Genomic DNA, 69,894 nt, shown 5'->3' on the forward strand with positions numbered 1-69,894 from the left:
CGCAACTAAGGAAACCAATTTCAGAAAGGAAACACACACACACACACATCAACATCTCACACATGAAAGATGGTATCAATGAACACTTTCTGTTCCCATCATCTTTTCTGACCCTCTCAGATAGACTGTCCAGCCTCGTGCCCAGCGAAACCAATCTGCTCTTATTTCATTTCGTCCCAATCCATTCTTTTGCTTGGGTGAACTGACAAATCATAACGTGTGTGTGTGTGTGTGTGTGTGTGTGTGTGTGTGTGTGTGTGTGTGTGTGTGTGTGTGTGTGTTTGTGTGTGTGTGTGTGCTTGTGTCCATCACAGCCAGGTGGAGGTCCATGTGCAGGGCCTCACAATATGAGGTAATCAATCACATCATACTGCCTTAGATTAGAGCCACATCGATCTGGTCTCAGCACTGACAAACAGCCTGACCTAGAATGCATCCACCTGGACGGGGCACACACACACATACACTCACAGACACACACACACATACACACACATACACACACACCCACACACAGACACACAGCATCTCTTCTTTCGCTGCATTTCTGCCACTCCACATAGCGCCCCCTCCCAGGAGCGTACACCACCGCATACACACATACCAGGAATGTTTACTGAGAACGGCATGTCTCACACACACAGAGCAGTCCCTGTGCAGCAAACATCCAAGGTGGGATGGTTTTCCCCGTGGGTGGCTGTTCATTTTTGTATGCTCCTTTTACTATCCATCACCTCTGCTGCCCCCGTCTACGAAAGCAAACACCCATCGTCACAGTTTGAAATGGAATATCATACATATTTCTACCTGCGTGTATGTGTGTGGTTCTCATCTCGATCGGCTACATGCACTCATTTCATTTATTAATGCTGTGTATCGTCCCAAGCAACGGTCAGTGTGGTGTGATGAAGGTCCTTGCCCGAGGGGAGAGAGAGAGCAAATGAAAAAAGGCTGTCAGATGTGCAGCGTTCACAGAATCATTAAGTCTGAGCTCGGGCCTGTGCGTGCATGGTTCTGTGTGCATGTATTGTGCCTAACGAGTAATCATTAGCACTACATATGCAGTGAGGTTGTCAGGGTGTTATCCAGGTATTGTTTGAAGAACTCGAGCTGTCTACCCAATTGTGCAAGTTGGAGAAAATCAAAGTATGTGTGCATATAAATGTGTGTGTGAGAAAGAGAGTATATGACAAGCCTTCTCCCACATTCCACTGCACAGCAGAGACAGAAATGTTTGCTATAGTAAAACTACAACTGCTTTTCCACCTGTGTTCTATAATGTGAAACATATGGCAGGGGGTGCAATTCATTTTAATATGGGATACAATATTTGCATTTTAAGTAAGACAAACTGCTTTCAACACTTTTCTTCAAAATAAGCATAGAAAGTTTAGTTTGAGATTGAATAAATATCCTCATATGTCAGCAGTGAAACAGCATGTGAACCATGGCTAACGTGTGCGCATTCAGTATTTATTGTGTAGGTCCCTTACTGTTCCGTGTACTGTTCCCCTTTGCCAGTGCCTGGGCGATACAATAATAGGCAATGAGTCGGCCACAATTTTTAAGGAGAGGACAGGTTTTTTTGTTTGTTTTTTAAGTTCCCACATTTGAGAAATAGGCTACACTTACTTGCTTTATAGTTCAGAGGTAGATGAGAAGATTGATATCACTCTTATTTACGGATTAACACATCACATGAAAAATATATGGATATAACCTGGCTGTTATTTGGTAACCTTTAGAGGTGTTCGTATGAAGATTCTGTTCTCCTTGGACTGAGCTAAGCAAGCTGTTTCCACCTGTTAACACTCTATAAGCTAAGTAAAACATTCAAGCTAAGCTACTGGATGGTTAGCTACACGTGAAAGTGGCATCAATCTTTTCATTTAACTCTCAAGTGAATATGTATATTTTTTCATAACGTCGAATTATTTCTTTAGCAGAAACACAACTTCCATATCAATAATTTCTAATTATGTTTTTTTTTTTTTCATTCTGGAGTTAGACTTAAGTCTCATACTTGATGTGTCCTGTTGAGCAACAGCAGAACAGTATTAGACCTGCAGAGGCAGCAGGCCTGAAGAGTGACCAATGAAGTTCTTCTGGAGGCGGATGGATTGACCAATGAGAGAGCAGGACTGATTGGAGGTGATTTACGTTCCTGACATCTTTAACCAAATTACCCGGCATCCCTTGCGGTGTGATTACTGTGATGCACAGTCTTGATGTTTTTGTGTAAAGTGTGTGTGTGTGTGTGTGTGTGTGTGTGTGTGTGTGTGTGTGTGTGTGTGTGTGTGTGTGTGTGTGTGTGTGTGTGTGTGTGTGTGTGTGTGTGTGTGTGTGTGTGTGTGTGTGTGTGTGTGTGTGTGTGTGTGTGTGCATGCGTGTACTTCTCCCAAGGCAACAGCTCAGACAGAACTGGATGACAGATTTGGTCACAAGTGAGATTCAAAAACTAACCGACAGAAAAAAAACATCTCTTCTTCAGGTTTTTTTGTGATAGCCTGGTGTCTGCTCTCTGCGGCAGTCATCAGAGTTACCATGCCCACTGACCAGGCGAGGCTTAGAGAACACATGTTCAGGGTTTTATGAAGTAATCTCATTCATCGCTATCAAAGACTGACGTCAAGACATCCAGAACATTTTTCCCGCATTTGTTTCAATTTATGAAGATCTAACACGCTTATGTTCATGTTTTCTACCAGCGCAAAACAATTTCACACAAAATTCCTTTCAGCAATCCGGAGTCTAATCCATATTGATCTTCACTAGCTGTAATAGGAAAATTGTCTGTCTGCATTTCATTTGCTGGCTCCCTGACTATTAGTGTAATTTTCCCAAAGACTAAACCAGTGGCCTAAGTATTTTAAAATTAATCAATCAGATACATTTCATCCAAAGTGTCACATCAAGCTATCAGCTGACCATATCCATAAAAGACATAATATAGCAGGCACAAAATGTAGGGATTTTTCATTGTGAAATGGCTCTCTACAGCACAGTTTCTATTAGAGCTCACTGGCTCATCTGACTGGAAGTCTGTATGATCCATCAGTTCATTCCAGCCACTCTGCTCCCTCAGACTCACTCCTAAAGACAGATAGTGGGAGACTGTCTCATTTCACGCTTGCAGGATAATGCTATTAAACTAGACACACAGATGCACTCAAATGTGCACACATCGAATTCACATACACACATGTACATGCTCTCTCTCTCACACACACACACACACACACACACACACACACACACACACACACACACACACACACACACACACACACAAGATGCTATCTGATGGCCCGAACAACAGCGGCCTCTGAGATAAAGAGCTGCTTTCCTGTTCCAGTGATACACAGCCATGTTTAGCCTCTAGATGATATGTGAGTGAGCGTGTGTGGGTGGGTAGTTGTACCTTTGTGCGTGAGTTCACATTTGCACCTGCACTGTGACTGGTGCAGGGCCAATCCCTCAGTGATCCCATTACAAGGGTCTGACAAGGGAGGGTTGTGTGTGTGTGTGTGTGTGTGTGTGTGTGTGTGTGTGTGTGTGTGTGTGTGTGTGTGTGTGTGTGTGTGTGTGTGTGTGTGTGTGTGTGTGTGTGTGTGTGTGTGTGTGTGTGTGTCACTGTTTGAGTGTGTTCGTGATGGAGAGGATCATCTGAGAACTGCTGTTAGTTAGCAGCATTCTCTATCACTGTGGCATGTTATTATCTGGCTGGGGCCTATGCTACATCATTCATACTAACACATACACCATGCTCGTACACGTGCCTGCACAAACCCACACACAATCATAGATTAGTCTTGATATCTCTGGGAGGGCACTACATTGACCACATCCGTTCTTTGTTCCTCATCTCAACATAAAGGAGCATCTAGAGCTCAATTACAAAACAAATTACATATTGTTTGTTTGTTTGTCTGTTTCGTCAACATGTATGGGGAAAGATTGACTATTTGTTGTTTCAGGATTAGTTGCGGTTTGGGAGTGTTTCTTGGTCTGGCACAGTTATCTACTGGAGTCTCCTCTAGCTGCAGCATCCTCCCAACGATGCCAAGACTCCATGAATAAATAGCACCATAACTCCCTTTAAACCAAAAATTGTCTACGGTAATCCTGAACATAAACCAAAACAAAACCCAAGTGCTAGCCATAGAAAAGCCGGTTAAAGATGTGAGGACTTGACAAAATGGCGCCACTGAACAAAACATTCACTTTGAAGCTCAAAACCCACAGAGAAGTGCAAGAACAACAAACCCAGTTACTATAGGGGAGAACGGGGTTGGTAGGCAAACTTTTTACTCTAGTGTGAATTGTTCATCACCAAAACATCTTTTAATAGTCATTCCTACATTTAATTGAAGCTCAATGTGTTGGCTTGAAATGTGTATCCCTCTCAGTTTCTAACTTATTGTAATAAAGAAGAAATTAATCATCAAAGACACGCTGACACATTGTGACAACCAACCCCATCAAGTGGTCGGTTGTCACACACTATGGGGTTGTTTGTCACAATGTTATCTTAATGGACAAAATCTTAAAAAGAAGGCAAGAAAGCAGAACTAAATTTGAAAGTAGAATTGCATTGTCAAGTTGACAAATAGGCCTACATAACTTAATGCATCTTAACACAAAATGAGCAAGGAATAAACGAACAGGAAAGCAATATTAAGGCCGGCCTATGAAACAACATAAAGAACAAAACAACAAATAGGTCTTACAATAATAGCCTACTCAACTAGGCTACACACATTCACTATCTGAGTTACAATGATGGCAAATGTAGGGTGTGCTCACTCCAACTAGGCAAAGCGTGTGTGCCCACTGGTTGCACATACAACACTTCTCCCATACCTCCCCTGAACTGCAGTTGGAGAACGTTTCCATACAAACCAACCACAAACTATCCTCTTCATCTGATGAAGACTCATCCTCCTGTCTCTTGCTCTTCTGTTTCTTCTTCCCCAGCTGGGGTGGAGTGCACTGGGGTGCAGTTGCCTTGGCAGCTGTTCTAGATTGGGATGCACTGGGTCGTTTTGATTTTGTTGCGCTTTTTTTCTCTTGCATGCTAGCTGCCTTGTCCTGCTCTACTTTTTCTCTCTGGGGTGTCAGTGAGGATAGTTTTACATTTTCTTTAGTTACTAGGTTCCTTTCCTGGCTGCAGCCTTTGGATAACAAGTAACTACCAACCCCCCAAAAAATGTGACGACCAACCCCACCTGGAATTTCATGCTATTATCAAGGCTTACAACCACCCAACAACTAGTTAGCTAGCTAACAACAATCTAAGCTATAGCTTTCCCTTTACACTTTTTAAGGGTAACAAGTGTTTTGTTATAAACCCATTGTGTAAAAGTCTAGAAGAAAAATACTGAAGAGCTAAAATAATTCAATTTGACATGAAAAACACAAAAAGTCCTCTCACCTCAAATTCAGCTGTCTTACTCCAATGAGGACTATATAGGTGACAATTCTGGATATTTCCATACCAAAATTCCGCGGACAGTGCCTTCTGGTGTCGAGATATAACGAATGTGACAACCAACCTATGTGACATATAACCCTGTTCTCCCCTACTTATATACATTATGAATTAAAATCCAAGATTGTTGGAAGAAAAGTCCAGTTTGCTGTTCATGCACAGAGATAAATCATATAGTAAGACTTGATGTATGCAGACCATACAATGAATTTATAAATAACAAGTGCACACAATTTTAAATTATTAAGTATAGCAGTAAAACAGGATCCTATTATAGTTGTGCTATGGGACTGCACACTGTACTGCCAACCAGTCATTATCTCTCTGCAACCTCCTCCTTATTCCTGTGCAGTGCCAGCTTGCCTGTCTCACAGGCGAGCACAATTCAGCAAGTTTAGTCAGCTCAGAGCGGGAGACTTTGAAATGATACATCACGTATTGCATAAATAAGCATACACCCACATAAACTTGTGTGTGTGTGTGTGTGTGTGTGTGTGTGTGTGTGTGTGTGTGTGTGTGTGTGTGTGTGTGTGTGTGTGTGTGTGTGTGTGTGTGTGTGTGTGTGTGTGTGTGTGTGTGTGTGTGTGTGTGTGTGTGTGTGTGTGTGTGTGTGTGTACCTGTCTCCCTTAAAGCTCTATCAGCTGGGCTTTCAGCAGGTTATGCCTTCCCTCCTCATATTCCTCCTCAGGCCCCACGTTTACTCACTGCTTGTAAAGGCACCTGAGAGCAGATTATTGTTTAGGAGACTTGCAGCAGAACAGGCAGAGTAAGTAGATCTCCTCTCCTCTGCTCTAATCTAATCAAATTTGATGTTTCCAAACACACAGCAGCTGGCTAAAGGCACAGCCATGATACCATAGGAACAAAGCCCACTCTTGTTGTTGGAAGCTTACCTAAGCTTCTCCAATTCCTGCCTCAATTTAGCCTGCTCTCCCTGAAGCTTAACTCCGCAAAACAACAAGAAAGCAATTTGACGGCCTGACACCGTAAACTGTGTGCGTGTGTGTGTGTGTGTGTGTGTGTGTGTGTGTGTGTGTGTGTGTGTGTGTGTGTGTGTGTGTGTGTGTGTTTGTGTGTGTGTGTGTGTAGCCTACCCTAAACATTATTCACGTCTGTTTGTGGAGCAGATATCCTCTGTGGGCTGAGCGGCAAGTTAGGAATAAAAGTAAATGCTTGACTATTTTCCCTTACATTTGCTGTTAAGAGGTTAGTTTTCTGTTACCTAATTTGTTTGATCATCCTAAAAAAGACATTTAAATGTTACATACGTTTAATGCTACATAGTTGTTGAGGCTCAATATAGGTAAGGTGTGTAGATATACTAACACTTTAAAACGTTCATGCATTATTAAAACAGCCTAGGTAATTCATTTTTTTTGCGTGAACAAAAAAAGGAAAAAGAAAGGGGGGTAAGGGGCTGATAGCTTTGATACCCTATGTGCACATCACATGTAGAGATCACTTTACTGCAGTCTGTACTGCAAAGGTCCTTTCATCACTTTAACCTATCCAGCTCTCACTTTCATCTCACTCTAACGAGAGTCTCATTAATTTCTAATCAAAGGATCCTGATTTACTGGAAGTCCATTGAGGATATTCAACCCTCCATAAATGTAAAGTGGACTAGGTCATCACATTTTTTTTAAACAATATACATCTAAAGAACAGTGGGCACACATGAGTGCTTGCATAAACACACATGGTGGAGGTGAATTTGTCTCAGACGATTTTGGCCACTTTTGTTAACAGATGTATTCAATTCAATTCGGCCAAGTCTGTAAAAAAAAGATATGATGAAGAAACAGATGGAATGGCATGAAGACTGAAAAGAGAGCTGCTTTGTGTTGAAGCATGGCAAAATGTTCCCCTCACACACATCTGGAAAGAAGACACTATCTCACTGTGTGTTAGTGAGCGAGTGTTCGTGTGCACGCGGGAATGGCCATGCCGTTCCAGATAATTCCACACACAGGCGTGTCCACAATCTCCCTCTTTACTCCCGGGCCCAGCTTCACTAAAAAACACACACACAGTCGGTCACTTTGGTCTGTGCTTGTGTGGAACTGTCCAGACTCAGTGAGACAGATGACTGCGCCTGTCTGTCATAGGCTGTTTAACAAGAAATTCTGCCTTGAGACTCCCAATCTGCAGTGGCTGAGAGCCAGTGGAGCAAATCACAAAGTTTTATCAGTAAATAACACATTCAGCCGAATCAGTCTCGTCGCTACAGATTTTTATCTGGACTCCTAAACCCTTCAATATCATGTAAAAGTAGTCATGCGTTTGTAGCAGCAAAATATTAAAAGAAATTCCTATGCGAGCAATTGAGTTACGATTTGATATGATAATCTAATCTAAATCAGAGTTGGTATATCAATATTACTAGTATCCAATTAAGGTACAATGTTATCATGTGCTCCAATTTGCCTTCAGCAGAGCCGGCCCGAGGCATAAGCGAACTAAGCGGCCGCTTAGGGCCCCCGACTGCCTGGGGGGCCCCCTAAAAAAATTATATTAACATCATATTATGCAAATGTGAGTTATCATACAAAAAAAGGAATAAAATGTTTTGGTCTAGAATCATTAATAGCGTAAAAATGTAATCAGTTCATCTGGGAGGAAATCCGAAATTATCTGATCATGTCACGTTCACATCCATGCACAGTGTGTATTGAGTTTATTTAAAAACAATTGGAAATGGGGCTGCCCTCAGTTGCCCATGCACTGTGTATAGTCTATAGCCTATTTAAGCCTTGTCTGTGGAAAAAAAGATACAGTAGCTGGACAACAGAGTTCTTCTGCTTCGTTCCTCACACAGCATTTAAATGCATTCACTATATTACAGAGAAATATGTCCCGTAAAAGAAAAAGAGCTCCAAGCCTAACCCAGAGGACCCTCCATAATATTTTATTTTATATTAATATTTTTATGGAAAATCCATGTGTCCTTCTTCAATAGCTTTTAATTCATCTTACCCAGTGTCTCCAAATAATTTGTTCACACAAAATTTCTCAGATTTAGCCTCTTAATTTTCCTCTCAAAGTGCACCAGATTCATGCATTTCACTTTAAAAAGGTTAAAGAAATCTCACGGGGGGGGGCATACCCCCCTAGGAGGGTCTGAATCTTGGCTGTCTAATATTTTCGCACAGCCGCACAGTGGAGGCTCTAGCGGAAAACACTGGGTGTGTGAATGATATTTAACAAAGATCTATAGTTTCGGCCCCCTAATCATATTTCGCTTAGGGCCCCCTGAAGGCTTGGGCCGGCTCTGGCCTTCTGCATGGAAAAATTAAAGATTAAGGGAACAATGAATAGATGTGTAGGGTTAAAATATGCAGAAATTTGAGTCCTAATAAAGCCAGAAAAATAACTGACATAAAAAGCAGCTCATTAGGGATCAAGATCATTTTGATTATAAGGGGAATGACAAAGTAGCATCCAGTAATGCTTTTGCAGAAACGGTCTGTTGAATAACATCTATGGTATTTTTGACAATGTGGGACGGAGCAATTGTGAATTATCAAATCCAAGGGGGTTCAGTAAACACTGCGGCGGACAATGCTGCTGCTCTCTTTCCCTCACCCTGGCCCTGTTACAAACACTCTGTCTGCTTAGTATAACAAAGACACTTCACTTCAAACAAAGGGCCAGGTGCACATGCAGGAGGAAAATTATTCCCTTTCAGTACTTGACTTACACCAAAGATAACAAAGACAGACAGCAGCTACAGTAATCAACCTGTGTCACAGTGACATCTAGCTTCCACATGAAGAACTGCAGGTAATTCATTAAAAAAAACACTTTAAAAAAGTATTGTGTTTGTTAGACATGAAATTAGTGTTAAACTATTCTATGTTACATCATACACTTGTAATGTTCAATTTTTGAAAGAGGCGATGTTAAAACCATGCTCATTCAACTCCCTATGTGGTCTGGTCATTGTGGTTGTTATAGGGTGTTGTTGTAGCCTACTGCATCAAAATGTAATGTGTCACTGTTATTTCGTTCACTGCTTGTGTATATAGAGGGACACGGATGTATAGTTTACCACCCAAGAAACACCTGCTGGAGCTGTTAATGCACACAACACACCATGGTGGTGACACAGGTCAACAGACAGGAGCGCTGAGTGGTCATGGACTCAGGAAACAACCATGACGCAGTGCAGAGAGTGTGAATAACTGTTTGAAACAAACATTCAAGAGACCTGCAGAGAACTCACAGACACCAAGTGACTCACACATTGCTCATTTTCTCACTCTTGCTCTGCCTGTAACAAACTTTCAATGTTTTGGAGTAAATTAATCACTATTCAAAGGAGCCAAATCAATTTGACAGTCTACAGTAGTATCACGCAAAGGTCAGTAAAAACACTTAATTTTAGCACATGCACACTTTTATACACACACACACAGCTTGCCTAGCCTATCTTTGGATACAGGCACTTGCTGAACCGCAGAATGTTAAATAAACCAATGGAGGAATTCCACTGAGTCAACACAGCCTGTGGAAGTGGAGGGCTCACAGTGTGTGTGTGTGTGTGTGTGTGTGTGTGTGCGTGCGTGCGTGCGTGCGTGCGTGCGTGCGTGCGTGCGTGTGTGTGTGTGTGTGTGCTAAGAGCAGTACAGAGTGTCTGTCACAGAGCAGTCCTGAGTAAACACACACAAAAACACACACCCTCTCACTTTGTTTAGAACCTATACCTGCCCTTGGAATGCACAGAATCCAGCTGCTATGGCAACAGAAACCTGCCAGTAAAATGTCTGTCTGTCTCTCTCTCTCTCTCTCTCTCTCTCTCTCTCTCTCTCTCTTTTTTTTTTCTCTCTCTCTCTCTCTCTCTCTCTCTCTAACACACACAAACACACACACACACATACACACTGACCTCCAGGTTTAACTGGAATGATGCTTTAGCATCACTTAGATATACTTTATTTCATGATATGTTATTGTAGGCAAAGGCTATTCTTTGGGACTTCTGAATACAAAACAAACTTCAAAAATGTAAATAGATTAACCAACCATCCAATAAATAAATCTAAAATATCCAACACATAGGTCTTAATAACAATACAGACCAGTACAGTACACCCTTTTTGTTTACATAAGCCATTTTCACAGTATACATTTGAGGTTTTAGTTTAATTGTGATGAGACATAATTTCACCATTTTACCACTGTGATAGTCTATAGTCCACTACTGTGAAGCTAATGTATTCCTTACAATGTTGGGCTTGAACAGAACAAAGTCTGGTCCCCTTTGCCTTCTTGGTTAATCTGCAGACCTGAAGTGGATTGAGCAAATCAAGCCCTTCAAAAGTGTTACCTGTTCAGAATCTGCTTCTGATTTGATGGCACTGAAGGATTGTGCGACATCAGCTCGTTCTGATTTGCTTTATGAAGTTTATGAAAGCTTGCTTCGGAGTAAGAGTTGAGGTTCTTTTTGAATTGTTGTGGACTATCAGGAGTAGGGCAGGGTGGCAAATAGCAGTAAATAGCAGACAAGCTAGCAAGAATCCGCCCTGTTAAAGACACATGTGGACCTTGCATCACTTTATGTTAAGGGGAATGTGTAGGCCAGTCTGCAAAAGCAAATTGGATATGAAATGGCAGGAACAGTGGAAAAAATAACACAATGGCATATTACTTTATATTTCAGCCAACCACGAAGATAAAGCCAGTGATATAGGCTAGTCTAGCAGGGAGGATGACCTTGTTCATTATAACAAAGCTGAGGCTGGCACACTGTGTGGGTTGTTAAGTGGAACGCATAGCCTAGTCTAGTGCCTAGGCACAGGGCCGCCTTAATGCACGGGCTTACCTGGGCTGAAGCCCCAGGGCCTACAAGGATCAGGGGCCTCTAAAAAAAAAAAAAAAAAAAAAAAAAAAAAAAAATTTTTTACTGTCTCAATATAGGCCCCTGATCTAAGAAGGCCCCGCACATTGTCATTTAAATAAATTATTGACTGGCTCATGATAGGCCCCTGATCTTAGGGGGGCGTAGAGAGATCATGAACCAGTAAAGAAAAAGGAAAAAAAATCACATTATTTTTGGCCTACGAAGATCAAGGGGCCTATCATTCACCAGTACATTTTTGTTATTTTTGTTTAAATAACATTGTTCGGGGCAACGCAGATCAAGGGCCTATATTGAGATGAGCCATTAAAAACAAAATGAAGAATTCAAAGAGAGAAGTAGCTTTGGGATAAGGGATTATAAAAAAAAAATTGGAATGCTGACTGACTGGATTTTTTAAACCTGTATATTTTTGTTTCTGCTTTTTGGTATTTCTGTGTCTCCAAATGATTTCAGAAAATAGCTCACATAGGACACAGTTGATTTAGCCTTAGTTTTCTTCTCAAAGTGCACCAGATTGATGCATTTTACTTTAAAAGGTTCACATTTTTCTTCCGGGGGGGCATGCCCCCGGACCCCCCTAGAAGGTCCTGGTCCCCACCGCTGTCTCTTCAATAACTTGGAAAAACACTGTAACCAACCATGTGTGATTGGTTATTAAAAGTCACTAGACCAGGAGGGGTTTAAGTACATGTTACCTTAAGTGATTTTGTATTTCATCAATAGAGATATTGTGGTGTAGACTAACATGGCTTAACGCATCTGTATTGTAAGACCGCCGCCCGGGGGGGCAAAACCTCTCAGCCCCAGGGCCTAATGGCAGGTAAAAGCAGCCCTGCCTAGGCATAGCCTACGTTTTAAGATGGTCTGTGTGAATATAGAAAATAAACATGTGGTTCTGCTTAACTTCTGGGCAAATCGGTCTTAAAATTCTTGCAAAGGGAAGTGGGCTTTACACTAAAATATAGGGTGAATTTGGTTAAATCTGATCTATAGACGCAGGAAGGCAGCATTGCATTTACAGCGTAGGCTACAGCCTGCCGGAAATGTAACGAAGAAGAAGAACTTCCGCCCTGCACGTGTGTTTACTAAAAATGTGGACCACTGTAGCATAATAAGTAGCCTAATAGTCGTACTTTTCTAAACACAGTAACTGTTCGAGCGATAGTTTAAACATGGGGAAGCTGAATGTGGTGGTGTTGAGATACTTATCTCGAGATGACTTCCGAGTCCTCACGGCGGTAAGTAGCGAGCGAACTGCCCGAGCTTAGCATGTGCTAGGCTAACTGTGGTGCGGGACCATAGCCTATATAAAACAGTGTTTTCAGGAGCATAATTTTGAAGATTTTGAGCTTGAAAATGTTTAGCCCTGTGTGGAAAATAACGTAATTGTTGTCATTGCAGTGGCTTGGCAGGGTTCATACAGATCTTACGTGAATAATTCGTATGTGAATAATGTCATTCGGATTCTTTACTACCGTTTTTATTATTGTGAAAATGAACTTTTAATTGTATTCCGTTTGGCATTAAACAAGTAAATCTTGCTTGCCTTCTAGGAATCCTGTACAGGCTATTATACTGTATTTTCTTAGCGAGGACATTCGTGATCATTCAGATAATCGTTTACTTAATAAAGAATGATTTGAATATTGCACATCTACAACATTGGGCGGCACGACAGAGAGATTAATAAAAATATAATTTGATAAACTATACATAGCCTATCTATATGTTCATTAAAAGGGATTTTGGTTGTTGTAATCATTCCTCCTTTCCATAATGATTCACATTTAATGAATCGTATAACATTAGTATTAACAGTAAGAATGATTATAAGTAGTATGAGTATGTTAGTAATGTTTTTAAGATTGACTTGGGGAAAGAAAGTGAACATTTGTTATCTCTGATGTACTTTATGATACTCCAACTTAAAATTTCCACCCAACCACAAATGGCAAAAGTGCGAGCAACAGGATTAAAAAGGTCTGGTCGATCAGTCCTCATTTCGTGTTATTTCATCTCTCAGCTTTCTTAGTCATTTTAACATTGTCTCTGCAGACAAGGCGTGAATCTCGGCACTGATCAAATTCTGCTTCCTCCTTTGACTGTTCCCTCACGCAGGTTGAGATGGGGATGAAGAACCACGAGATCGTTCCAGTGAGTCTCCTGTCCTCCATCGCCAGCCTCAAACATGGTGGCTGCAACAAGGTCCTTCGAGAGCTGGTCAAACACAAGCTTGTGGCCTATGAGCGCTCCAAGGGTAAGAAAAGCACAGGAATCTGCTTGCTGAATGGACCTCACTAGTCTAAGTAGAAACTGGTGCATGTAGGTTATTTTTCAGTTTCTGTTTATTTTGATTTCAGGTGTGCAGGGCTACAGGTTGAACAATGGAGGATACGACTACTTGGCTCTTAAGACCTTTTGCTCCAGAGAGGTGCTCATTTCAGTCGGCAACCAGATGGGTGTGGGTAAAGAGTCGGGTAAGTGCAAAATCACCTATGTTATGTGCACTGTATCTTTGCATATGTCCACAAAGCAACCTCTTGTTTTTACCTGTATGACTTGGTTGAAATAAGTGGTATGATGCAACAAAAAAAAGGATGGAAGGAAGAAAATATGTATTTTGACTATCATGATATGATTCAAGACATTTTGTTCAAGCACAAATGTCTTCAATCATCACTTTCTTTAACAGACAATTGTAAATATAACTTTTTTTTTCTTACTCATAACCTTAAAGAAATACAGGGAACAACACTCTTTTTTTACTCCATTTAAAAAAAAACTTTAGTTTTAAATCAGCTGTTGATTCCCTAGGTGTTGCTTTAAATTACATCTATTCTGCCACATTTTCAGGGCTGCTTTGCTGGGGTAAGACACTTTATATGTGCTCATGTTCCTACACATATTTATTTAGTTTTGACCTCCTGTAGATATATATATTGTGGCCAGTCCAGAGGGGGAGCAGTACGCTCTTAAGCTTCATAGATTGGGTCGTACCTCCTTCAGGAACCTGAAGAACAAGAGAGATTACCACCAAGGCAGGAAGAACATGTCATGGCTCTACCTCTCTCGCCTTTCTGCAATGAAGGAGTTTGCCTACATGAAGGTAAAAACATGTGGAATATAAAAAACATGTCACAAGCATCTCATCATCATAAGATGTGCACTGAGATTCCAGTTTTGTTTGGGGCGTCTGTTGAGCTACTTCCTAATTTTTCCAGGCATTGTATGATCGGGGCTTTCCTGTTCCCAAACCTGTGGACTATAACAGACATGCTGTAGTGATGGAGCTCATCAATGGATTTCCACTGTAAGTAAACAGGCCACCCTTATTTCTTTGTTTATATATTACATTTGTAATAGTAATGGTACACTCTACCTACCATCTTAGTGAAACAAGTGTGTATCCTCTCTCTCTCTCTCTCTCTCTCTCTCTCTCTCTCTCTCTCTCTCTCTCTCTCTCGCTCTCTCGCTCTCTCTCTCTCTCTCTCTCGTGTTCAGGTGTCAGGTGCATGAGCTGCACGATCCACCAGCCCTGTACAATGAGTTCATGGAGCTCATAGTCAAACTGGCCAATCACGGCCTGATTCATGGAGACTTTAATGAGTTCAACCTTATGTTGGACGACCAGGACCACATAACTATGATCGACTTCCCTCAAATGGTGTCCACCTCACATGCTAATGCTGAATGGTTGGTTTGTTTGTTATAAATACTGAATATAAATGAACACCTATAATGACTAAAACCAATGAAAATATGTATACGTCGCTCACTTCTCCAAACTTTGTTTACAGGTACTTTGACAGAGACGTCAAATGCATCAGAGCTTTCTTTGCAAAACGATATAATTACGAGAGCGAGCTCTACCCAACTTTCAAAGACATCAGGTAACTGCTGGATTTTTTGCTTCAGTTGTGATTGAATGAATATACAAATAAAATGATTTTGGTGTTATTTTTATATATATCGTTAGTAAACGGTTTTTAGTTGGGCAATACTTTTGTGTCATGAAAAAATAAGAAACTTGATTTGATTTACTCGTGACATAAATACATTTTCCATCATTATTTGTTTTGCTTCTCTACATATAAAAATGTGATCTGTATTGTGGGTGAATAGCAATTCTTACCTGATCTTACTGTATGTTGTCACTGTTTACTCCAGGCGGTCTTGCTCTCTAGATGTGGACGTCTCAGCTAGCGGCTTCACCAGAGATATGCAGAGAGACAGTGCTATGCTCCACCCTGCTGGACCTGAGGAAGAGGAAGATGATGAAGAGGAGAGTGAAGAGGCATCAGACGAGGAGGGAGAAGAATTAGAAGAAGAGGAGGAGAGTGCCGACATGGAGGAATATAAAAAAGCCATGCTCGAACTGGAAGGTCTGAAAGTCAGCGACTCGCATGCAGAGGTACAGGATGAGAACAGCCAGAGTGAAAAGGGGGAAGAACAAAAAGAGACAGAGTCAACACCTACTGCTAAAATTGATAACGAGACGGACAAGGAAGTAATGGAAGAGTTGAATGAGGCTGAGGATGAGTGTCCAGAGCTGGCAGACCTTTCTACTGCCAACAAAGACTTCAAACCCTTCAGGTAAACACAATAGAGAGTTCAAGTTGAGATACTCCATACACTTTAAGCAATGGTACAGACAGTCTGAAAATCGAAATACTGCGCATATTGCATTCAATTTAGCAGGGAATGTTTCCAAATATTCATGTTACACTTAAAAAACTTAAAATATGCTTTATTTGCAATGTATTGTTTTCCTTCGTATTTCTCTCGCAGAGATTCCGACAGTCTGTTACACATGGCAGAGCACAGCAGGAGGAGGACAGACAGTGAAGCCACAATGGGCAGCATAGGGAGCTGTTCTACCATACCACCAGTAAGTAAAACACAGTCAGCCCTTAGATGTATTACACAAAGGCCAAGGGGTCAATATAGCATCATTGTAAACTACAAACACATAGACATTTTAGCAGTCCTGGTGCACAGTTTTGGACATAAACTGTAATGTCCTGTAGGTGTTGCTAAAGAGCTTTCACATAGTGTTGCATTGAAGTGACTTGTAGCTAAAGGCACCATGTCTACATACTATTGTGTTTGCCTTGCAATGCAGACACAGACTGTGCAGTACATGTATCTGTAGTAACTGTGTGTGTGTGTGTGTGTGTGTGTGTGTGTGTGTGTGTGTGTGTGTGTGTGTGTGTGTGTGTGTGTGTGTGTGTGTGTGTGTGTGTGTGTGTGTGTGTGTGTGTGTGTGTGTGTGTGTGTGTGTGTGTGTGTGTGTGTGTGTGTGTGTGTGTGTGTGTGTGCTACAGGAAGTGGTCCGTCAGAAGGTGAAGAGGCAGCTTAGCAAACAGCAGAAGGCTTCGCAGAGGAGACGTCTGCAGAAAGGAGAGGCCAACTTGGTGACAGAAACCAAGAGAGACAACCAGAGTAACATCAAGTCTAGTCTGGAGAGCGAATCCTTCTGGGGATAAATGGGACTGTAATGACAAACACAGAATTCATGACAACATCCTCTTTTGTATGGTTAACAGGCACGCCGCAATGTTCCCCTGCTCCTTTGTCTAAAATGTCAAAACATGGATGGAAGAAGTATCTGGGAAACAACGTTGTTCTTTAGTGTTGGGTGTACATGAGAGAATAATGAAAATTTATTTTCTTTTTTAACTGCAGTGAACAGTTTCAACACATACAGCCTAATGTAAATATTCACTACTTATTATAATGAAGCCGTATGATTTATAATTAAACCATTCAAAGGTAACTGATGAGGTGTTTTATTGTCTGTTTATTCAAAAGAATGGCGTCAGGACATCATATGCACCTGTGCTGAAAGGGTTTGCGAGTCAATTGAGCACAACCATTTTAATAACTGTCATATTAACTTCCAAGATGGCTACAGAAGACAAACTTTGAGTGACTTTTGCTATTATTATAGTTTCAAGTTAATTTTAGTTGTGGGTATACTGTGGACTGAGTGACTAGTGTGGGTGTGTATTTAAGATTCAACAGGATGATCGTTCAGAGAGCTTTAATTTATGCTAAGCGTCCACTGTTTAAAAGGTCTCCCCGCCTGTTATGGTAGTTTGAAATAGAAGCCTGCCTCCGCCCTCCCCACAACCAATCAAATACGTAGAAATGACACAGGCGTTTGGAAACATACGTGCTTCGGAAAACACCAATGCATTCAGCATTAAAAACTGCAGGAAATACTCACACATACCCCATTCGCACTGACACGACTCAATACAGAGTGGGGCATGACATTTCAAAGATGAGGGAGCAAGAGGACTTGGGAGCTAAGAAACCACTTCTTTCTCAGATTTTGGTTCTTTATGTGTAAGAGGCTTTCAGAGAGCGAATTCATTCAGACTTGAACAATGGCTATTCATATTGAAGTGGGTGAATGGAGCTCAGACTCTTGGCTCCGTGGGCCCAAATTAGTGATTGATGTCAGAAGTATCCCACCCCTACATTCTCATTTTAGGGATAATTCTACTCAACAGTTAGTTTTGTAATATGGTGGTTACTGAAGGTAGAATAGTAAATATTTTTCTTGTTCCTCCAGACCTTAACATTGTGCCGCCTGTGGTTCAAATTAGCAACTTTGTTCAAATGTTTTAACTGTCCAACTCCGTTCGGGGATTAGCCAGCTGCACAGCCCGAGGGGAGGGGCCCAGCATTCCTGCTCTGCACCTCTGTGTGTGTGTGCATGTGCAGAAAGAGCAAGGGGCCCTCAAAGCTAATTGGCTGTGAGGGTGACAAAGGTGGTGTGCTTCAAAAGAGTGAGATGTTCACATAGGAGGGGGAGAAACGGAGACTTCTGGGTCTCAGAATTTGAGTTTATTCTCTGTTCCACTCCTGAGGCTGGTGCTCATTTCTAGGGCCATGTGTGCTGTTTGGATGGACCATATTGATGAGAAAAGAATGTAGTTGGGACCGCTGTGGAAGTAAATGCTGGATTACAATGAGTAGAGTCAAAGCGGAGGAGAGCATCATGTCATACCTGACACACAGTGAGACTGACACCAGCCCCAAGGACTGTGAGTAACTGAGAAACTAAATCTTTGCGTCAGCGGGAAATAGACAAGTTTTTAGTTACGGACTGAAACTTTAACAACTTCAAACTGTGTGTACCACTGAACTGACAATGATGCATTAACATAATACAGAAACAGGCAAGCAATTACTTTAATTAGTTATCACTGCTGCCATAGATTGAGCTGCTCTGAATAGTTTGGTGCACAGTGAAGGAAACGGAAAAGATTGAAAGTTTTTAAACCTATTTCAGGGTAAAAAATTATCCTGATTTGTGTTAATTATGGTGTGTTAATTGAATCTCCTGATTCTTCTTAAATATACACTGTCTGCGAATTCTGATTTACAGTTGTCCGTCTTGTATGATTTAGGTTAACGACGTTCACACATATTCTTACAGTTTTCCTCCGAGTGACACTAAAAAGAAACAATCCAGAAGGGTGTTTTTGGGTCTGATGTGTCCTTTTGAAATGTGCGCAGTGAATGTTGTGGCCATGCTCCATAACTTCTGGGAGCAGAGGCAGATGAGTCAGTCAAGCAGTGAATCAGATGCTACTCTTGGGGACGCTGCCATCCAGACAGAGAGCCTGCTGCTGTACGAGTCCGCTCCATCCCCTGGTCCCCCATATGTCTGCTATGTCACCCTGCCTGGAGGAAGCTGCTTTGGGAATTATAAGGTGTGTTAATCATCCACAGTGCTGTCTGGTATGTTTTCTATGCTACGTAGGTTAATCGAAACATGACTGTGTTGCATCAATGTTGACTTAAACCAGCTATCCTTGGTGTTAAGTAAGAAAGATAACCATCATGTGGTAAGTACACATACACGACCAAGCATAAGCTGAAAGTTTGTATTTTTGAGATGCATAATGCAGCAAAAGTTTCTGTCTTGATGGTGAAATTGCAAAGGGCATGGAAACAATAAACTATTTAGGAATGGGAGGCAAATAAACTAAGAATTTGCTTTTCTAAGTAAATGGATTGTAGGACTTTTGTTTTAAACTGAGTTACTTTTCATACATAGCAGTGATACTTTTTGATCTTCAACTGCTTCTCTGGAAGTACAGTAACTTTCACATCGAGAGGTAAGTTAAGCACTTAAAGGCCAATCAGTCACAAAGGGTCACACACGCACACACTTTCAAGATTGTTTTACGTTGATGTTGTTCCGTTTGAATCACACAATGCGTCTCAATGAGTTCATTGTGACCCAGACAGCAGCCCCTGGCTCAGAGAGGGCATGTGATTGGCCCTGTGTGTGAATGCCTCTAACATCCTAATCTCATTGGTGATTTGGGTTCTGATCCCGTGATTAACTGCAATGAAGTGTAAAAGCATCTGAATGGAGTGGGTGCCAATTTACAGAGAGGGTACCGTAGTCGCTCAATCCGAGGCTCAGACATGTCGGCATAGCCTGAAACTTCTGTTTGAAGTGACAAAGTTTCATATTTGTTTTTAAACTATAACCCTCTGTGTTGGTCCTCTCTTCAGGTGTGCAGCACTCAGGCAGAGGCTCGGAGGGATGCAGCGCGCGTGGCTCTGATGAACTCGCTGGTGAACGAGCTGCCATGTCGACGCATCGACTCTCAGTTCATCGCTCAGAGTCTACAGCAGGCATCCACAGAGAGTGCTGTAGGTGTGAGCCAATGCACGCACGCACACACACACACACACACACACACACACACACACACACACAGTTTTACACACCTTATTACAAGGCTAGCAGACTTGAGGAATGACACAGACGCAGAGTGTTTAGTCTGAGCATGAATGTTGTTGACCTGCACTGTCGTCCCTGTACAGGTCTCCATAGAAGAGGCCTGTGATTCAGGCACCAGTATAGGAACCTACAGTTTGCTGCTCCACTCCTACATAGGAAGGACCATGATTGAGTTTCAGGTAAATCACAAGGGCAAGGCATATTTTGCGAAATGCTATTTTTCCTTCTAACTCTTCTCATAAATCATGTGGTAATAGTGTGAAAGATCAATTTACTTCAAGGGATTCAGGCTTTCTGAAGGGACACTTTGCACTAATGGATGTTAAATGGTGTATTTAGAATTGGATATAATTGGGAATTATTAAGCCAAACATAACAAGAATCACAACCAGTGGGTGGTTATTCCGACCTCCACTGTTATCTTAGCACCCGTAGTGTGTTTTTGCAAATGTATTCCCATTCCATCTCACTCTCGGTTACACCCAGACATAGGAGTCATGGTATGAAACACCTAATGTTTCTACCTTTTGTGTAAATAAGCATGTATGCAGACAGAGGGCTATCAACTGGAGGAAATGGGTCCATTATCATTCCTGCTAAAGCATGGCTCCCAAGCATGGTGGCGAAGAGCTTCCAAGAAATACACACATCTGCGTACAAGCTCACATGTGGAATACATGTCCTAGAGGCTTTGCATTTGTTCTGGCTTCGTATAATTTTCACACGCTGGCTATGCAGGAGGCGTGGGACAGTTAGGTAGCAAGGCAGATTCACAAACAAGTAGCATAGGGCAGATGCACGGTTGGAAATAGAGTAAACAGTCCCACAAATACAACATGGGCTATTGCCCCGCACAACAATGTGTTGTGTTTTTTTAAATCTGTTTCAGTGTCAAGTGTTTCACTTAATGTATACACTCTCTTTGTTTAACACCAATGTCACTAGCTCTTAAGTTAACACACAGCAGCTGTTCAGTCAGACAGAGTTTTATAACAAGGGTGAAACCTACTTATTGCATGAATGATTTACAATATCCTTTCAAACCAATCATCCACAGTTTAGGTGAAATATCCACACAATACGTTATCTTTGTCAAATCTACGTACACAAAGCTGGATGTTTGACTTTGTTATGGAATTCACTGTATTTACATGATTGTGCAAGAATTTCTATCCGTCTGTATATCTCATTTTCACCAACTTTCTCCCTCTCTCTTTCCCTCTGTAGGAGATGATGACGGTTTTCCAGTTGTTGCACTGGAACGGGACACTGAAGGCTCTGAGGGAAAGAGAGTTCTCTCGACAGGTACTGATCATGCTAAGGACATACAGGGTCTCATTTTTTTCAACTGAATTTAAAGCTGGAGGCAGTGATTCTGGAGAATGCTTGTTGACAAAATTACTTTTTGGTCAAAATCAGTGAATATCTCCTCACAATCTGATACCTGTCTGTACTGTGTGTACGCTGAAACGAAATCTGGTGTAAATAAACAGCCTAGGCTCTGTACATTTGTATTTAAACAAAAGGAACCACGCTCTGTTTTAGCACTGGATTCTCTTTTTAAGCGCACTCACAGTAAAAGTATCGGATTGCGAGGAGATATTTACAGATTTTTGGACAACATCTTTTCTCCAGAATCGCTCACTCGCCCTTTTGTAATGCATCAGTATCTTTGCTCCTATCTAATGATTGCTTATTTTCCTTCCCTCCACTAAAGAGTGTGATTGCATATTACTCTCAGCGAGGACTTGATGAGTACATGCGCAGCAGTTTGGCTCTAGACTGGCTGGGCCGGGAGCAGAGGTCTCCGGGGCGACTCGGGGAGGAGCTGCAGGCGGCGCAGAGGGAGCTGGTGTTGGCGCGCAGACGAGGCATCGAGCTGCGCTTTTACAAGGAAAAGACGGAGATCCTCAGCCTGGCTATGAGTCAAGCATACATCCACCAGACACAACCTGAGGCCTTCTTTAGCCACACACCGGCTCACACATATCAGGAACAACTTCCTTTACACACATTACACAGCCAGCATGCAGATGTCCAGATAACCCCACCCTACAGTCCTTCATCAAGCCTCCATAGAAACACAAAACCAACAGTCTGGCAAACCTCTGGCAAACACACGCCCTCGGACAGTCACTCGTTGTGCTCACAGCAGGCTTTCAATAGCTTTGAATAGATTGATGAAGACGGCAGGTGATTGGAGTTAAACAAAATGTATGTGACACCCTGAATTAGCTAAAAGGCCGTCACTCGAGATGTTACATCTGCTTTGGAGAACAAAACTTACCAAGCATTATCTTTGTCGTGCTTTTATTTGTGTATTAGTAATTCTCTAACCTTAGTAACACATTATGTGATGTGACTGTAGAACTGAGACTAAAAGATGTAGAGTATTTGCAACTCTAACCACAAGAAAAACAACATTGTCATGATTAGATAACCCATCTCTTTTAAATAGTTCATTTCTACAAAACTGCTTCACATGATCAATGTTGTATTCTCTTCGAGAATCATGATACAGTCGCCTGTAACTAAAAAAAATAGGAATTTTTAAATAAATTAAATTATTTAGCTAAACTGCCTCACACACCAGCAACTCCTACATGCCTCGCTCTTCCGTTCTCCTTCCCTGTGTAGCATGTCATTTGCTATGTCAGTTTCCTTAATGGAAATTACTTGGCGGGTTACTGACTGTTACATGTTGGATGGTGGCTGATTGATATCAGACAGAGAGTCTGTTATGAGCATGACACGCATTTATTCGATCAAGTCCATGTGCAGCTAGATATTAAACAAATCGGTAACACTTTACAATAAGGTACACAAAATTGTAGTAGCTACTACATACCTACTACATAGATATGTGTTACCTACTACATAGGTAATTTTTTTTGTGTTACCTACTACATGGGGTTTTTTTTTGTGTTACCTAATACATAGGGTTTTTTTTGTGCTACCTAACACATAGGGTTTTTTTTTGTGCTACCTAACACATAGGGTTTTTTTTTGTGTTACCTACTACATAGGGTTTTTTTGTGTTACCTACTACATAGGATTTTTTTGTGTTACCTACTACATAGGATTTTTTTGTGTTACCTAACACATAGGGTTTTTTTGTGTTACCTAACACATAGGGTTTTTTTTTGTGCTACCTAACACATAGGGTTTTTTTTGTGTTATCTACTACATTGTTTTTTTTTGTGGTACCTAACACTTGTTTGCCTCACATCCGTGCTGATGTGAGGCAATAGCAGGCGGGGAGTATCCGTTCATAGGACGGCTGATTCCGCACTGAACTCGGAGTCAGTCGAGTGGCATGGAGAGTGCTTGGTACACAGAGAGAGAGAACCCCCGGGGCATCGCTCAGCCAATCATGGAAGATAGACAGAGGAGAACAAATGTTAGAAAAATGGCATCAGTTATGCAATTTGCGTCGGCAGGACAATTTTTCAGTGGGAGGACAACCGGTACTCAGGCCCAGACAAACCGAGACAGAGGCAGCTCCTCAGGCTGTTATTAATAACGCTATAACAATATGAACACAATCTTGTTTGTCAAGGAAATTAGTGTCTGTGTCAGACTTTGGACTTTAGACTTTAGCTGCTGCTATATTTACAAAAAAGCAGCATGTGTTATGTACATTATGATAAGAATGAATACAGGCCTAGAGCATTTAGAACTTATGAGTTTGTTTGTATGATGGGAGTAAAACCATTTAAAGGGAAAATGTCTTGAATTTTAATACCCATTTGTAAATAAAATATTGTTCTGCTACTCATGTCTTGCCTGTGCATTTAATGGAACCAGCTGGAAGGTCGGAATTAGGTGGAATCTATTGCATTTTACATAATCAAGAAAAATTCAAGTGTCTTTATTTATCATATCTGGTGCTTTTGTTGTCAATAAAATTCCTATTATTTTTTATTTTTTATTATCACTTTTTTTTTTATCCAAGTGAAGAACAACCATGCCACTAGATCCCAAACATAGGTTAGCTTTTAAAGGTCTATTATGTCAACTCTTCCTAAATTAATTAATTGAAAGGTTATTAAACACAATAAAATGTTAAACAAAATGGATAGTTTGTATAAATTCTGATTAAGTGATTGATCAAACTGTTGTTTATTTGCCACATCCTGGTATGGATACTTTTGGTGCGCGCGTGATAAAGTTTGGGCTGTCTGGCTTTCCGTAGGGAGGTGGAGTAGTCACGTGATCGAATATTGTGATCGCCGAGTTCCTGGAAGAAGCAAAACAAATGACAGCTGACCAACGGCCTGGGGGCTTCCACCCCACATCGATTTCTCTTACGTGTCGAAATCTTATTTTGATCATTTGAGCTACAATATGGAGAGTTTAAGCCACTGGGGAATACATTCTGAAGGGTAATGTCAGCGTAACAAGGTAACAGCTACGCGTAAGCTTAGGCTAGCCTTGGCACAGCCGCGTCTTCTGTTATGATTCTAAGTGGGTTTTTATCAGCAGGGAATGGTTTCGTTCTGATTCTGGTTTCGTTTTCCTAAAATGTGTGCTCTGGATGTCATGTCTACGCTAGAGGAAAAGCCAGTCGTTGCCTTGATATTCTCCCACAGCCAATTTTCTCAACTGGCAATACACGAGTGCTTTGTTTACAACCCGTAACAAGTGTTTATCTTGACAAAACAGCCAGCCACCAGCTGCTTATCACAGCGTAGAGCTCGCTAGCTCTTGTAGCTCAGGGTTTCGGTTTGTGTGCGTCTCGTTTGACTTATGAGGACTGATGTTTTTTCTTTCGTCGATCCGCGTCGTTTCCACCACGGGACACCTCTGTCAGCTGTTTGCCAATGTGATCTGAGTTGTGGGGAAAAGCTGGTGGGGGCAGACACTAAAGATGGAGGCTGTGAGACCCAAGAAGACCAAGGCAAAATCCAGCGCAAAATCTCAGGTGATTTAAACAGTTTTCTTCTCTCTCCTTTTGAGGTGTGACTTTGAGGTTTTTAGGTTATGTTGTTCCAAACAGTACAGGTCTTGAGGCAGAACAGGTCTTTAAAGTCCACCATGTTAGAGACAGTATCCAATCCAACATGCTTGTGTTTCTCTATTGATTGGGAGAACACTGCAAAACATGGAAACTTCACAAAGAGAAGTCCAACACAAAATAAATAATAATACCATTTTGTATGCCTGGACAGTTATTATTTCTTCCACATACATCTTGTCTTGTTTGCTCGTAAGTCACAAGTAAAAAAATAAAGTTCACAAACTACAGGGTGAGTTGTAAACTATCTCCTATTGTTGTTTTATATATTTAGCCGGTCAGGAAGCAGAAGCAGACGGAGGAAGACAAGAAAGCCACAGCTCCCTCGGCCGTCTGTGATGATGAGGCCTCCACCTCTGGCTTCACCGACATCCCTCTTAGTCTGCCATATCAGGAGCCGGAGGGGGAGCAGCAGCAGCAGCAGCAGCAGCAGGGCCCTGTGCAGCTGCCTGAGACCCCGGCACAGACCTCAGATCAGGCCTCCCAGAAACAGCAGACCATCTCATCATCACATACCTTATCAGTGTCCACTAAGATTTTACCGGCAACTCTGAAGCCCCATGGTGCAGTGCATCCGACAGAGCCAAAAGAGCAGGATGGCAGAGTGGCACCTCAGGGGGAGGGGCTTAAAGTTGCAGCACAGAGCACTGAGATGGGAAAAGAGACACTGTCCTGGAATCAGCCTTGTGTTTCGACACAGTTTCAGATGGTAAACTCCCCGAGTGCCCCTGCATTGTACCCCTCTCTCACAGCACTGGAGGAGGGAGTCGTGTTACAGCTCTGCGGGGAATCTTTGAAAAACAGGGAAAAGGAACCGGCGGTGTTGGCACTGCCCGAGCAGGAATCTTCCCCTCCGAGTTTGCAGCCTGTGGAATCCGTAGCGGAACTTTCTAGGAGCAGACTCTACCCAGAATTACCCAAAATGGCTCCAGAAGTTCAGGTGATCTTGCACACCAAGAGATAACAATCAAAATATTTTGTGCTACTTGTCAGTATTGCCCAGGAAGAGCCCGATAATAACTTCACACCTCATGTTTTCCTTTTGCAGCCGTTCTCACCGGAGCAGCTGATTGCCTGGGAGCAAGGAGGAGGTTTGCGATCTTGGTTAGAGTGTGTTGAAGTGTGTGCGGCCCAGTTCTCTGCTCTAGCCCGCCAGGAGAACCACGAACTGACGGAACTGCTGCAGAACTACTGGCGCTGTCGTAGGCAGCTGACTCAGTCACACACACAGCTGCATACACAGTCCTCTGACTGCAAGAGCACGCAGAATCGACTGTGGAGCTTTAGAGATGAACAGCTTACACTTCAGGTAGTTCAAACACAAAGCCGAAATAACTATTGTGTTGAGAAAACAATTCTGTGCTGTAGACACTTATATGTGTATATACAGTATATGACATATCATTATCATTTGTAACCCTGCAGGGTTTGTGTGCGGACCAGTCAAAGGTGTGTGGGTACCACCGCTTCCAGCAGGCAGAGTTCAGTCAGAGTGTGCTGTCTGAGCTGAACAGACTGTTTGAAGCTCGCAGTGAGCTGCTCCATCAGAAGGTGGCGCTACACGCGTACACTGCTTTGCTGTCACGCCTTCAGGTGGAATCATACTTGTATCGTCTATTAAAAGGTGAGAAACGTATCAATTCTACTTGCCTTGAAGTGACCAAAATGTGTCTGTACATGTCCGTAATCAGTTTTACATGCTTGTTTTTGTTATCAGATTGTGCTGGCAGCCAAACACAGCCTTGTTCTCTCAAGCCCTTGAAAGAGGCCATCAGTGTCCTGTTCAGCTTCACACGCAGAGTCTTGGATGACACACAGTTTCAGACAGACATCCATCACTGGCTGGAGAGATTGGTATAGATAAAAATAATGACTGAATCACTTTTTCTTCTTACTCCATGACCCATTGGTCAAGGTTTATGGTTGTATTGATTCTTCAAAACGTTCTGGTCCACTCTCCAGGTGGCAGTGCTGCTGCATGTTGGAGGCTCAGGAGAGCACCTGTACCTGCTGTGCCACCTTCTATGCTGTCCTGCCGGGGTTGGCAAATGGGCTGCAGCCTTTCTTCAGGTTAGTTTGGGACACAATCTTTCATTTATTGTTGTCATGTCAATGGTTGTACACATACTGACTTAAGTTTTCTTCCCAATGTCTGCCTCAGATCCAAGTTTCAGGGAACACCTGTGGAGTGCATAACTTTATGCAAGCTCTGGCCATTCTGATGTCGCCTTCCAGGTAAATAGTGGAGCCTCTTTGGCATCTACTCTTTCCTTTCCACTGACTGTGAGCTGTGCACTCCAGCTTTATGTATTTGGTTTTCCTTAAGAGTTTTGTCAGGGTTTACAAACCTCACATTTATATCTGTGTTTGGTCATAGACATCGTGCAGAGTTTCTGGGACATCTGAAGCCATTTGAGAGCCAGAGCTCTGCTGCTTCTGGACCCGAGTCCGGCAACTGGACACTAGTGGATGAAGGAGGAGAGGAGGTATGTGTAGGGAGGCAACGACTGCATTATGAGGAATTAGCAGTATAACAAGTTTAATAAGGTGGTCATGACTTATTATTAAACGGTGCAGTTTGTAGTCATCTAAGCACAAACTACATTGCCCTTCTCTTCTCTGTGTTCAGGATGAGGACCCAGACAGCAGCTGGTTGTTGCTGTGTGAGGAGGATCTGATTTCCTTGCTCACCCAGTTCCCATTCCGCCAGCTCTATTCACACATGCTGGGGATGAGCAAGCAGGGTAAGAGGAGCCTGTCTGTCTCTGTCTGTCTGTCTGTCTGTCTGTCTGTCTGTCTGTCTGTCTGTCTGTCTGTCCTTCTGTATGTTGGCTATGTACAGAATTTTTCATTGTATACACTGACACACCATTTTCCCCATCCAGGTGTCTATGAACCCCAGGCCTGCTCCAGTAAGAAGATGATGCGTGTTTTTGCGTTTGCTTCCTCCCTCATCGAAATCCTCGCTCTCGGACTACAGACCTACAACCGGGCACGATACAGACAGCTGGTTAAACGAATAGGACACATCATACGGTCAGTGCACCAGTTATATAGTAGAGTAAGCTTGCAAAGACTATACCGGTGCATCTCAAATCATTTGAATATCAATGAAAAACTCATTATTTCCCGTAATTTTATTCGAAAAGTGAAACTTTTATAAATTCTAGGTTCGATACACATCAAGTGTAAAGAATCTATAATAAACGTACTTTTCAGATGGTCGACATTTCTGAATTTTTAATTATTTTTTGATTGGTTTTATGTAATATTCATATATTTTGAGATACTTGATTTTTGATTCCATGAGCTGAAAGCGTCGTCAAAATTAGAACAAAAGAAAGAACTGCCATATTCCATTTTGTGTAATGAATCGAGAATATATGAGAGTTTCACTTTTAGATGCACCTGTTGTACATATCTGGAACAGTCACTCACAATGCTGTCTCCTCTCTGTTTTCCCAGAATGACAGTGTGTTATGTCAGTGATCTCTGGGCCCAGTATGTGAGCTTAACGGGCGCTGGTGGATCGAGCTCACACACTCTGTCTTTGGACAAACTGCAGCTGGAATACGACCATCTCTTCCTCAGAGCTGTTTTACATGTACTCAGAAACAAAAGGTCAGGAATTGCCGTCACGTTTCTGTTTTTAACTGTGATTTACTTTATGGGCTTCACATTTATTTATTTTCCTCTGTCCTCTCTCTCTCACAGGTTGGGTATTTGGTTGTTTATGTCCGAGATGCCGTACGGGACTCTATCCAGCTCCATGCTGTGGAGGGTACTTTATGTTATGCAGTGCACCGAGACAGAAGGACCGGAAACACTCAGCGCTGCCAGTGACACACACTCCTGCATCCAGGCTTTAAGAGGTACCAGTACACCTTAAACTTAACCTGCACAAAAGCAAAATCAGCTTTCAAAACCTAAAATATTTAATAAATTATTAAATTATTTAAAAACGACCCCGCAGACATTTGAATGGGGGTTTAATATTCTTCTTAGTAGGATAGTGACAGTTGCCAGCCTCATATTGTATTGTGTGTGTGTGTCCAGTGCCGGAGCATCAGGAGAGGTTTGAGCACTGGCTGTGTGAAGTGAACAGCTCCGATGGCATCTCCCTCCTCACCGCACTGGCACACATGGCCACACAGACCCAGCACTCTGACCCCGCATTCATCACAACCATAACACTGCTCATTTACCAGGTATGACGAGGATGTGCATATGGAAAACACTAGACAAGGAATCCATCATATACAGAAACATATTGTTATCCTATAAAGAACCTAAATGAACCAACATGAAAATACTAAATACTATGAAACTATGAGTTTCAAGAATGTAGTATAACACTGGTTAAAGATGTATCACCCTGGCCCCTTTGGTCAAAGAAAAAACTGCACTTGCACCGTTCTTTGACATCTCTTTCCTTCTTTTTGCTCCAGGTGTCTTACGTGAGTGTGTCTACCAGAGAAATTTACTCTAAAGTGGGGAGGGAGCTGCTGGCTGCCATAGCAACAGTCCATCCCTACGTTATCTCTGTGCTCCTGGAGAGACTGAGAGAAACCATCCAAACTGTAGGAATGGTGGGTGTTGCAAGATTTCAACTTTTTTTTTACATTGAGAGGGGAATGTCTTATTTGGCAGAGCTTGGACTCATGAGTTGTTGTGTGTTGTGTACGTGTGTGTGTTAGGTGGCGCTGTACTTGTGCAAAGAGCTGCCTCTGAGTCTGTGGCGGCCACGGGCAGAAGAGATACGTGTGATCGGAGCCTGGTTGCTCCAGCACCCTCTCTCGGCTGTGGAGAACCGGCTGGCTTGTGTCATACTGGAGGGTCTGAACTGGGGCTACACACAGGTAGCCACTGTTGCATTAAAAATGGTGTGTTTCAGACATCTTGAGTAGAATGGTGAGTTTTTTAGGTAAATCTGTTTCCTGTTGCAGGATGGCTCCTTGGCTCTGTCTTCATCGCTTCACAGTGAAGTGGCTCTGCTGGTGGCTGAAGCCTATCAGAAATACCTCACTGACAAACCATACAGTGGCCTCATATCAGAGGGGATCAAACAGGTGACACATCCACTCTTTGCATACAGATGTTTGGTGTGGACCACAGAGGCGTCATCACTGATTCCAACTTGTCTTGTTGTGTTTTCCCCATCTCTCTGTCTCTTCAGGTGTCTTATCTTGCCAGTGTCCTTCGTTTGGGTGTGTCTCCTGAAGCATCTTTCAGTCAATGGGCATGGCAACTGTTGCTAAGGCTGAAGCTCCATGGCAACGCCCAGAACCCTAAAGGGGCCTGGTCGGCTCCTGCTTTAGCGTCCAACCCACCACCCGAGCTTACACATTCTCCCAGCATGCACTCTGTTATCAGGGCTGTAAAGGCAGGCATCCCTATTGGATGCTACCTGTCCATTGCCATGACAACAGTGGGACATAGGTTTGTACCCACTCACACTGACTGTGCCCGATACTTATTGTTTAATTATACATTGATTTTGAATGAAGTTCATTTCCTGTGGATTTTCTGTCTCTCTTTGTTTTTCCAGTCTGGAACATTTTTGTTCTGATGGAGTCGGGTTGTTGAAGAGTCTGATTCAGTCTCGCTACCTGAGAGCTGCTGTGCACCTTCTGGACAACATCCTACCACCAACCTACACACTCAGCTTCTACCTGCTCAACAACGCTCAGTAGGAAGGATACATCCTTTAAACAACACAGACCACAGAGAAACAAAAGTATTATTGCAGCTACTTTATCTCCAACACTGACGCCCTGTCTGTGCTGTCGCCCCTGTGTTTATGCCAGGTTCGTAAGTTGTATCCAGTTGTTCTTGCAGTACGACAGCGTGTGTCCTCAGGGTGTGACACAGCAGGTCACTCACCGGGTCGCACCACTCCTCACTGGAACCGCCTATGGAGACAATGTCCGGCTGCTGAACAGTGTCATTCAGGTTCGCCCACCACAAGTTTTTATTATGATAACATCCAGGATTCCTTTAATGGTTAGCAAAAAGGTGGAAAATTACTGTTTAGGCGGTATGGAACAAATAGACTACTAAGGCTTTACTTTGTGTATGTATGTAGGTGTCAGTATCATCATAAGTAGTGAGTCAAAAGAAAAAGTATTGAATTTATATTTGAAAAAAATGCTGGTACCTTTGTGCACAAGATAAACTTCATGGAACTTTACCATTCTTCATTCACAACTTAAACCAGTGATGTAGAGTTAAAGTCACTCGACATTTTCATACAGAAAAGATGGCTCAAATCTTTCAGCAAAAACATCTTGTGTAGTGAGTATAAGATGTTTTAGCCCATACACCTTCATCAAACAACAGAGGGCATGCATAAATGTGGGTGTGTTTTATCTTGCAGAGTCACGTGGTGGAGAGCACACAGCCCGGTCGTGTCGGTGCTGAAGCAGTGCTGGAGTTTTGGGTAGGGATTTTGACTCAACAGAACATGTGGTACCGGGACAAAACGGTCCTTTTCCTCATGGACCAGATCTGCTGTGCTGCATTCACACACCATCATGAGGAGTGTGTGCAGAAACCTCTATACCAACAGCATAAGGTATTTATTCAGTCTAGTTACATGTTTGCATTATTTAGAGGCTCTCCTAAGTCTCACAGGTGCCTGATGATGAATGTGGCTCTTCAAACTGTCTCCAGAAGCATTATGAAGATAAATATTACATTAACATTGAATGGGTTGCACATTATAGTAAGAGCAAGAGGTGGTTGGTGGTGAGGGATTTTAGTGCAGGCAGCATCTGGTTTGTTCTCAATGGAAACATTAGTGATTAATATTTTGAATTATAAATAGCATTTTTATATACAGGAAGCTAGTGCCATTGAAGAAGCCTGAACAAGCACAGTCCCACCAACCATAGTCCTAAATGTTTCCATTTTCATATTTCATGCAGAATGCCTTGGGTTACCATGGAGATCGGGGTCTGCTCTCCTCTCTGGTTGGCTGGATTGCGGGAAGTGCCACACCCTCGTTCATGGAGGGCCAATCCCTGAGTGCGGAGGTAAGAATGCCCAAAGCATCAACATTGTGTGCAAGTATTGATCATATCAGTATGGCTCTCAGTGCCCCAACTGACAGACTGGTTGTTGTCTGCATGTTCTTAGGTGTGGTTCGCCTGGCTGGTGCTCAATGTGGAGGCCATGTTCGAGGAAGATTCTCAGCTGAGACGCTGTGTTGAGCATGAGCTCCTGGCAGAGGCCAACATTTCCCCAGAACAAGCCTTAAAGGTATACAGACACATTCAGAAAATGTTATACAGTACATAATATGTTGAGGTAGAAGTATCAGGATTACTGTTTGTTGTTTGTAGTATCTACTCACAATCCACTTCCTGTATGTACTTTGTGTGCGCTGAAAAAGAGTCTGGTGTTAATACACAGCCTATGCTCTGTTAACAGTAACGTAAACAAAGGGTATGTTAATAAAGGGGGCCCACACTATTGACACTGGGTATGGACAGGTAGCAGATCATGAGGAGCTATTGACTAGATTTTGACTAAAAGTGACTTTGACAACGAATATTTTCCAGATACGCTGACTCCAGCTTTAATGACGAAATGTTGCACACTTGAAATTTCAATAAATGTTAGATCACTACAGTTACAGAATACTTGAAAGGTCAAAGCACCATTGGTGTATAATAGTAAGTGCTGTATGTAGAGGATAATAATAATAATAAATTTTATTTAAAGGCGCCTTTCACGGCTCTCGACGACAATCAGAAAAATATACAGTACAATCAATGCAGGTAAGAAACAAGTGAATGTTAATGCTGTATCTGTGTGTCTGAGCCAGAAGGCGCAGCAGAGGCTGAAGTTGCCCGTGGCTCCTTCTCTGCAGCGGCTGCAGGTGTACCGATGGGCGTGTCAGGCCTTAGCCACGCCTCCTGACCACCCCCTCCTTCCGCTGATCTGGCAGAAGTTCCTCCAGCTATATCTCAGGCAGCCAGGGCCTGAGTATGGGTACGATGGAATCACACACACACACACACACACAACCACAACCACACACACACACAACAACAACCACACATTTCTGTTTGAAAGTAACATGTCTCTTGTTTGTGTGCGCTGTCCAACCAGGCTGGCCGCGGGTGGATGTATTGGTCGAAGGTTCTTCCAGGGTTCCTCTCAGGCCGCTTTACTCAGAGACCTCAGACAGAGAATACAGGAGGTGTCTGACTTCCACCATGCTGCCAGCCAGGCCCTCAAGGTGCCCCCACCACACACACCTTCATCAGACAGCCAGGGAGAAGAAAGCCCCGACAATCCCCGTCCCCCTTATCTCACTTCTCCTGAGCTGCACACAGAGCTGGTCAGGTAGGTCAACGATCACATTCATTCCTGTGGTTTTGGCAGATAGTGGCAGTGGCATGACGGTTGGTTTGCCGACAGGTTGTTTGGTGTGTTTTCCGTGTGGCTGGATGATGAGACTCTGCAGAAGCAGGAAGTATACCTTCCCTCTCTTCCTCCCGAGTATGACGCACACAGACTGGCACAGGTCATGCAGAGGCATCAGGTGGGTTTGCTCTCCGTGTGTATTTTTACATTTATGAATGAAAGACCCTGTGGTGCAATGGAGGTAACAGTTAAGTTAAATCTTGTATTGTGGCCTATTACATTTGGATTTGTGTGGATGTGTTTGGCTGTAGGAACTGTGGTTGGAGTATGTGGACCAGGAGCGTCTGCAGTACGATGAGAGAGAGGTGCTGTCTCTGTGGGAAAAGGCGCAGAGTGAGCCCACTTTCTTGCAGGCCCAAAACCCCGGCTTCACTGACTACACCAGCCCCAACAACGGTATGGAGCCAAAAGATTACGTAAAGTAAAATTGTTGTCGGATATTATTTGTTGGTTTGGATTTCAGGGAGGGATTTAATGTTCTGTATTACTTATTATTTCATTCATATATGTATAGATTGTTTGTTTTTGTTTTGTTTTTAATTGTCTTTTTCGTCATGTTTTCTTTTGTTAAAACCAAAATACCAATTAATACATTACCAAAAAAAAGAATAGGTAAATGGTAACTTTAGCAAAAGTGCAGTGGTAGAAGTAAATGTCAACAAATCTAGCATGGAAAGGAATAATAATCATATTAAACCAACAAAAGGAATAAGATGATTTTGTCATCTCCACTATTTCATCCCTCCCTTTTGCATGAACATTTTGATTTTTTTCTTTAGTATTCTGCCAGTTCAATGTTTCATGTTCATGTATGTTTGTGTCTCTTTCTGTGCAGCAAGGGAGCGTATCCTATCCAACCTAGAGAAGCATCCAGTTCCCCGTCCAGCTCCAGAGCTGCAGCAGCAAACGGCTCCAGTAGCAGAAGTCCCCTCCGCCTGTCTCACTGACTCCAAGGCTGCTGCTGAACTGGTGCAGCGAGACCTCAGCATCCTACAGGACCAGGCCAGGTACAGTGATTGCATACGGACATTAAAACATTTACACAACATCAGCACGATGCATACACAGAAATAGCCTCACACTGAGTTTTATCTCGTCAGGATTGCAGTTGCACGCGAAGCTCAGCAGGTGGCGATGGAGCAGGAGCTCCTTGAGAACCTTCCACTGCTGTATAAGAACCAGCCAGAGCAAATCACCATGGCCCTGGAGTGTAAAGGCAAGGGAGGGCTACCGTGCCAGGGAGCAGCAAACATCAGCGTCACAGTACGACCACTGAAACAGCTAAATTACCCACATTTGTGTACATTTTAGAATTTCTTTGTCACAATATATTAATGTGTTTGTGTTTGGTCTATTTAACTGTGTAGTGCGAGCGCGTCCAGCGACAGGAGGCGGTGCAGACTGAGATAACGTCACTGCGCAGGGACATCAAGAAGCTTCAAACCGACGCCATGGCTCCTCCTCCTCAAAGCCTGGCCCAGGCTGCTGTCCACACCGAGAACTTTATCACGTCAGTATGAACAGTAAAAAACACATTGACTATAAGCGCTAATACATTTGGGAAGAAAAATAATTGTTTAAAATAGGAACCTTTTCCCTAATGTGTGGACCCTTTTATATGCTCACAGGGCTCTGGTGAATATGTACAAGGCCCAGAAATCACCGTCAGTCCAGCATGTTGGTGTGTCAGCCTTCTACCAGGTGGTCTCCTTTGTATGTGAAGACACACTTCGACATCCCCCAACACGCCAGTACTTCTCCTCATGTGTGGAGATTTTGGGACAGGTGCGCACACACACACACACACACACACACACACACACACACACACACACACACACACACACACACACACACACACACACAGAGCTTTTCAATATTTACAATAGACATTGTTTTTCAACTTTATTTAGAAAGCCCAAAAAGAGTTAATGTTAGTCCTTCACCCCTGTTTACCCTAGCTGAATCAGATACACAGCTGTTCTGCAATTTAATGGGACACAACCTAGAACAATTAAAAATAATGAATTGGTAAAATGGACATGTTCACTTTCTCTTTACACCTTCTGTGCAATCTTTAGATCAATCAAACTTGCTTGAATTGACTGGCATTGTACTTTGTTGTTTTGTGTGCAGGTGTTTATCCAGGGCAACGCCGCGGAATGTGGCCGTGTCCTGCAGGCCATCCTGGAGCAGAGGAGACTCTGCCCGCTCCTTTCCCCCTTCTTCACTCCCAACTCAGCACCCAATCAGCTGGTCTTCCTCTACCAAGACGTGGTGACATCCTTACAGCCCGACAGTGCCGATGTCATTTTCATGCTGCTCACAAAGGTTTGCCTACACACAAATGCGAGTGAAACATTGAAGAAATATGACACAACACCTGAGGCCAGTCCAGTTAAAAGTAACCACTTCCTCTGCCATTCGCTCTGTTAGTTTGATCTGTGCCAATGGCTGAATGAAACCCATCCTGTGTTTGCGGAGAGAACCCGTTTGCTGGAGCTAGTCCATGGAGCTCTCTGTGTCTGCGGCCGAGACCCAGAGCCTGAACTACTCACCCCCTTCCACCTCTTCACCAAACATTGGACCTGGCTTTTACGCCACCATTTCCCTGATCACTACAGTGACTGCCTGCGTCTGCTTATGACCAGTAAGTGTGTGTCTGTGTCTGTGTCTGTGTCTGTGTCTGTGTCTGTGTCTGTGTCTGTCTGTGTCTGTCTGTGTGCGTGCGTCATACTTCTGAAATATTTCCTATTCATTTCCCCTCACCAACAAAAGATGAAAAATAATTCAAACTTAAGTTAGTTCTTTATGTCAAATGAAGGCACCAAGAAAAATCATATGCACACACTGATATGCATATTCTTAACCTCATCAGGCTCATCAGACCAGTTACTGAGTCCAGAGTGCTGGAAGGTGACTCTGCGAGTGCTCGGCTGCTTGCCTCCGTCCCGCAGTACGAAGAGCAAAGCTGAACAAGCGCTCAGCACCACCGATGTCTCCGGCAGTGCGGTCAGACCCCCTGCTTCTCCCTCCAGAAACCCCATCAGCCTCTCCCCTCAGCAGGTAACTCATCTCTTCAACTGATAATAATGTCATGTTCAAGAGGTAGGAAAAATTGAATGAGACAAGCTGGTTAAAGTGCTTTGGAAAGGCAAGGCAAGGCAAGTTCATTAATATAGCACAATTCAGACACAAGGCCAATCAAAGTGCTTTACAGGGGCATAAAATACAGCAAGATTAGACATTAGAAATTGCACTAAAGAAATAGTAAAACAATAAATATACTAAAAATACATCAAGATTCAAGATTAGCTTACATTAGACATCCTGTTGGCTGATCACACCCGTGTCTTTTCGGACTGAAGTCTCTTCTGCCAAATTCAAGGGTAGATGAGAGTTGGAAATGAAATACCAGTTAACACAATATTCAAGTTTTCAAGTAGGTGTAGTGGCGTCACTAGGCTGTTTTATTCGGGGCTAAAGCCCCGGATCTAATTTGATTAGCCCTGAATCTTTTTTGCTGCATGCAGAGCCTGTGCCATATCCGCACGTCGCAAATGCTCCCTTTGTTAGGACTCTTGCGTAGCTTACTGCTAGGAATTTCTGTTCTACTGCTCAAGATTTTAAGCCATGAATTGATGAACTTGCATTGAAGAAAATATGTCAGTTTTCTGTGGGCTGTAAATAGGCCAATCTATGAAGCTAAATAGCATGCCAATATTGATGATTGATTGTGTCAAGTGTCTATGGATGAATGCTAACATGATTTGTTTCCAACTTTTGCCCTAAGTTACAATTTAGCTAACTAGCTAGCTGCCCACCCTTTTCATTTCCAATGGTGGCTGTCATTTCATTACCAATGTTAAGTGTCATAAATAGTTAACACTGGTGCTGAGTCATGATTCCTAAAAAAGAAATACCCAAAACATGTGATATGTTTTCAATTTGCAGAAAGTTTAGAAAAATCCAGGATGCCTGAGAGCCTCACTGCATTATATTCCATAATAGTTGTTTCTTTAGGAACCTGAGTGTTGTCTTTTCCTTCACAGAAAAAAAAATATTTCCACTATAAATTGATGCAGAAAAGGCACAGATAGATGAATAAAAATCCACCAGAATGCAGGAAATTAAGTGTTTGACGCTCAAAAATTTCTGGGGGAGCACCCCCTTACCCCTCACCTATAATTTGTCCCCCAAAATGTTGAAATGAAACCTAGCCTATGACCCTGTACGCAGATTGTATACAATATATTCATAGATATGTGTTGTGGCCCTTTGTGAAAATGAGTTTGACAACCCTGATATGGGTTATGTAAGGTCTGTCTCACTTGTATTCATTTTACTCTGAAATAACTTGAATGGAACTTTAGATGTCTGGGGATAAGCAACATAGCAGTCAGGTAGCTATTTAAAGCTATAATTACCCGCCTATTTTGTTTATTTAGGTAAAGCATTATGAAAAAAAATGTGCATGCGCAATAAAGTATACAACAAAATCTGCCGCGCGCCATGTGCTATTCCCTCTTGGGCTAAGCCCCAGATGTTTCAGAAACCTAGAAACGCCCCTGGGTGTGTCCCAGACACTTAACTCTTTGTTGTGGAAAATAGCGCTGTAAGTGCAGTCAATTAACCATTTACCAACAAAAAAAAATATTTTAGTCATTACATTGTATGATGCTGTGTGATTTATTTTAAATTTTTGCTGACAGGTGGATGAGACAGTTAATTACCTGAGTGATTACTTCCTGCGGAGTCGTCTCAGTAAGCCAGAACTCCGCAGCTTTGGCCTCTACTCAGCCTGGACTCCTTACATCACTGAGGTAGTCTCCTTTTGGGACCATCTGATTGGCTGTCTAATCAGCGTGCAGCTCAGCAGCTGTGCCAGAGAGTCCGTGGGCAGCAGCAAAATAATGAAAGGTAACTGCAGAATGTCAACAGGGGGCTAGTAATACTCAGGATCATTCATTTAAAAGAAATATCAGCTGATTTGTGTGTATACCTTGTTTTTTTCTATCTTGCACTCTCACAGCTCTGCAGGACCTACACAGTAAGATTGTGAAATTATTCAAGCCTTGGATCTTTCCTCTGGACACAGAGGATGGCGGGTAAGCACGGCATTAACCTCAGCTCTTGGGCTCTGTCGTTTTAAATATTGGGGGGAACTGTCAGTCAAGCCGGCAGTAGACCAAAACGAGTTGTATCACATCAATAAAGCAACAGAAGGGAAAAGTGGAGGAAAATATTAGATTTTTCAGTTAAACCACATCACAATTAATTATCTTTGTGCCCATAGGTTTGTACTGTGTAGTCCTTTCAAGATAAAATAAGGAAGAAATAAAAAAAGTAAGAAGAAATTGTTAATATCAGTGTCTTTTTCTCAGTAACCTCAAGTGTTACCCCTGGCTGGAGACCGATGCGAGTGCATCCGGATGTCTGGTCGACCTGTACGCTCAACTCACCGACACGCTGCATCACAAATTCAGAGGTGGGTTCCCCCAGCAGTCCTTTGTTCACACATGAGGGATTGTTTAAGTATGCTGCAAGTCTTTTTTTTTTGTACTGTACTGTCAAAGTCATCTTATAACTTGTGGGCGTATGCGTATGTTTCAGATCGTCTGATCCCCGGACAGAGAGGTGCACTGTGGCTGTGTATGATGCAGTACTGTGAGAGCTGCACTTCTCCCCGTACGCCCGAGTACCTCCTCTACCTGTACCACACACACCTGCGTAGCCTGCAATGGAGACACCTGCACCCTGACACTCAGCTAATGGAGCAGCTCTTCAATGTAAGAAACCTTGCCCTTCTGACTCCTAACCCCCTGTCCCATCCACAAAAGCAACACACTGGTCTTGACATGCATGACACAGCTTGTTCATTTGAGACCCAGGTCTTTGACCCGTAGCTCCTATTATTAGCCTGACTTTTCATAATTATAGTCTCAACACCCAGTTCCAGGAAGCAAGCTTCAATCTCCTGTCCCACAACACCCCCATGGATCTAGCTACGCTATTCTACCTATAAAAAGCACACATGAAAGATAAAATTCTAAATAAAAGGACAAATTATATCAAGTCTTTGAAACCCAAAGAGCAGTTCCAAAGACTGATTATCATATCTGCTTAACCCTATCCATGAACTCATTGCACAAAAGGGATAGAAGCAGGGAGGCAGGGTAAGGACATTCAAACCAAAAAGCCTCATTATTTTGTCCATCTTGTATTGTGTAGGAAAGTCGATCATTTCATTCAATCATTCAATTATCTTCTGAGAATGGATGTAGTGAAGTATGTAGCCATTTGCACAGATGTTTCTCTTTCGCTGTTTTTGTTACTACATATAATCTCCCAAATTCAATTTGATTTATTTCAACAGATTTAAAATTAGGCTATTCCGATTACTTTTCCAGATAACTGGCTTATACATTTAGCCACACATGTGCAGCTTACATTAAGTTGGATTCAAGCATGTAATTAGAGGTAATAAATAGTCTGACTGCAGTCAGTAGGGACCTAGAAAGGTTTGATTTGTCTGTAGTTTTGTGTTTTTGTTCATTTTCTCGTCTTCCTGGTGCCTGCAGGTGGAGAGAGGAAGTCCCAAGAGCTGCTTCCTCTTCCTAGGAGAGGTGTTGTGTGACGTCAACTGGGTGAGCGTCCTAAGCGACCACTTACAAACGCCCCTCACCTCTACAACATATCCGACTCTACCAAGCATGGGTACTCAGAAGGATTCACACACCATGTTGGTCTATCTACTATACATGCTAGTTTTTCTGGCAAAGGAGGAACAACTCCTCAGTCAACCGGTAAGACCAGAACATTTAGCTTTTTCATCAGGACCAGAACTGAGGTCACTTCCCTGTATTCATCCTTCATGGGTTTTTTTTTTCACTCCAGGATTCCCCTCTACTCAGTCTATTGGTCCAGTCCACCTCTCTGCCCTGGCACCAACTGGACCTGTCCTCATACCAGGGAATTCTGGGATATGTCAGCACCCACTACCCTCCTTCCTTACTGCTCAGTGCCGATTCTGCGCCTCAGCTGCTGCTGAAATCACTGCGTAGCGCTGCTGGGCTCCACCCCCGCCCCAGTGAAGTTCCACACAGGGTGAGACAAAACAGTTCTGTTTTTGTTACAAGTCAAATCACTTGTCAAATAGGTAGGTGGTAGAACATACCCACTTATGGTTTAGTAAACATGCAGTATTATCAGAAATGTGTTACATATTATACACTGAAGTCATTCAACTTATTTAGCCATTTACATCTGATATTTTATGAGAGACAATGTAGGAGTAATGGAAATAGTAGTTATGAAATGCAGCATCAGAATGAAAATATAAGAATTCATGCTTCTCCTGTATCTGCATCTACACTGCCCCGGGCAGGTACATCCTGTCTGTCAGTGGGAGGCTTGGAACATCCGCTATAAATTTAGACCTAAAGAATTTAGTCTGTATTACTCAGAAAAATTACGTAAATGTAACACTTGCTGTTGACGTAGAGCACCAGAAGGGAGTTCAATACACACCACTGGATAATGTTCCAAAGTAGACCGATTTTGGCACGATACATATTGTACATGTACTACAAACGAGACCACACTATGATCCAGTAATTTTTACCAAATCCCTGTAACAATGTATAAATCATATAATGCTTCAATATCTTCGCGAGAATCAAAATAATACCTCAGGTGTTCTGGTAGGACTATGTATAACTCGTACTTTTACCATTTAACTGTTTCAGGAGCTCTTAGTCTGGGCACACTTTTATGATGTGAACAATATATTCATAATGATGATGGAGTAATTCATACTAATATTTCTCTAAAGCATTAACCAAAACAAACAAACAAACAAACAAACCAAAAACTGTAACCTTTTTTCTTTTTTTTACTGTCTATCCGTCTAGGAGGAGACGCCAAAGGCTGCAGTGTACTTGTGCTGGTGTGTGCAGTCTTTGGTCACTCTGGAGCAAGGAGGCAGCATCAGCCTCAGTGGCCTTGAGGCTCAGCTGGAGGCGCTGCTGGAAAGTGTTGTGACATTCAACCCACCAGGTGAGTTTGTCTTCTTCACCGTCTCCCTCGGCAACCTCAGCAATCAATCCTTTTATGGTCCTCAAACAAACTGCTTCCATTTTGTTTTTTTTGCTCTCCACAGAGACGGGTCTGGAGCAGAGGCACATGGCGTTCTGCGGCCTGTTCAGCGATGCTCTGGCTCTGCTGAACAGAGTGGGCGTGTCGACAGGCGAAGCCCTCGCTGCCCGTGTCATAACCTGGCTGGACAGGAAGGGGAGGGGCTTCCCTATTCTGCCTCTTCTCACCGCGTGCTCCCGCTGCCTCGCATCAGTACGACACATGACGCGCATTATGGAGGCGTGTATTACAGCCTACTTCAACCATGGTAAACTAAAGTAACAGTTTGCAAACAGTTTTATTTAATGGAGGATTACAATGACACGTTTTGGTGGGAGGAGTTTAAGACTAACTTGTAAGTAAAGTGTCCTCCTCTGGTGGATATCTTTAACACAAGCATATGTAAGTAGACTGTACATAAACTACTATTGTCTTAGATAAGATAGAGATAGATCCAGAGGTTTATTTGATTCCTTTACTGACAGTCATCTCCTAATTCAAGGTACATGTTGACCAATCTCCAAGAAGTTGGTTTAGTCCTTTAATTGCCTTCCTTTAGTAGAAGTAGTTTAATGTGATAACAAGAATGTACTCTCTTTTTTTTCTCTCCACTGACTGTGTGTCTATTTCAGCTGACGAGGAGTCTGTAGGTTGGGGTCCTGTGTTGGCATCGCTGCAGGTGCCTGAGCTGACAGCGGATGACTTCCTCTCTGAGAGCCAATCAGGAGGCAGCTTCCTAACGCTCTATGCCTTCATCCTGCAGCGTCTCAACACGGAATACACGGCAGCCAATCATAGGAGGACTCTGGCGCTAATTAACACATGGACCAATCAGGTCTTCCCCAGGTTTGACCCATTCTCTCAATCGGTTGGTTAAAAGTCCAGTTAGCATGTGGGTATCTTTTTTTTGTGTGTGTGTTTTTAACATGCCATCATGTTTGTTTTATGTGTCCAGTGGTCCGGGTGATGAAGCCAAGCTGTTTCTTTGGTGGCACAAAGCACTGAGTCTGTCGGCGGAGCAGCTGCAGCCCCAGGCAGGCCAGACGGAAGTGTCAGGAATTGTCATGGGTCTGTTGAGGTTGCAAACGAGGCTGCTGCAGCTGGGAGAAGAGAGAATCAACTCTGGGCTGTTAGGAGCTATAGGCCTGGGAAAGAGGTCCCCTGTCTCCAACAGGTAAACTCACATGTATTTTTATTTCCTAATGAACACTCGTAGGTGAAATTTGAACTTATAAGCGTTGTTAAACCAGCTGTCAATGCATGCCTGCTGCATATCTAGGTTCAGGGTGGTGGTACGCAGTCTGGCAGCCTTCCTGTCGGTTCAGGTGACATCAGAGACTGAGCTTCGAGTCCAACCCACCAGTGACTTGCAGCTCTCTGCGAAAACACAACAAGTACGCATCACAAAACTGCACATAGAGTGTTTTCATTTTCTAGTCTGCAATTATCTCCTAAGAATAACCTTTCTCACTGGTATTTTCTGTGGATGCAGACTTTGGGGATGTTGGAGGCCATGCTCAGCAACAGGCAGTACGCTGACTTAGAGGACTCTGTCAACAAAGCAATCCAGTTCATCCGCTACCCAGGACACTGTCTCAGAGATGGACCCCGACTGCTGGCCCTGCTAGCCAACCTCCTGTACCCTGAACTCAGATACCTTCACATTATCCGTTGACCAAGACCTGAACCTGACACTCATGCTGGAGAATGGGGAGGACAATAGTCTACTGTGGAAGACGAAGTGACAGTACACCTCTTTTCAGCACAAAGACAATCTTTGGGGAGCACAAAGTTTCCAAGTAGTGACACTGGTACTGAGTCTGTTGCTGTTGTTATTATAACATGAGCCACTTGTTTTTTCAGCGAGCACTTTGAATGACAGAAAGCTCACTTTTGCATTTGTGAAAAATATTTTGTGACTGGTAATATTCAGTGAAGGGCCAGAAGCAAAATAGATATATGCTAATCTCTAATCTTTACCTGCACTTTGCTTTCTTCTCTCATGTTTATGCCTTCTTGCTTTTTATATAATCTGCCTGTTGCTTTTCAACATATCTGTTCTACTCTTGATTTGAGAAGAGGTTGCACATATTTATTGAATCAGAATTTATGACTCAGAAGTCAACGCTGGGCTTTAGGGTTCCATTTCACACCTGTATGTCAAGTCTAACAGAAAACAGAAGGTGAAGGCTTCATGGATCATTTGGAGGAAGTGGAAGGACAGATATAGTGGGTTTACATGTTTGGAAGTACCTTCTTAAAATGGGGCTGGAAACATGCCAGCAAAGCTCATGTCGTCTTTTGGTTTTTATCTTCAAGCTACAAGCTACTATGTAAAATCTCTCAATTGTAGCTGTGTTACAGATGGCAACAGTGACTGCCTTTTATGAAGTGATCATGCTTGGTGACAGAACATATGCCAGTAGTATATTGTATGTCCAGCCAGAAGTGCTTTCCTTGTTTCTGCCAAAGAGATGTTATTTTAATTTGCTCATCTACTTAAATCTTGACCATGTTACCCTGGTTGTTTCATCTGTCTCTCTAAGGTACAAGAACTGCAGTCTGAAAGAGCACGCACTCTAGAAGTACCACTTACATTGCTCCACACTGCTTGTCTTCCTTTTAAAGTAGGGTGAGCGCTGTGAAACAAGTCACTGACACTGTTGGTATTACTAAAACAGCAGGTATGTCATGTTGGAGCAAGCATGTAACTAGACTTATTCACACAAATGGTGGCACGTGTTGGTGAATTGAAGATAATGCCAGATTTTAGTTAGACATCCATTCTGCACTGAACATCCACTTTGTAATAAACCCCGCTAGTTCAACTCAGTAATCTCAATAACAACTTCTGCAGCCCGAAGCTCGCCTTGTTGCCTCTGGTGACTGTTAATGTCAAAAGTTTTTTTCTTTTCTTTTATGAGTCAGTGATCAGGAATGGGACTGTTGTGCTGCTGGAGGAGGGAGCTACGGAGCTTTGCTGCACAAATGAGACAGGGGTTTGTTCAAAAGAGGGAAGCGAATGTCTCATAGCTGGTATATAACAATTGAACTTTGTGATCAGGGACCATATGTAGCACATGGAGCAACAGAGAGCAGGAAAACTGTTCCGTGCTCCCTGGACTGTTCACATGGAGGGATACATAAGTACACTGCAGTAGAAGAATGCTTTATGAATTAAGCTATAAAGAGACAGTGAGAGAGAGAGAGTAAAAACAACAACCAGAGCCACCAATATAGATTACAAGATGGTCAAACTGAAATTAAAGCTCCCTTGTCTAAAAAGGCATGCTATGACAAGTGTGTCATTTCATTGGCATCTGCATCCTGTTCTCTGCATATGTACGAAGCTACAATACATGTCTCCAAAAGTCTGTTCTGGGAGGGAGGGAGTGTGGGATGTTTACAAATTAAGCTTGTGGGCACAATGCACACGTACATCCAGCATCCCCATTTGACACCACCACCACCACCTGTCTGTCTGGGAGATATATAACCTCTCTTCAGGTAATGATGATCTCTATGGTAACAGCAAGAAGGGCAGAAGATGGGATGTTCTGCGGCCGGGACAGAGGAGGTGGGAGATAGCGCTTATTGCTGCCTCTCCTTGGCACCAGAGAACGGCCTTCAGTCAGTGTGTGTTCTGTGAACCAAGCCCGTCTGCTGTCTGTCTGCCGCCGTCTGATCCACCTTCTGTTCTCCTGTCTCTCAGCTCAGGTGGTGGAGTATACACTGCTCTGAACTGCAGCCTCATTAAATATCTCTTCTACACACACACACACACACACATATACACAGATACACATGCTCAGAGGACCCATAGCTAGAATTGAGAGAATTCCTGGCAGACACATCGCTGTCTGGCACATTCCCGTGTCACCATGGAAACCGGGCATTGGGTTTTGGAATAGTAGACTGTTTCAGTGCACACACTCAGCAATTGGAGAAGCACGTGGATCCGCTCCCCTCTTGTGGTCATTGATTGGCAACTGGGATGCAGACATAAAACAAACACAGTGTGCAGTTGCAGGAATTAGAAGACATCTTCACTAGTTATGCAAGAGCTTCTGTCAGTAATGAATAGGGGAAGTTTATTGTAATCGTAATAAAATATATGAGTATACTTGATGCAGACAGATTTCAGACCCCCGTTTTAACTGGATGTGTCCCACAGTGCATTGCAGTTGATGTCAACATGTTCCAGTGTCAGTCACAGAGGTTTGAGCAGAGGGTCCTGGGTGGGTGACAGCCCACTACTGACCAGTTGCTCTTCTGAGACAGCTGCACTGGTTCGAAGTCCCTCCCTGCTGCCAAAACACACACAGATACACACACTCAGCTGGATACACAGGAATGTCTCTCTTTGCATTCTCATCTACAGCTATGCAACACAGCGATGTCTCTGGGGGGCTTGAATTGTTTTGAATGTTTAGTGTGTGTATGTGTGAGAGCAAGAGTATTTGTGTCAGACAAACTCCTCCTTGGAAATCACCCACTTTTCTTGCACCTCCTCGCCAGTCCAGTGGGGAGTGATGGTGACTCATGATTAAATGAGTCTTCATTTCTATTCCTCTCTCTCTCTCTTGCCGTGACCCAGCAGAGCAGAGGCAGATCTGATGTTGTTGAGTGTACCTTTCTGTGCACTTAACTTTGAAAGTCATCACGAATGACTCAGCCCACCACTGGTGCTGTTATATGTGATTCTTTAGAAAGCTGGGTAGGCTGCTTGTTGATCTGCTCAGAACAGTGGTGAAGTCAGGGAACAATGCTATAGGCCTCCAGGATATAACTTAATGTGTGCTCAGTTTGTTGTAAAGAACCAAATCTACAAAGTAAAGGACGGACAAAAAACCTCCAACCTATCTGAATTGTGGGACTGATGATGATTCTTGGGGTCACTGTTAAAGGAATAGATAGTATGAGGTGTTGTATTAAGGGCCAATTAGGAACAGAGCAAGGCTGGATAATTCTGTGAATATACACTGAGAGACAGTATTTGATCACATTATAAGGGCTCTGGTGAATCCTGCTTTACTGCCAAATCGTGTGGCCTTAAGGAGGGTTCAATTTAGGTTTAAGGCCTTCATTGTACCACTGCAAAGAGGATGGGGACAAGCAGAGGCAAGCTGATATTTTTTACCACAGGGATCCTCTAGTTTAAGATGGCGTTCTGGGGGGGGGGATTGTTTAACCTTGAGATTAACATTTAGATAAAAGGTTCATATCGGGGTCTAACAGGACGTTTCAAACAAGAAGTTGTGTCTGTCAGTGAGGTCCAGAGACAGAAAAAACGGTCAGAGTTGAGGGTCTCAGGGGTCTTTCTCGGGGGAATGTTTATGGTTAGGCTGGGGGTTCTTTTGAGGGTTTAGTGTTGAGAAAGTAGAATTTAACACTGAATAAATTCTCAGTCTTTCAAAGGTAGAAGAAGATCGAAATGCGTGTGTGTATGGAGTCATCACACATGACTCAACGGTGTTTAATACCAACTCAACCAAGGCACGACTACACGATCACGCGCGCACACAAGTAGGCTACACACACATAAACACACACACAGTTTCTAATTGTTCTTCTGTCAGCAATCGGTACTCCCTCTCTCTCTCTCCAAATATGACTCTGTTTCCCTGCACAGTGAAGCACAGTCCCTGAGCTGCTCTGCTTAGATTGGTGAATCCTGCTGGAGCAAAGATTGTAGTCAAACTTCACCAGCTGAGTGTGTTTGCAGACGCAGACCTTGAACAAAGAGTCCTGCTGCTGGCTGAGGAGGGCTGGGTTTAACTCTCCAAGACTGCGATCAGATTTTTACACCCCGACGAGAGAGAGCAGGATCGGATTCAAGGTTGGCTCGGTAAGGAAACACATATTTTTGATGCATTTTTAAGCGACAGTGCCTTACAATTGGTGGAGATTTGACACTATAGATCGTGATCATGGGTGCATGGATGGGGTAGGCTATAGACTTTGGGGAATAGCCTAGAGTTGTTTGAAATCTCCCATCACCGCCTCCTATCAATCGAGTATGATTTTTAAATAACGGACATTTATCACGATCACATGGCTGAACTTTTTTTTTTATTTTTATATAGCCTAGAATGAATTGTTCTATCTCCAAATCCCCCCAGCGGTGATTTCCTCCATGCGCGCGATCAATAATAACAGCTATAGTTAGGCTTAATGATGGATTCACGGGCTTGATCGCTGGCTGGCAGTCGTCCAAGGTTTTGCAGCGCAACGTCAGATGCATCAGTGTTTGGTCACCGGTTATTTCAGAGCCTGTGATCCTCCAGCCGGCGTCCTGACGTCAATTTATAAGGACCCAGCAGCAGTGCCGGGGCGGCAACAGTCAGATAACGAGGGCTGAGGGAAGGAAAGAGAGAGGGAAGAGGGACACACCGGACCATTATGATTTGATACTCCTCTTACATTTCCGAGCATTCTGGTAGGATGATGTTTTCCATTTATTCATTTATTTTCCGTATCTTCCTCTTTCAAGTCGCGTTGCCCGTACCTCGTGTTATATTTTTTAAGCATGGTTTTCTGCCAATATATTTGTATTAATTATGCCTATAGGCTACTGTTTATAGACAGATAAGGAACATTTCTCTGGTTCATCAGTCGGTATAACCAAATGGTGGTGTATATTAGCCTTTGGTGGTGTAGCCTTTAATGATTGGTTTTATGTTGCGCTCCATGCTGTAACATCCAGCAGACATCTCTTTGTCTAGCAGAATAGCCTATATGCAGCATATCAGAATGTTATGAAAGCAGGGTGTTTATTTAGTCGACTGGTGATCTCTCATTTAAACAGTAGCCTATGTCCTGTTCAGGGGCTCCGCAGTGTCCCAGTGAGTGAGGGGGTCTCTGCTGTCTGTGCGCCCCAGCCCAGTTGATTTAACACATCAGATCTGGGGGGGGGGGGGGGGGGGGGGGCAGATCATCAGCCAATTGTCAAGTCTAATCTATTTGTACAGCACACAATCAATTGTGCGTTTGAAACAAATTGTCCTAGATGTTTTGTGAATGACAGGGAGAAGCCCCTTTGGTAAAGCACATGAAGGGGATCCCTCTGCTTTGCTGTGCTACATCAGCACAGCACAACAACCACACATCCCCATAGCAACAGTTAGTAAAAGCTGACACTGTTTTCCCATTTCCATCTACCACGAATCAGACTTCTCAGTATAGCCCTGAAGGAGCATGCAGTTGATTCAGTGTTCACACCTCTGCCAGGACACATTTAGTCTGTTGCTCCGGTCAAAGTATTACAAGATTCTAATAGCCCTGTATCTCACCAGTGACCGACCACGCACTGAGCTTAAGAGGGAGGGGTGTCCCAATCCAGAGAGTGTGTATGCACTGTGTGCAGTCATGGGGAAGGACTACTACAAGACCCTGGGCATCCCCAAGGGCTCCAATGAGGATGAGATCAAGAAGGCCTACCGGCGCATGGCGCTGCGCTTCCACCCTGACAAGAACAAGGATGCCAACGCAGAGGAGAAGTTCAAGGAGATCGCAGAGGCCTACGAGGTGCTCAGCGACCCCAAGAAGAGGGTCGTCTATGATCAACTGGGAGAGGAAGGTGAGGAGGGGAGGGGGTTTGTTGATCCTGTCTGTCTGTCTGTCTGTCTGTCTGTGTCTGTGTGGAACCATTGAGTGAAACCATCAGAGAGTGCATGCTCTGTCAGTGAAGCCTTATTAAACAGGTCATATGATGTGTTAACTGTTTGTTAGCTCAGAAACAGACTGGGCATCTCATATCGCAGTGGCGGGCTTAAGCCACTGAAGTAATAAAACTGTGTCTCGTCCATGTGTTCATGTTAGTGTGTGACTGTCTATTGCCTTTAGTGTCAACACTTACGAACACCCTTATAGTCAACCTCAGATGCTTGTGTAGTAGTATGTATAGTTGTGTGTCTGTGTTTTTTTGTGCGTGTGTTAGCTGACAGACAGATGGCCTAAGATCATTTCGTAGTTGAGATATGAATAGCATGCGACTGCTGTAGTTTTTCAGTTGTGGGTGTGTTGTGCATGTGTCTCTGTTGAAACATGTGTGCATGCCAGTGTGTGTATGTGCAAGTGTGTTGGACGAGGTGACCTGGTATTTTATGAGTTCCTCCACCAGCAGCTCTGTTGAAAGATCAGAGATGCTGTGGGATTTCTACACGCCCACGTAGGCTTCATTCTTCTCTCTGCTGCACACACGTTGTTTTCTGAACAGGGTCCTGTTTCTGGCATCTGAGTCTGTATCAATGTGTGTGGGTGTGTTTTCAAGCTGGTGGGTGTTTGTAGTGTGCATGTACAGGAAAGGCCTCACTTCCTTGTGTCTCTCTCTCTCTCTCTTGTCTCCAAGGATTAAAGACAGGCGGAAGCAGTTCTTCAGGTGCTCCTGGCAGCACAACGCATCACTACACCTTCCACGGAGACCCCCACGCCACCTTTGCCTCCTTCTTCGGCGGCTCCAACCCCTTCGACATGTTCTTTGGCTCCAACCGCAGCCACAGCCGAACCAACGGCTTCTCCTTCCACAACGAGCACGACGCGGAGATGCAGCAGCAGCAGCAGCAGCAGGACATGGACGTGGATGAGGACGACCCCTTCGCTCAGTTCGGGAGACAGTTTGGCTTCCCGGGGGGGATCAACAACGGCTTCCCAGGGGAGGGCCGCAGGAGGAGGGGGGCGGCGCCGTCCGAGCGGCTGGGGGCCGGACGCAAGCTCCAGGACCCTCCGGTGGTCCACGAGCTGAAGGTCTCACTGGAGGAGATCTTCCACGGCTGCACCAAGCGCATGAAGATCACCCGCCGCAGGCTGAACCCGGATGGCAGGAGCATGAGGACAGAGGACAAGATCCTCAACATTGTCATCAAGAAGGGCTGGAAGGAGGGAACCAAGATCACCTTCCCAAAGGAGGGGGACGAGACCCCCGAGAACATTCCCGCCGACATAGCCTTTGTGCTCAAAGACAAGGGCCACGTCCACTTCAAGAGAGACGGTTCCAATCTTATTCACAACTGCAAGATCAGTCTAAAAGAGGTGCGTCTTTCCCCTCATTTAAGTTCTTTCTAATCTCTTTTGCTGCTGTTCTTCAGTCCTGCCTCTGTGCCATGTTTCTGCATGTACTGTAGATGAATGGATAATGCTGCTGAGCTTGTGAGTTTGTTTCCCAGTGGAGCAAGCCACACAGAAATGTTATACATTCATGGAGCTTCAAACCTTCGGCCCATATCATTCTTCTCACTCATCCTAGGCAAACAGTGGATGACATGGAGAGGTGTGAATGTAATTTGAGGGAAAGATTATGTCCTGGATGGGTGGTCATATAAATCATATTATGTTAATATCAGGAGTGACTGTATATGTGTGTGCTGCTGGAGGGCAGGATCAGTGAAAAGCAGAGTCTCTGTCACTGCAGTGTGAGAGAAGCAGCAGGAATGTGATGTCCTTGTGTGACCGGCATAGAGCCATCGTCCTCACTTGTTCTGCACAGCTGTATGAATAGATATACATAAACACGTATGCAAGCACGCACACATAAAGCCATACACAGGCTTGCAAGCGGGCACACTCCTGCATCTTCAAGCGTATATGCAAGCACATCTTCACAGTTAAAGATGGATTGTACTGTGACAGTGGTGACAATCCAGGGCGCTATTACTGTGACTGGCAGGACATTTAATGAGCCGCTCCTTCTACGAGGGCAACGGGTCCGGCACAGCTCTGCTCTATCTGTGAATTACAAAAAGCTTTAATGTTTCTAATAGCGCTGCCACTCACTGGCCAGCACTCCACACGGCCGGTCCAATGGCAGGTGTTCTCAAAGAGTTACAGATGTCAGGGTAGTTGTTTGCGCTACAATCAAGCCAATTTTTAACAGCTTTGCCTCTAAAATTAGCACAGACGCTCACAAATCCCTACAGAAGTAATTCACTGGAAAGCAAAGGTACCTGCACACAGTGCCACTGTGTACACAGCCTAGTAAATGAGAGCACATTATAGTTTATTTAGTCGCATTAGGCAGGAGATGGTACTTGATCAAGCCAGCACAATGATTAAGTTTTGCACTGCAGAACTCCCACAGCTTAGTCCTGTGCTCTTCTAGCATTCAGATAAGAGACTTAAGTCGGATGGAGCCAAAGACGGGATGGGGGAGACAAGTGGATGGGGGTGGTGGGGAGGGTATCCGGGGAATATTAGGAAGTGGGTCAGATGATTCAGAATCCAAAGCAAATAAGAGCTCTTCTTCCACCTCTCCACTCTGCTCTGCTTCCCTGAAGATGTGCTGCTGCAGTGAAAACACAGCGCCGGCTACTTAGTGCACACCAGACAGCCTGCTTATAATATAATGAATGGTATGCAATGAACCAGTACATTATATAAACTACACCCCAAGATGATTGTTTCCATTAGCAAATGTACTGCAGTTACTCATTCAGTAGGTTAAAAAAGGCATAGATGACTAATATTGGAAATATATTTCTTATGCAAATATATTTACTTGTCATATTTCGACTGTTGTATAATTCACCTGCCATTTAGTTGCTCACTTTTTGTTAGTGCCTGAAGCATGCCCTGATGAGCAGCTGCATTAAGTGCTGCCAAGCTTGTCGGACCATGCTATAAACTCCTGGGAGACACTTCCAGCCCTGCAGTGTCTTCACTGTGACAGCAGTCAGAAGAAGTTAAGAGAGTTTAGCACGAATTTGACCTGTTGATTTCCCTAAAACATTTACCTATAGGTGGGCCTTATAGGCTGGCTCGTTCTCTGCAGTATGCTGTTATCATCTGAGGCAGTGCCGTTCTAGATCATGTCACCACCGCTCTCAGCTCAGCAGCAAAGCCCATGTCCAAACACACATAGGTGCTAACTGTAGCTGTTGGGCTCTAAAGGCAAGTGACCTGCGGTCCGGTCCTGTTATTTCAATACATCAATTGCAACCAATATTCAGGAACAGCGTGTGTAAAGGATCTGGAGTCTGGATTGAATTGAAGGTACACAGTCTTATGAGGACACTCTGGTTGGTGAGGACACTATTTTTTTTTTTTTTTTTTCTTTTTTTTTTTTGTGACATTCTCCTTCAAAGGTTTTTTTATTAAATCACAAAGTACTATCATGCAGCTGCAATACAATGGATTATTAATTTTTTTTCCCCTTTTTTCCCTCCCGCACATACCCCACCCATATCCCACCCAATCACAAACAGTCCTGCATCAGAAACACAAACACACACAACAAGAAACAAAAACAAACCAATATGAAAAAAAAATAAAAATTATTTAATAATATATATATATATATATATATATATATATATATATATATATATATATATATATATATATATATATATATATATATATATATATATTATTAAAGGAAAAAAAAAAAAAAAAAAAAAAAAAAAATTATATCAAATAAAAAAGGGGAGGGGGTAGCTACTCCTCAACCATTGTGGTCGGCTTCTCATAGTAGTCCAGGAAGGGGCGCCACATTCTATAAAATTTAGTCTCAGATTCATGGGCAGTGCAACGAATTTTCTCCAGATTCATACATGACATAATGTCTCTAAGCCAATGAGAGTGGGAGGGAGGGGCAGGATCTTTCCATTTGAACAAGATAGCTCTACGAGCAAGCAAAGAGATAAAGGCCAGTACCTTTAGCTTCACCTTAGGCAAGCCTGAATTGGGAGCTATGCCAAAAATAGCAGTAAAAGGGTTCGGCTCGATTTGATGTTGAAGTACTTCAGACATAGTTTGAAAAACTGATGTCCAGAACCCACTCAAGGTGGGACATAGCCAGTACATGTGAAAGAGTGATGCCGGTGCGCTCTTACAGCTATCACAGGTCGGGTCTACATCGGGGAACATACGAGCTAGTTTAGTTTTAGATATGTGGATACGATGTACTACTTTAAATTGCACAAGAGCGTGTCGGGCGCACATGGAGGTAGAGTGTATCCGATCCAGGACTGAATCCCACATGTGATCTGTGAAGGCAGAACCTAGGTCCTGCTCCCACAGGGTTCTTATAGCTGCTAATGAGGGGCTATGCAACTTCGAAATAAGGTTGAAAAACACAGAAATTGAGCCTTTTAATGTGGGGTTTACAGAAAAAAACAAATCGACATGATTGGCTGGCGGTTTGTGAGGGAATTGGGGAATTAACTTCTGCGTAAAATTCCTGATTTGCAGATATCGGAAAAAATTAGTCTTTTCTATACCAAAATTTGTTGTCAATTGAGAAAAACTAACAAATAGATCATTAATAAATAAATCACCGATACATTTTAAGCCTTTTTTATGCCAGATCTTGAATGCGCCATCCACAGTCGAGGGAGTAAACAAATGATTAGCTGCAATTGGACTGAAAAGTGAAAAATTCTGCATTCCAAAATTCTTCCTAAATTGGGTCCAAATTCGAAGGGAGTGCTTAATCACAGGACTACTGTTGGGAATAGCCGAAGAGAGTGGAAGTGCGGCGCTTAAGAGGGCAGATAGAGACAATGGGCTAATAGCGCTGGACTCCATTGTTACCCAGACTGGGGCTGAGTCGTCAAGGTGAAAATGCACCCAATACATTAGAGAACGGATATTAGCCGCCCAGTAATAGTATTGAAAATTAGGAAGAGCCATTCCACCCGTTTGTTTGGGTCTTTGAAGAAAAGCTTTCCGTAACCGAGGATGTTTACCATTCCAAATGTAATTTATCATTAAAGAGTCAAGGGCCTGAAAAAAGGATTTGGGAAGAAAGATGGGGAGACATTGGAATAGATATAGGAACTTTGGGAGTAATGTCATTTTAATTGAATTTATTCTGCCTATGAGAGAGAAAGCCAGAGGAGACCACTTCGATAATATTTGCTTCGCCTGATCCAATAATTTGAGGAAGTTAAATTTAAGTAGGTTTTTAAAATTTCTGGTAAAACAAACCCCAAGGTAACTCAGATGGTCTGTCACCACTTTGAGTGGGAGAGCTGTATAATCAAGTTTAAGAGCTTCTTTATTAATCGGAAAGAGTTCGCTCTTGCTCAAGTTAAGTTTATAGCCAGAAAACTGACTAAAGACCTCCAACACAGAAAGAGCCTCCGGTAAAGAGGAGGCTGGCTTGGCGACAAACAAAAGTAAGTCATCGGCGTATAATGATACCTTATGTTCAATTCCTCCTCTCCATATCCCCTGAATCTGTTTGTTACCACGAATGGCAATAGCAAGTGGTTCGATTGCAATAGCAAAAAGGAGCGGGCTCAAAGGACAACCCTGCCGGGTCCCACGGTGCAGATCAAAACTACTTGAGTAACGGCTGTTTGTTAATACTGAGGCAGAAGGACATGCATATAATAATTTAACCCAAGAAGTGAAAACAGGACCCAAACCGAATTTTTCCAGGGTGAAAAACAAATAATTCCATTCTACTCTGTCAAATGCTTTTTCAGCATCCATAGAAGCGAGGCATTCTGATTCAGTATTTCTGGGGGAATATAAAATGTTCATTAGCCTGCGGGTATTATAAAATAATTGGCGTCCCTTTATAAACCCAGTTTGGTCAGGAGATATGATAGAGGGGAGGACACTATTAACTGATCATTTCACCAAAAAGATCATAGGTAAACTGATCATAAGTGTAGGTTTTAGCATTTAACAATGATGGTTAATGTTCCGAAATGGCGCTTGGGAATCATAAGTATATCTAAATATATATATCTTAATCAAAGTGTTTGTGTCTGTAGGGCAATGTTGTCTGAGCTGAGGCTTATGCAATCAGTGGGCCCTCAGATCAACAAGCAGTGTGTGTCGTCGAGTGTCATGGCAACCTGTCGCTGCTTGTAAGACTTTCTGTTTCTGAATGGATGAGCTCTAGTCTCCATCACAGTCATCCAAGCCAAATCACCTCCTAATGTATGGTTGGTAAAAGGAGGCTGATGTCATGGCTGGAAAACTCTGCCCCGTCCTTCTGATGCAGCTGCTCGGCTTGACTGAACTGTCAACTGTCATTCACTGTTTGTTAAAAAAAACACACCAGACGAGACAAGAAAATCCTCCAGCAGTGTTAATGAAACATTGGTCACGTAACGACATGGACCGGGTGTTAGAGGTTAAGTATGTGCCAAAGCAGGCAAAATCACTGTTACATCATGAGGGGCCGATTGCTTTGAGATGATTGGCGTTAAGAGTTGGTATGTTTTGGAAAAAATGGAGAGGGAAAACTGGAACTGCTAAAGGTTGCTTTGAAGAGCATTTGGTCTAATGGATTTATCTGAGACATCGCTCAGCATGGGTTCTCTAAGCATGAATTCCTTAATCAATCAGCCTTTTTTTTAAAGTCATCCCATCATTCGCTGACTAACTCTTGGTCTTCAAGATTCAAGGTGGTTTATTTGTCATATGCACAAAAATTACAGCGGCAGTCATTGGCAATGAAATTCTTAAGTCTCTGGCTTCTTTCAACAATGCAAAAGGTGAAGAAAATCTAAAATAGAAACACACAAGTGAAGAGAGCCACCTGAGACAGAAATAAACACAAAAGTAGTGCAAGGACACAGTGCTGTTACATAAAATGCCCAATTACGCCCCTGCATTTAAAAGTTACATTTGTCTGTTTTTGTTTTTAAATAAAGTGGGATGGCCAATTGGTCCACTATTTTGGTCCAGGCTGAAATCTCAACAACTAATTGATGGACTGCCATGGCATTTTGTTTCTTGTGGTATAAAAGACAAATCCTAATTACTCATCCCAATACTGTATCCCCTGACTTTTCCTTTAGCAGCACCACTATCTTACAGTATGGGGATTGACATAAAAATAGGTTAACTTTCGTGTTTTCCATACTTTAATGGTCCCCTTTTCTTCTAGTGACAACTTTACTTTCACATTTGTAATTTTAATTTTTTTTAGTGATATGTCTCAATAACTTTTTCATGTATTGCATGTAATCATCAGTTCAAATTTTAAATAGTTTTAATTTGTCTTCATTGTTTGGTTAATCACCAAATACCTGTACTAACTAAAGTCAAGTTAGGTACAGTATATCACACATTTTTTAAAAGTATTTTTGGGATACGTTTTTCTTTTAAAACAACAATTAACTAACCAGAAATGAGGGTGGTAAAAAGGGGGATAAACATGAAACAAAGCTTATTTGCCAGAGTCAAAACCAGGGACATCACAACCACAAGTTCAGGGTCAAGTGAAAATGACCAAGACGATCCGCTATCATCAATTTAAAAATACCTACCGATACTTCAATTTCACCTTCATGTCTTCTTCTATCCCTAGCTCATTTTCAAAAAATCTCCAAGTTTTCTTACTTTTTTCTTTCTTACTTTCCTAAACCTTTTCAATCCTTGTGAATTATAGGTCGTTTGGCTCTCCAACCTCTTTTATCCACACCTTTTTGATATTAATTCACTGACCTTACTTTGTATAGTAAACCATTTTGTAACAGTTGCTTAGAAATGCATTATATAAGAAATGTTTTTTTTATATATAGTACATCAGGATGTTCATTCACAGTTCTGGATTTAAATAGGCTTTTATTTTGGTGAGTGATGCTCACTGGAAAGCCTGTGAAGTCCTGATAACCGCAGCTCTCCATGTTTAGTTTAGCGCTCTCTCCACTCTGACTGGATTCATCAGGCATTGTGATAAGGAGGTGAGGCTCAGTGTGTGTGAGGGTTTGTGTATGTGTGTGTGTTCTCTCCCCTGGTCCTGCCAGCCCATCTGACAAGCCCTCCAACTATTTACGAGCTCAGCCGATTCCTGCCTCACTTCATTAGCCTCGGCTATGAGACTGTTGCTAAAATTAGTCGCCTGTGCAATGTGTAGCCCCTCCAATACTGACACACACACCCCTTCCTCCTTGGCACACACACAGACACAAAGACCAGAACACTTTCCCACTGCTGCCAAGTCATGTTTTCCTTGCGATCCCGTTACAATGTGCTGCTCTGTAGACCTAACAGAGCTTTAGTTAATACTAAAACAATTTTTCACAAAAGCTTTCTTTCACTTTCTCTTTCACTTTCTTTCATTGACACACACACACACACAAACACACACACACACACTCGCATGATGAACATACACAGTAAACACATGGACGTTTGAGTTTGCGGGATGACTTACTGAGGGAAGATAAATATTTGTTTACTTCATGGAAAGATTACGTCATTGAGATATTCATGGCTTTGGCCTTTCATTCCTACTAAGGTTGTTAACCCTCTCGATCTCCTCTGCTCTCTTTCTTTCTCCAGGCGTTGTGTGGCTTCACAGTTAGCATTCCCACGCTGGAAAACCGCGTCATCTCGCTCCCGTGTCATGACATCATCAAGCCGGGGACGGTGAAGCGACTCAGAGGGGAAGGCCTGCCTTTCCCCAAGAACCCATCACAGCGCGGCGACCTCATCGTGGAGTTCTCTGTGCGTTTTCCAGACAGGATTCCCCCTCAGTCCAGAGAGATTATCAGACAACACCTTCCCCAGTCGTAAGGAAGACACACCTTTTTAAACCCGTCCACCACAACACACTCCAGACTCAATGGCCCAAACTCAGAACAAAACAACAACCCTTAATACTCCTTCATCTCTCATATTTTGAATCTCCTTGTAGTTCCCGTCCCCACGTCCAGTCCCCATGTCCCATGTTAATGCATGCAGCGTTAAACAGACGCTGTTGTTTGTAGGGGACTTCACAGTGGGAGGATGAAGGAAGGATACCAAGATGAATGGCAGTATCAGGATGTAATTATTTGTGTTTGATTTGTCTTTTGGCCCAAGCACGCTCGCAGGGCAGCGGAGCAGTGCTGACGATGGGCTCAGCACAATCGTGGCTTTTACCAGATCGTCTTTTCTTAACTCTGTTTTTTACGGATTTATCATCAGTGGTTTTATAAGCTGTCCAACTCTCTGATCCTCGTCTTTTTTAATGATAGGATGAAGCGCGAGATATTTTTTAAAAGAAACATTTTTATTTCATTTTCCAAAGGAAGTTTGAAATAGTATTATTTATTTTTACCTTGAGTGTACCAGCAGCTTTAGTGTGTTCAGTGCAAACCCCGGTTTTAACATAGCCCCCTCACCCCCTTCACTGCCCCCTGCTGTTCCCATGCTGTCAATCTGATAAAGCTTGTGCTTGAATTCTGTAGGACATTTACTGTTTAGTTAGATCTGTCTGCCCTAAAATCAACTGTATTCTGATGCGTGCAATTCCACAGCACAATTAAAGTAATATGCTATACTCCAAATAATGATAGCATATCTCAGCTGCATTAGAAAATTAATGACAATCACATACCGTAACAGCAGTGTAAGCTTGGGTAATACAATCTGCACATAATAGGGTGCTTTCCCTTCTGAGCTGTGTGGCTGCTTTGAACTTCATAGCCTGGCCATCTGAGGGACATTTAGGTGCCTTAGCCCGGTGTCATATCACAAATGTGAACACACACACACACAAACACACACAGGTCACACTGTGATATATAAAAAAGCCATGTTAAGTGCACAGCAGACAATGCCCTATGATGTGTTAGACATTACCATTGGAGGCGGGTGATCTTGGAAAAACAGTAAGCAAAGAATGTAAATTTGATCACCGTATTGTACTGTATGTGAGTAAGGACATTTTTAGGAAGGTATTTGATAGAAAACTGGTGCATGTTTGCCAGATCATACCTGTAAGGTGCCGTACAGATGCAGGTTGGATTCCACAGAGGAATGTAAGCATTAGGTTAGCAGAAGTCTATAGTAAATAGTGGAGATTTCTCTGGGAAACCCAGCTTTCATATGAATATTCTGCTCTCTCTTGTGCCATTTGAAGGCAATGTCTTGGTGCTACTGTAAACAATGCCAAAAGTAGACCCCCGATGTTAACTCTTTGGTTTCATGGAGTCCCCAGTTTGTGATTTGATAACTCCTTCTGTCCTACGTAACGAGTAGAAAACTTGACAACTAAGTACAACAACACACAATTGTAAATTGGCAGCAGCTGTCTCAGCTGCATGGGGCTCATCCTTCTGTAGTTGACAACAATGATATGATGTATGTGTGAGTATGGTTTATGCAGACAGCCCTAGAAGGTTATACTGTAGATATCATGTGTGAGGGAAAATGTCTGAATGCAACTTGTTGATAAAAGCACTTTTATATCATAAAATAGACTGACTGAAAGTATGAGATGATGGGAGAGGCTTGACTTGACTTGTCTGAGTGTGTGAGCGTCTCTCAGAGCCTTCGGAGACGCTGGACTGTGGCTAAGAATGCACGCCTGCTGCTGCTGCTGCTGCTGAAAGACTGTCACTGCTCATGTGCATTTGACAATATTTGTGATCTTTTCGAAATAGCAACAAATAAACCAAATGTGTGAACTATTTGTGTCATGTGAGTTTCTTGTTCAAGAAGGATGGTCCTAGCTTAATTTTGTTGTATGTATCGTTAACTCACTGGTGGACTCAAGGGTCCCAAAAATCATGATCTAGTGCCCTCTAGCGTGCCCTTAGAAATGGATTTTGCATTACTGAATGTACTGTATTTTTGTGTTTTATAGTACTTATTTTCTCTTCTCCAACTACATTTATCAGACTGCAAAATATACTTTTTACATACAACATACATAAAATACCCTTTTAAAGTAATTCAGCATAACAAAGAAAATACAGTTAATAGTTCCACTAAGGAGAGATGGAACTGTCCTTTAGACCTCTAACATGGTTTAATTTGTATAATTGGTTGGACCAATATTTCATTTGAGAACAGTCCAAAAATGAATACATACTTAAGCAATACTCATATTTTCTCATCATTCATCTCATCATCCCTTAAGATTTATCTTGTGATCTGTAGGAGGGAAACATATGACCGAACTATAAAAATCAGTCATTTACACTGGCTCCATCTCTACAAGCTTTCACAGTAAAATGTTACTTACACACAGATGCATCAGTATTCAATCCAATAAAGTCATTTCTAATGTTAGCTGTCACAGGGGCCACCTTATTTGCTATCCGATAATAATTATGAACTTTTTCAGGACTTTTGCTTGCAATTGAGTATTATTACATTGTTATATTAGGACTATGACAGTATCTTCCACCCCTGCTTATTCGCTGTTGGTGCAGAAATGATATTGAAGAGTGAAGACATAGCTGCATGCAAATCAATAGAAACCTGGATACTGTGATGATCATGTATGAAGGGGTATGAATTTCAAAGTTTCTCATGGCAAGACTCAAAACTGTGATACTAATGCACATGTAGAAAAAATAGCTGATCTGCTATCAGTCCTAAAAAAACTCTAAAATTAGAGAATAAGTCATTTTTGGAATCCTGTGTAATCAATTATTGGCTATTAATGTTTAACCGTGTGCTGTTTTGGTGAGTAGAGTGGAGTTTGGACAGTATCCATCAGTTTGGGTTACAGATAAACAAACAAAGGCAGACTTTGACCGGCCTGTTGAAATTCAGATGGACAGCTGCCCCTCTGCAGATCACAGGACCCTCAACCAGAGCGATACCAGGTAGGAAAAATAGAGAGATTTTAACTCACACCATGTTTAGTCTCTGTACCACTTTTAAGCACTGGTCAACAGACACCCTCTGTTCTGCTTTCTGGGTCAGGTGGTCTGTGTTGAGAGACTGATCATGTGAAACAACTGCAGCAGTTGATGAGCTGAGGTGTGTGTGTGTGTGTGTGTGTGTGTGTGTGTGTATGCGTGTCACATGGTTAGGATGTAGCAGACAATTAGTGAACCATGGGAAGGGTCTGAGATGTGCCTTTGTGTGCACAAAACTGTGACAAATACCATATACTTGTATCAGCTATTTCTGGCAACAAGGCTGGGTTCACAGAGGGTTTATATTTCCACTGAAATGTGCTTTTAAGCTCAGAAGGGGGATCCAAATAAAAGAGCAGATCCCCAAACATATTGCGAGTGCATGGATGTGTGGGTGTGTTACTTGATAGGCTGAATTATCTTCTACTTGTAAGATGGCTATTGCTTTGTGAGTATATGTATATTCATTCACAGACCCTCTAGTGCAGAAGTTAATGAATTCAGATGTGAGTGTGAATCATTAACAAGGTATTAGGACTTAGTCATGATGACTGGCTCTGGTTCCATAGGAGTCTACACACTTCACTGTCCGTGGTTTTCCTCTCTCAGGTCCTCAGAGTTTAAACATGAGCGCCTTCATGACTCTCTCCACGGGGCAGAGGATGCCCATAGTCGGCCTCGGCACATGGAAAAGCACTCATGGACAGGTAGAGCTATATACTCCAAACAAACAAAAAATGTTTTGTTGAGACCAGACACATTTCTGGCAATTGTTAAAGTATGGAAAATATATGTTTGGATTGTGCCTGTGTCCGTGTTTTCTCAGGTGAAGCAGGCGGTGCTGGCAGCTTTAGACTGTGGTTACAGACACATTGATTGTGCTGCTGCATACAGCAATGAACAGGAGGTGGGAGAGGGTCTGGCTGCCAGGGTCGGTCCTGGGAAGGTGAGACACTTCTGCTTAAGCTTGAATTAAACATTGATTTTTTTGACAGTTCATTCAAACAGCAGTCAACATAACAAACTCAACCCAAGATCTGTTTGCACATTCCGGTGATTTCAACTATATAACAGTGTTCATCAGTGAATGTGGTTTGCTCGGGTGTCACGGAACTGCAGACGTTTAAACTTTCCTTGGCTTGAACCTCTTGTTAATTATGGGATGGGATTAAAAAGTTGAGCTCCAATGGTTGCTTTTGAGTTCAGATTGTGTTGTATTTAAAAGTGTATTGTTAATTATTCATCACTAACTTACAGTTTTTCTCAGTCGCTTTGGTGCTTTTCTCAGATCAGAATGAACATTCTCATAACTATTAGTTCAACCTCCGCAACATTTAGTCATCTGAGCTCATCATAGTAGCAATTTCTCCTTCCTCTGAAAAAATTGCAAATGCTTTTGGACATGTATCAGTTGCTTTCATACAATTCTCTGCTGTTTTATAACATTGTCATTTGCTTATGTCATGTCAGTCAAAATGAACTATACTTATGGATGCTGAATAGTCGTTCCCAATAAAATGAATAGTCTTCATTTCATTGCTTGACTCATTACTTAAAAAATTGTTGAACTAGTTATCAAATTCTGTCAAGAAAATGTTATACCTTTTCTTTATCATAGATACTTTCCTCGCTGCATTGCAAGGGATAATATCCGTGATGTAGATGAATATATGTGGCCAGACAGACAGGAACGTCTGGGTGTGCCAGAATGATTTACCTATATGTTCAGTTACAATATGTCCTGTTATATTGTTCACATTTGTGCACAGCTCTACCAAAAGGGTGTTTTTTTATGTTTGTTCTAAATAAGTGACTGAAGTGTATTTTTCTTTTGCACAATGCTGTAGTATTGCAAAGAGCATATACAGTAAAAATGTGAAACATACGTATTCAGTGTCTTGTACTCACTTACTCCCCTAACTACAGCAATGTGTAACTTTACTGTAGTTTTCAAATGGCTGTACAAGTAGTGTATAGTGCTGTCTTGAGCATTTTCAGGTAGTGTCACCAAGTTCTGACCTTTTTTTTTGCATTGGAAAACACTGAGCGAATAAACTGTCATAATGAAAACATGACAAAGCCATTTGACTATCTTGTTCATAAACGATGGTGTCATGACTTCTCATTTTTATGACACTGGCAGTTTCATTGACATGAATACTTGCTTTTGAGGAATAGTCTATCCATTTTGAGCAAGTGACGTACTTTTGCAGGTTATCCAGTAGGTTTTGCAGTTTGCACTAATTGTTTGGAGAAATGCACTAACTGCTGTGCAAATGTTAATAGTGATGTGAGAAAAGCAACAAAGCGACTGAGAAAAACTGTAACTTGACTTTGACATGTCCACAAGTCTACTGGGATGGGCCCCTTGATTCAGCAGTCCCATTACGGGCAAACAGAGTCAAAAGGGCCCCCTGATCATGAACGGCACCGTCCACAGTTTGAATCCAGCTTGGGACATTGTGTTGTGTCTCTCTCCTTCATTTCCATGTCATCATATACTGGTGCCATCAAATAAAGGCATTGAAAATGCTCAGTGTCAACATCAATGCAGACATAGTTTGGAAACTGGAGTGCTGGGTTATGGACTAGCAGAGGGGTCAAGAATGGATTTATAGCTAAATGTACATTTGAGTCAATGCAATGCAGGAAATAGTTGTTATCAGAATCAGAATCAGAATCAGAATCAGCTTTATTGGCCAGGTTTGCGTAAACAAACAAGGAATTTGACTTCGCCAACCATTCGCTCTCCAAGTACAACATTCACTAAAAACTAAAACATTAAAAATACTGTTAAGTAAACAATATTACAAATGAACAAAAACGAATACACAACAACAATTCAAGAGATGGAAGAAATGGTGCAATCAGTCAGTTAGTTATTTTAAATTAAAAAAAATATATACATACGGTATATATACACGGTCAGATTTAAGAATTACAATATAAATATAAAAATATAAGTACAGTGCAAGGCAGATCAGTGCAGATCAGTGCAGAGGTAGTGTTAACAATATTTGAATTGTAAGTTTGAAAATATACATGAGGTACATCACAATTGTTAATGGACCGTATTCAGCGACAGGATGCGGGAGTTCTGAGAGTTCAACAGAGTGACTGCTTGGGGAAAGAAGCTGTCTTTGTGTCGGCTGGTTTTTGCAGGAAGTGCCCTGTATCGCCTACCAGAGGGGAGGAGGTTGAATAGATTATATCCAGGATGTGAGGATTCTGCATATATTTTTACGGCCCTTTTCCTGACCCTGGACTGGTACAGGTCCTGGATGGAGGGGAGGTCAGCTCCAATGATCCTCTCTGCAGTCCTTATTGTCCGTTGCAGTCTGGCAGTCTGTAGGCTTATAAATGATTAATCGAAAGTGTTTCTAAAACATTGTTGGGGTTTTTTTGTCTCAATTATGCATGTCACTCAAACTATCCATTACTCTCAGGTTAAGCGCCTGAACAGGTTTTGGACCCATGATCCTTTTTTTCCTTCCAGGCTCTGCGTCGTGACGAGGTGTTTGTAACGTCCAAACTATGGAACACAAAACATGAGCCGGAGGATGTGGAGGAAGCCTGTAGGACCAGTCTGGCCCACCTCGGTCTCACCTACTTGGACCTGTACCTGATGCACTGGCCCATGGCATTTCAGTGAGCAGCAACACCACACAATGATCTGATTTTGTCACAGGGGCTGTTTGGATCAGTGTGAAGATTCATATCTTACTTTAGATGAAGGAAGCCTTTGCCTTTGCCTGTGTGTGTGTGTGTGTGTGTGTGTGTGTGTGTGTGTGTGTGTGTGTGTGTGTGTGTGTGTGTGTGTGTGCGTCAGGCAGGGGAAGGAGCTGATGCCTCGACGGGAAGATGGAAGTGTTTGTTACTCTAGCACACACTACAGAGACACCTGGGTGGCCATGGAGAGCCTTGTGGACAAAGGGCTGGTCAAAGCTATAGGACTGTCCAACTTCAATGCCAGGCAGACCGATGACATCATCAGCATGGCCAGACACAGGCCTGTGGTGAACCAGGTAACAAGAATGTGCCTTTCTCATAAAATAAATAGCTACATACATCCGATGTTATTTCATTGACAATTAGTGAGTGTGTAATTCAGAAACAGCCCAAACAAAATGGTCTCATTGTGTTTCTCATTGTGTCACAGGTGGAATGCCATCCTTACTTGTCTCAAGCAGATCTCGTGTCTCACTGCCGGTCAGTGTAACAACAATTTAAAAATGTATAAAACACTATTGTTACCATGTGGTCAGTGACAGTGCATATATATATATATATATATATATGTCTGCCCCAGGTCAGTGGCAGTTTGTGTGACAGCCTACAGTCCTCTGGGCAGCGGGGACAGACCATGGGCCTCTCCTCATGAACCATGTCTGTTACAGGATCCTCGACTGGCAGCCATTGCCCAGAGATACCAGAAAACACTTGCCCAGGTCATACTCAGGTAAGACACTTTGTAAGCTGTTTTGATTTTTGAATATAAGTTGTTTAATTGTTTGGTCATTTGACAAACTGATTCACTATTATATATTTATTTTTGTATTTTTTCATGCAAATACTCCAAACATTTCATGGTTCATGCTTCTCACCTCTAAAGATTAGCTGCTTGTCCTACGGAGTTCAATATGACATCAAGTTCAATCCTAAGAAGAGCGTTATTATGATTGCTAAAACTAAGGAGGATCAAAAGCAAACGTTTCCTTCATTCTTACTGTCTGACCGTACTCTAGAGGTGGTTAGGAAGGTACGGTATTTAGGTCACATCATCACTGATGATCTATGTGATGATGATGATGTCCAGCGCCAGTGCTGTAAGCTTTATGCTCAGGCCAATATGTTGGCACGCAAATTTCATATGTGCACTGATGATGTGAAAGTTAGTCTCTTCAGAGCCTACTGTACTCCATTTTACACAGCTCACCTCTGGTGTAAATATAGAACAGCAAAACTGAAAAAGTTACAGGTAGCGTATAACGATGCGTTTAGGATCCTCCTTAAGCTTCCTAGATGGACAAGTGCTAGCTCCTTGTTTGTGACTAGTAATGTCCCCACCTTTCATGCTGTGTTGAGGAATTTAATGTTTAAATTTATGTGTCGACTTTTACAGTCAAAAAACAAAGTAATAATTGCACTCACTGACACTAAACAGAGTGATACAAGGTTCTCCTCTGGGCTGTGGAAACATTGGAATCGATGCTTGTATGTATTTTAATTTGTGTTGTCATGTATTTGTATTGTCTTTTTATATGGAACTTTGAGTCCGGAATAAAGTATTCATTCATTCATTCATTCTTACATTTTACATTAATCAATAAAAATAAATTATAGATTAATCTATAAAGAAAATAATCATTAGTTTCACAAATTCCTCCTTATCCAGTTACAAATTCAGCTTTAACAATAATGATGAATAATAATAATAATAATGTAATAATATAACAGTCAAGTTTTCTGCTTTGAGTAACTCTTACTTTTATTACTTTAAGTATATTTACCTTATTATACTTAATACTTTGGTAGCATTTGACATGACTTACCAGAGTATTTTCACATTGTGGTTGTAATACTTTTAACACTAAGTAAAGGATTTAAATACGTTGCTGTTGTAGGCAGTCAATCAAGTGAAGCACACAAACAGAACTTGTGTGTATCCCTTTCGGCAGGTGGCATGTGCAGAGGGGTGTGGTGTGCATCCCTAAGAGTGTGACGCCTTCCAGGATCCAGCAGAACCTGCAGGTGTTTGACTTCTCCCTGTCTGAGGACGACATGGAGCAGATCCAATCCCTCAACCGCAACGAACGCTTCATCATCCCAACAGTGGAGGTGAGTCGCTGCTCTTATGACGCCTTGCTTGATTTTTCAAGCAGGTCTTTCCCCAGCTGAGACCCTAAAATACCAATGACCTAAGCGTATGTATGTACAACAGCCAACACAGTCCAAAATTAACTCAGCTCAACTGCTCCAGACTCCCCAATGACACTACGTCTGAGACATCAGCCTATTTTAGATCCCAATGAATCTGATATGTGCAGGAAATTCTTAGAGCCCTGGACTACTTCCGTGTTGTAAACAAACACTCAAATCCATTATGCTTGAATAACTTCTTGTCACTGTATTTTTTTGTTACAGAAAGATGGCAAGAGAGTGTGGAGAGACGCAGAACATCCTCATTTCCCCTTCCATGATCCCTACTGAGTCCAGACACAAGGAACGCAATATTGTGTTAGGTGGTCTCCTACGCTGAAATAATACATTTCTAAACTGATTTCAAACATTAAAATGTTTTACAATGGGATGAATGGCATTCAATTATTTATTTATTTCACCGTCAGTACTAGAACCGCCTGACTGCTGTAGCTATGATCACATGGTGGCCCATGCTCTAGCTTAAACTTTCATCATGGATTCTGTTTTTCAATGATCAGGTTGATTTAAAATGAATAAATATTGTGGCTATTCAAGACAAAAACATAGCATGTAATCTCCCTTTCCTTGTCCGTCTCCACTAGGGCATTACTAAAAGTCTGCAACTTCAGAAAAATCTTTCCGCTATGAAATTGAATTAACCGTTACATTTATTTAACCATACCTAAAATGAACTTAATAGAGGATAAGGGTATGCAGGTTAAAATCTTTGAAACGGTATAGGCAGGCTTAATCAGACAGGATATACTGTACAGGCTTAATTAACCCTGTATCAATAAATAAGATTCAAAACAGACACTGATAACACTTTCATTTCGTGAGATTTTATTTTCAACAACATAACCTTGACAAATTTGTAATACATTATATGCTACTGTTCATTAAAAAAAAAAAAAGGAAGTCATTAGCAATATGTTTTTTTCTTTTCTTTCTTATAGTCTAGCATAGAATCCCGTCACTAAAGCGATTCATGTTGGTTGTGATATACTGAGAATGAGGCCACTCAATAACACGCATCCCACCCCTCCCTTCCAAAAAATCTGCGTCTGTCACTCACCTTCCAGGTTCCAACATCCCCTTACCCCCACCCACATCAAAGCCAGGGCAAACCAAGCGGCTACATGCTTTCTCCAAGGGAAGTCATACAAAAAAAAGGAACACATGAAAGAAGCACAAAGTCCTAAAAATGTGGAATCTGTTGAGAATTTGTACAGGTGTGATCCCGGCACTGACCACTGTGGGGCAGTGTATGCTTATCCATAAAGGTCGTCGTCGTTGTCTTCGTTGAACACCGGACCAGTGCCGGTTCCACCTGACCCTTGGTTTGGACCGCTGCCACCTGCAGTACTGGTGGGAAACCTGAAAGAGAAAGTTAGTCAGTTACAATATTTTGTTTAAAAAGGGGAGGTGAGGTGGTACACTATCCTATTATATGGCAACTAGCATTAATGGAGACACTGTTCTGTAGTGATTCTAGGAATAAGCAGTGTCTAATATTATTGCTTTGGACAAACATCTTTTTTAACAAGGAGATTATGTCTTGATGACTTGACTAGTCAAATTTTATTCTGATAAGAACAGAAACTCAACACGATGAATGACGCTGATGTCAATCCACAAAGCACAACTACCAAAACTCATCAACCAAATGTATCAGTAAATATCAGAAAATGTACCTGAAGCTGCCGAAGCCACGGCTCTGCTGCAGTGTCTGAGCAAACATCTCATATTTGCGAATGTCGTTGTCACTGACGGAGCGGCGAGCGAATCGCATTGCCTCCTCAAAGTGGTCCTTCCTGATCTCGGGCACAGGATCGTCCTCTTCCACCTCCTATGAAAACAAAATAGACAGGAAAATAGTGTTATTAACATGCAAAACATCTTATAAAAGTAATGCGAAGATGTGAAAAAAGTGAAGAGGCACCGACCATAGCAGATGGGTTGGTCTGTCTCTCCCTCTCTCGGCGAATCTCATTCTCGATGCTCTCTCTGATGGCCAGCTTACACGCCCGCTGGCAGATCTCTGTCAGATCAGCTCCAGAGAAGCCGTTGGTCATCTTTGCCAGGAAGTCAATGTCCACTTCCTATAAACAAACATTACAAAAAGGAAAAAGTTTAGAACCTTAAAAACATAGTAAGATTCTCTATCAGCTAAATTGTAATACGTTTATCAGAACAACTATTTGCCTCATGATCTTAGGAGGATTTTAAAGTTTCATGAAGCAAACCTGATATTATTAGAACAAACAAACCAGTATTATTAGAACTGTTAATCTAAGAAGCAACACGGTAGGAAAGAAGAGAAACCTCGCTTCTACCGACTGTATTTGACAACAGACAGAAGCCCTGAGAATAAAAGGGGCCTTTAAAAAAAAAGAAAAACACTGTCACCTTGGCAATGGGGCTTTTGCGGAGGTTGGCCTTGAGGATGCTCATCCTGCTCTTCTCGTCGGGCAGGGGGATGTAGATGAGTTGGTCCAGACGGCCGGGTCTCAGGATGGCAGGGTCAATGATGTCCGGTCTGTTTGTGGCTCCGATGATGAAGACATTCTTCTTGCTGGACATTCCGTCCATCTCGGTCAGGATCTGGTTGATGACGCGGTCGGCTGCTCCGCCACCATCTCCCACATTACCGCCACGGGCCTTAGCTATGGAGTCCAGCTCGTCAAAGAAGAGGACGCACGGGGCCGCTTGACGAG

General features: G+C 42.6%; 6 protein-coding genes across 8 annotated transcripts in view; 5 read left to right on the forward strand and 1 right to left on the reverse strand.

Annotated features, from left to right (window-relative positions):
- Nucleotides 1-12,419: 12,419 nt before the first annotated feature.
- On the forward strand, nt 12,420-17,136 carry riok2 (RIO kinase 2 (yeast)). The gene is made up of 10 exons (XM_080042462.1): nt 12,420-12,593; nt 13,474-13,612; nt 13,716-13,832; nt 14,286-14,461; nt 14,577-14,665; nt 14,857-15,048; nt 15,153-15,245; nt 15,523-15,948; nt 16,144-16,243; nt 16,680-17,136. The coding sequence occupies exons 1-10, from the start codon at nt 12,528-12,530 to the stop codon at nt 16,839-16,841; spliced, it is 1,560 nt and encodes a 519-aa protein (XP_079898588.1). The 5' UTR covers nt 12,420-12,527; the 3' UTR covers nt 16,842-17,136.
- Nucleotides 17,137-18,334: 1,198 nt separating this feature from the next.
- Nucleotides 18,335-22,923, forward strand: LOC307258003 (protein limb expression 1-like; the record flags this gene model as incomplete). The annotated part of the gene is made up of 6 exons (XM_080037379.1): nt 18,335-18,410; nt 18,886-19,082; nt 19,897-20,037; nt 20,212-20,307; nt 21,356-21,433; nt 21,846-22,923. The coding sequence occupies 6 exons, from the start codon at nt 18,335-18,337 to the stop codon at nt 22,302-22,304; spliced, it is 1,047 nt and encodes a 348-aa protein (XP_079893505.1). The 3' UTR covers nt 22,305-22,923.
- A 1,617-nt stretch (nt 22,924-24,540) lies between these two features.
- On the forward strand, nt 24,541-44,226 carry epg5 (ectopic P-granules autophagy protein 5 homolog (C. elegans)). 2 transcript variants are annotated; one of them, XM_080049865.1, is made up of 45 exons: nt 24,541-25,052; nt 25,420-26,085; nt 26,194-26,454; nt 26,571-26,769; nt 26,863-26,999; nt 27,108-27,215; nt 27,307-27,380; nt 27,523-27,631; nt 27,775-27,889; nt 28,031-28,181; nt 28,611-28,766; nt 28,860-29,017; nt 29,202-29,353; nt 29,594-29,734; nt 29,843-30,004; nt 30,092-30,214; nt 30,322-30,584; nt 30,694-30,834; nt 30,953-31,097; nt 31,522-31,719; nt 32,072-32,179; nt 32,283-32,405; nt 32,974-33,140; nt 33,261-33,497; nt 33,573-33,696; nt 33,830-33,974; nt 34,414-34,585; nt 34,679-34,841; nt 34,946-35,088; nt 35,207-35,363; nt 35,715-35,909; nt 36,015-36,228; nt 36,457-36,644; nt 38,291-38,498; nt 38,611-38,686; nt 38,963-39,066; nt 39,192-39,367; nt 40,160-40,384; nt 40,476-40,685; nt 41,492-41,636; nt 41,740-41,982; nt 42,347-42,560; nt 42,670-42,888; nt 42,994-43,108; nt 43,207-44,226. In XM_080049865.1, exons 1-45 carry the CDS (start codon nt 24,999-25,001, stop codon nt 43,387-43,389), a joined length of 7,767 nt encoding a protein of 2,588 aa, XP_079905991.1. In that variant the 5' UTR covers nt 24,541-24,998; the 3' UTR covers nt 43,390-44,226. The 2 variants fall into 2 exon arrangements, with proteins under 2 accessions (XP_079905991.1, XP_079905990.1); XM_080049864.1 differs by having other exon boundaries at nt 26,571-26,999.
- Nucleotides 44,227-47,386: 3,160 nt separating this feature from the next.
- On the forward strand, nt 47,387-59,964 carry dnajb5 (DnaJ heat shock protein family (Hsp40) member B5). 2 transcript variants are annotated; one of them, XM_080043822.1, is made up of 4 exons: nt 47,387-47,562; nt 49,010-49,293; nt 50,065-50,744; nt 57,960-59,964. In XM_080043822.1, exons 2-4 carry the CDS (start codon nt 49,083-49,085, stop codon nt 58,191-58,193), a joined length of 1,125 nt encoding a protein of 374 aa, XP_079899948.1. In that variant the 5' UTR covers nt 47,387-47,562; nt 49,010-49,082; the 3' UTR covers nt 58,194-59,964. The 2 variants fall into 2 exon arrangements, with proteins under 2 accessions (XP_079899948.1, XP_079899947.1); XM_080043821.1 differs by lacking the exon at nt 47,387-47,562 and adding an exon at nt 48,088-48,153.
- Nucleotides 59,965-61,881: 1,917 nt separating this feature from the next.
- akr1a1a (aldo-keto reductase family 1, member A1a (aldehyde reductase)) lies at nt 61,882-67,465 on the forward strand (the record flags this gene model as incomplete). Its single annotated transcript, XM_080038093.1, has 8 exons — nt 61,882-61,962; nt 62,082-62,201; nt 64,752-64,903; nt 65,085-65,280; nt 65,415-65,464; nt 65,565-65,714; nt 66,934-67,093; nt 67,400-67,465. The coding sequence occupies 8 exons, from the start codon at nt 61,882-61,884 to the stop codon at nt 67,463-67,465; spliced, it is 975 nt and encodes a 324-aa protein (XP_079894219.1).
- A 532-nt stretch (nt 67,466-67,997) lies between these two features.
- vcp (valosin containing protein) overlaps nt 67,998-69,894 on the reverse strand; it is a 7,875-nt gene continuing 5,978 nt past the window's right edge. The window contains exons 14-17 of the mRNA XM_080043851.1: nt 69,587-69,894; nt 69,124-69,279; nt 68,872-69,026; nt 67,998-68,554 (exon numbers count right to left, since the gene is read on the reverse strand). The exon at nt 69,587-69,894 is cut by the window's right edge and continues 1 nt beyond it. Coding sequence (XP_079899977.1) covers nt 68,449-68,554; nt 68,872-69,026; nt 69,124-69,279; nt 69,587-69,894 — 725 coding nt within the window. The 3' untranslated portion in view covers nt 67,998-68,448. The remainder of the gene's footprint in view (nt 68,555-68,871; nt 69,027-69,123; nt 69,280-69,586) is intronic.

This window comes from Ammodytes marinus (genome assembly GCF_949987685.1).
Source record: "Ammodytes marinus genome assembly, chromosome: 2".
NCBI lineage: Eukaryota > Metazoa > Chordata > Actinopteri > Uranoscopiformes > Ammodytidae > Ammodytes > Ammodytes marinus.

Bases quoted from the DNA above. Each gene is read 5' to 3' on its own strand.
- riok2 (XM_080042462.1), top strand. From the start codon at position 12,528: ATGGGGAAGCTGAATGTGGTGGTGTTGAGATACTTATCTCGAGATGAC. The intron at 14,666-14,856 runs GTAAGTAAACAG...TCTCGTGTTCAG, and splicing joins CTCATCAATGGATTTCCACT to GTGTCAGGTGCATGAGCTGC. The intron at 15,246-15,522 runs GTAACTGCTGGA...TGTTTACTCCAG, and splicing joins CCAACTTTCAAAGACATCAG to GCGGTCTTGCTCTCTAGATG.
- epg5 (XM_080049864.1), top strand. From the start codon at position 24,999: ATGGAGGCTGTGAGACCCAAGAAGACCAAGGCAAAATCCAGCGCAAAA. The intron at 26,086-26,193 runs GTGATCTTGCAC...TTCCTTTTGCAG, and splicing joins AAATGGCTCCAGAAGTTCAG to CCGTTCTCACCGGAGCAGCT. The intron at 42,561-42,669 runs GTTTGACCCATT...TTATGTGTCCAG, and splicing joins ACCAATCAGGTCTTCCCCAG to TGGTCCGGGTGATGAAGCCA.
- dnajb5 (XM_080043822.1), top strand. From the start codon at position 49,083: ATGGGGAAGGACTACTACAAGACCCTGGGCATCCCCAAGGGCTCCAAT. The intron at 49,294-50,064 runs GTGAGGAGGGGA...CTTGTCTCCAAG, and splicing joins TGATCAACTGGGAGAGGAAG to GATTAAAGACAGGCGGAAGC. The intron at 50,745-57,959 runs GTGCGTCTTTCC...TTCTTTCTCCAG, and splicing joins GCAAGATCAGTCTAAAAGAG to GCGTTGTGTGGCTTCACAGT.